The sequence below is a fragment of the Schistocerca gregaria genome, chromosome 6 (genome assembly GCF_023897955.1).
Source record: "Schistocerca gregaria isolate iqSchGreg1 chromosome 6, iqSchGreg1.2, whole genome shotgun sequence".
NCBI lineage: Eukaryota > Metazoa > Arthropoda > Insecta > Orthoptera > Acrididae > Schistocerca > Schistocerca gregaria.
This window is the reverse complement of record NC_064925.1, coordinates 351,684,534-351,756,622: the sequence shown is the minus strand read 5'-3', so window position 1 is coordinate 351,756,622 and position 72,089 is coordinate 351,684,534.

The following is a 72,089-nucleotide window of genomic DNA, read 5'->3' as shown; positions in this document are numbered from 1 at the left end:
ACACTTTAAGTAGCGTGTTTGTATGTTTGAATGTTGGCAGCGTTATAGACTGTATTAATGTCGCTGACAGCGCTCTGTATCCTCGACAACACATTCTGTGGTTGAACGACTAGCAGTTAGCGAGCGGACAGACAAGGGTTTGGACATGATTTTCTTAATGGAGACTCACTGTTTGTAGGACATGCACTGTAAAATGAGGATGGACGCAGTTCGTAATGTTTCGGGAGAGGAATTATTGACAGTTTTACATGTTTTGGAACTGGATGTCACATGAATAAGGTAAGATCTTCTAAATACATTGTTTTCTCGTCAACAAAATCTTTATTTGGCTAAGCACTGGCCTCCTAGCAGTTGGAGTCTACACTTCTGGAAATGGAAAAAAGAACACATTGACACCGACGTGTCAGACCCACCATACTTGCTCCGGACACTGCGAGAAGGCTGTACAAGCAATGATCACACGCACGGCACAGCGGACACACCAGGAACCGCGGTGTTGGCCGTCGAATGGCGCTAGCTGCGCAGCATTTGTGCATCGCCGCCGTCAGTGTCAGCCAGTTTGCCGTGGCATACGGAGCTCCATCGCAGTCTTCAACACTGGTAGCATGCCGCGACAGCGTGGACATGAACCTTATGTGCAGTTGACGGACTTTGAGCGAGGGCATATAGTGGGCATGCGGGAGGCCGGGTGGACGTACCGCCCAATTGCTCAACACGTAGGGCGTGAGGTCTCCACAGTACATCGATGTTGTCGCCAGTGGTCGGCGGAAGGTGCACGTGCCCGTCAACCTGGACCGGACCGCAGCGACGCACGGATGCACGCCAATACCGTAGGATCCTACACAGTGCCGTAGGGGACTGCACCACCACTTCCCAGCACATTTGGGACACTGTTGCTCCTGGGGTATCGGCGAGGACCATTCGCAACCGTCTCCATGAAGCTGGGCTACGGTCCCGCACACCGTTAGGCCGTCTTCCGCTCACGGCCCAACATCGTGCAGCCCACCTCCAGTGGTGTCGCGACAGGCGTGAATGGAGGGACGAATGGAGACGTGTCGTCTTCGGCGATGAGAGTCGCTTCTGCCTTGGTGCCAATGATGGTCGTATGCGTGTTTGGCGCCGTGCAGGTGAGCGCCACAATCAGGACTGCATACGACCGAGGCCCACAGGGCCAACACCCGGCATCATGGTGTGGGGAGCGATCTCCTACACTGGCCGTACACCTCTGGTGATCGTCGAGGGGACACTGAATAGTGCACGGTACATCCAAACCGTCATCGAACCCATCGTTTTACCATTCCTAGACCGGCAAGGGAACTTGCTGTTCCAACAGGACAATGCACATCCGCACGTATCCCGTGCCACCCAACGTGCTCTAGAAGGTGTAAGTCAACTACCCTGGCCAGCAAGATCTCCGGATCTGTCCCCCATTGAACATGTTTGGGACTGGATGAAGCGTCGTCTCACGCGGTCTGCACGTCCAGCACGAGCGCTGGTCCAACTGAGGCGCCAGGTGGAAATGGCATGGAAAGCCGTTCCACAGGACTATATCCAGCATCACTACGATCGTCTCCATGGGAGAATAGCAGCCTGCATTGCTGCGAAAGGTGGATATACACTGTTTTAGTGCCGACATTGTGCATGCTCTGTTGCCTGTGTCTATGTGCCTGTGGTTCTGTCAGTGTGATCATGTGATGTATCTGACCCTAGGAATGTGTCAATAAAGTTTCCCCTTCCTGGGACAATGAATTCACGGTGTTCTTATTTCAATTTCCAGGAGTGTATAATAGTTGGAATCAGTTTATTTAGCTGGCTGTAATTGCTGCTTGTTATAATTGGTGAAGTGCGTGTTATGACGATTTTCTGTGAGGTAAGTGACATATCAAAAAGTATGGTTTATTGTTAGGATTTCCTGTAATTAATTATCATTCGTTTGTTTTAATTATTTAAACCCAAGTTATCACTGTATAGCTGTCAGATTGCGTTGGGCTTGTATATTCTGGGTAATAAATGAATAGGTTATGTGTCAGTTGTCTTTGTCAGGGAAAATTCTTTAGGTCAGTGTTTTAAATGAAAAAGGATAAAAGAGACAGTGGCTTCACCAGTAGTTTCTACTCAGTAGTATCACCAGTAGTTCCACTCACTAAATAGTTTCTACACCAACGGCTGGATCCAATACAGTCTGTTCGCATTACTTTGAACACAGTCATACTTAAGTTACTAAAGTACGTCAGTTACTAAAGTACGGCACCAGCTTAACGGAAGGAGGAAGCAGAAAGTTATGTTGAAGTCTAATAGCGAATATATCAAGGGTGGTCCATTGATAGTGACCGTGCCAAATACATCACGAAATAAGCGTCAAACGAAAAAAAGAAAAAAACTACAAAGAACGAAACTCATCTAGCTTGAAGGGGGAAATCAGATGGCGCTCTGGTTTGCCTGCTAGACGGCGTTGCCATAGATCAACTGCGTTTTTTAAAGTAGGTAATCCCACTTTTATTACATATTCGCGTAGTACGTAAATAAATATGAATGTTTTAGTTGGACCACATTTTTCGCTTTGTGATAGGTGGCGCTGTAGTAGTCACAAACGTATAAATACGTGATATGACGTAACATTCCGCCCGTGCGGACGGTATTTGCTTCGTGATACATTACCCGTGTTAAAATGGACCGTTTACCAAATGGGGAAAAGGTCAATATCGTGTTTATGTGTGGCTACTGTGATCAAAATGCCCAACGGGTTTGCTATGTATGCTGCTCGGTATCGTGGACATCATCCAAGTGTCCGGACCGTTCGCCGGATAGTTACGTTATTTAAAGAAACAGTGAAACGTGAACCACGACCTGCAACAAATGATGATGCCCAAGTAGGTGTTGTAGCTGCTGTCGCGGCTAATCCGCACATCAGTAGCGGACAAACTGCGCGAGAATAGGGAATCTCAAAAACGTTATTGTTGAGAATGCTACATCAACATCGATAGCACCCGTATCCTATTTCTATGCACTAGGAATTGCATGGCGACGACTTTGAACGTCATGTACAGTTCTGCCACTGGGCAGAAGAGAAATTACGGGACGATAACAGATGTTTTGCACGCGTTCTATTTAGCGACGAAGCAGTAACGTAAGCCGGCATAATATGCGCTGTTGGGCAACGGGAAATCCACGATGGCTTTTACAAGTGGAACATCAGCGGCCTTGGCGGGTTAATGTATGGTGCGGCATTATGAGAGGAATGATAATTGGCCACCATTTTAACGATGGCAATCTAAATGGTGCAATGTATGTTGATTTCCTGCGTAACGTTCTACCGATGTTACTACAAGATGCGTCACTGCAGGACAGAATGCGATGTACTTCCAACATGTTGGATGTCCGGCCCATAGCTCGCTTGCGGTTTAAGCGGTATTGAATAGCATATTTCATGACAGGTGGATTGGTCGTTGAAGCGCGATAACATGGCCCGCACGTTCACCGGATCTGACGTCCACGGGTTTCCTTCTGTGGGGAAAGTTGAAAGATATTTGTTATCGTGAATCACCGACAACGTCTGACAACATGCGTCATTGCATTGTCAATGCATGTGAGAAACTTTACGGAAGGCGAACTACTCGCTGTTGAGAGGAATGGTTGACGCACATAATTTTGAGTATTTATTGCATTCATGTGGTATTTACAGGTAATCACACTGTAACAGCTTTCGTTCTCAGAAATGATAAGATCACAAAGGTACATGTATCACATTGAAACAATTGAAATAAAATGTTCAAACGTACCTAGGTTCTGCATTTCAATTTAAAAAACCTACCTGTAACCAACTTTTCGTCTAAAATTGTGAGGCATCTGTTTGTGACTATTACAGCGCCATGTATCAGAAACGGTAAAAAGTGGTCCAACAAAAACATTCATATTTCTTTACGTACTACACGAATTTGTAATAATGAATTGGGGTTCCTATTTAAATAAACGCAGTCGATATCCGATTGACCTATGGCAGCCCCATCTAAAGGGCCAACCATAGCGCCTTCTGGTTTCCCCCTTCAAGCTAGACGTGTTTCGTTGTTTGTAGTTTCTTCGTTTGGGGATTATTTTGTGAGATATTTGGCCCGGTCACTATCAGTGTAGCACTATATTGTGTGTGTGAGAGTATGTGTGTATGTGCGTGCGTGTGTGTGTGTGTGTGTGTGTTTAAAAAGGTGCAAAATAAACCGGCTTCTTCTAGTTCAGAGATTCAAGATTGGTTGATATTGCTTATAAGTAGCTTTATCATGATTATGTTCAGTTATCTTGACGATACATTCCGCCATACCGTCTTCCCTTAGGTGTCACCTAAGGAGGGAGCTATTACTTCCCTCGGTATGTGATAACGTTCTAAGTCCATTGCAGCCTGGCAGTCGGTGTTCCCCTGTGTTCCATTTGCCATTGATTATCACTTGATATTTGAGCGTCACATTTATTCTGTGTTTAGGGGCCGCCCTCAGACCTCAGCCGGGCTGGAAACCGATACTAATATGCCAGGATGCAGACCGCGAACCTGCGCGGTGGCGATAATCGCAACAAAACAACACTGCATATGAAACGTCCCCTTAGAAAAATTATTACAAGACTCTGCTTAAACTGAAACACAATATTTTTTAGCGCAACGCAATCTGACTTCCAAAAATCCCTACGAAAGAATGGCCCTGACTAGCATTAACCTATACGTTTCACAAATCACTTACCTCACAAAAATCTTCGTTACTCAAGCTACTGCAATACAGCGAGCGCCACTACTGCCAGCTAAATAAAAGATTCAAACTACGGAAGGCACTAACTACTGATAGGCACAGTTAGCAAATGAAAGATTTTAATAGAGAACAAACAATGTATTTACCTTTATAGTCATAATAAATATATCAGTTCATGACACCAATTCTTACAAATTTCAAAACTCCGCCATCTCTCTCCCCACGTCCACCACCGCTGGTGGCTCACCTCCAACTGCGCAACGTTACGCGCTTTTAGCATCCAGCTGCCGCTGTCCGACACTACAATGGCGAGTATTACAACAATGCCAACCATCCACAGACTGCACACCGCACAGCCAGTGATTTTTCATACAGAGCGCTATGTGGCGTTACCAATAGAAAAACCTAAACAGCCTACTTACATTACTAAATATACAAGTCGTTGCTGCTTCTTCTGTGTCATCTGGCGACTACGTAATCCAGAGAAGAATCCACTGGATCCAACTGTGGACTTAACGGCTACCGAGGCCACTGCATCAGCCGAGAGTGGAACTCGATGACATCCTCATGCGGCCGATATGCCTCCCGCTGGCGAAGAAGGTAAGCAACGTCAGTGGCTCGGCTTTGAATTAGCGATGGTCACGACGCGTATGTTTTGACTGACAAGCCGCTTTGGGGTGTACTCAGTCCTTCCAAATTGGCGCTCACGTTGTCCCCTCAGGTGGACACCGGTACTAGGTACCATGACGTCATGCTCAATGCTGAAAGTGGCTCGCTGGTACAGTAGCACTTCAGACCCGTGTGACTGTGGAGCTGACGGCCGGAGTAGTGTTGGCAGACTCTCGGACTATCCATTAGCACTATTACAGCGTATTCACTGCTTATTCAAACTCCCTCTTGACGTTGTTGCATTCTACTTGGGGTCTCTTATGTACTGTTACGGGTGTAACAAAGGTGGTTGGATTGGAAGTGTTCAAATAATTTTCTTCAAAGATGTTCATAGCCTCTCTGATGAGCGTCATATTGTCTGTTTTCGCCGGCCGCGGTGGTCTAGCGGTTCTAGGCGCTCAGCCGGGACCGCGCGACTGCTACGGTCGCAGGTTCGAATCCTGCCTCGGGCGTGGAGGTGTGTGATGTCCTTAGGTTAGTTAGGTTTAAGTAGTTCGAAGTTCTAGGGGACTGATGACCACATATGTTAAGTCCCATAGTGCTCAGAGCAATTTGAACAATTTTTTGCCTGTTTTCCTGACCTAGGGGCGGAGTTGAAACGTTTACGCTTACCAGCTTGTGGGTGATGCCACTTCCGTCTGTTTGAGTATATTCGGCTGTTTGAACTTAGAAAGAATTTTACTGTCACTTTTCCTTAGCAGTTTTGTTGCGTAACTTGTGCAACGCCTTAGCCAACGGACAGAGCCTCGTGCCACGGCGAGCAGTCAGAAACGGATTGGTTTGCGTCTCGACCCCTTATGAACTTGTTTCCAGTTTTGAGATAGTTATGGCACAGGATAACTTGCCATACTCAGCTTGTAGCCAGCACGTTGGCAAGGTTTCCGGTGACACTTACTATGTAAGGCCTTTTCAAGTGATCAACCATCGGAGTCAACAGCTAAATGCTGGGGAAGATTCAGGAGAGGGATATCGAGCTGTGAAGAAACTTGAAGAGGAATATAACGCGCTGTAAACACTCAGAAGATCTGACCATCAATAACAGCGACAACATAATCCTATATTAAGCTTAATCTGTTGTGAACTAATGATACAATTGCCTCGTAATTCAGTGCAGAGTATGTTACACACCAGTTGTCAAATATTATATATTTGCTACATGTTTCAGAACTACGTTATCTCATTACGAAGTGCTCTTAGGCATGGAAGCAAAATCAATATATCGCATTACTATACATGCTGAAAACAACTTATGTATTTATATTGGCCTGGAGCATAAGATACGTAGAAGCTCCTATGGCATTAGGCACCATTGAAACTAAAAAGCCGACAATAAACATAAAACTCTTCCAAGAACGTCTCATGTTGGCACATTATACGGTCACAAAGCTCAGCAATACACTAAAGTTACCTGCCTTCACCTGCCAAACATATCCTGTAGCGCATATATCACAGCCTCCAATGATGCTGCTATCTACTGTAAAATTTGTAAACAACAGGTCTCTGTGAAGTGCTAAAAGTCAATAGTAAAGTTAAATGAGAATGCAAATGTGTCCAAGGGGCATTTCCAGGCCCTGTTAGAGATTTTCTCCTCGAGAAGCAACTTATTTGTCATTGTGTTCTGTTGGTCATTTTGTATTGACGCGTACGTTTAAACATAAGTGCAGTATTGGTTATTCTTAGGACTTGCTAGGATTTGACGTATTGTTATGAGATTTTACGGTAGACCATAGAATCGTTGAGGGCTGCAGTACGTACATATGTTACAGGAAAGCCTTATCTTTGGTAAGTGAAGGCAGCCCGCCCCGTTAGACGTGCCCCCTAATGCACTGCTTTAGACGCGCTGAGTGGCCACGCGGTTTGAGGCCTCATGTCACGGACTGCGCGGCCTCTTCCGCCGGAGGCTCGAGTCCTCCAGCGGGCATAGGTGTCGGATTAGTGTTGAGGTCCAGTGGGCCGGCCAGTCTGTGGATAGTTTTTAAGGCGGTTTTCCATCTGCCTCGGCGAATGCAGGCGGGTTGCCCTTATTCCGCCTCAGTTACACTATGTCGGCGATTGCTGCGCAAACAGTTTTTCGACGTACATGTGCACCACGCAAACATTCTGGTTACTCTCATCTGGTGTGAGACGTTCTCGTGGGCCGAACCGCACAATAACCCCGGGTTCGGTGTGGGGCGGCAGAGGGGAGAGTGGATTGCTGTAGCCTGTACCCAGAGAATGTGAAAAACTTAGCTGCTGCATTGACACTAGGAGGAGCTTACCCAAATCATGTAATTTTTCACCTTGAAATTTATTTTTATGGACGCATGCAGAAGAATAATCCCTTCAGCATTACCTGAAGAGATGCGAATTACAATTGGGCAAACAAAATTGTTTTCCGTCCTGTTGAACGTCAAGCTGGTGTCTTGACCAATGGCTATTCAGTGTACAGGTTCCACATAATTTTTTTCACAATTTTTGCTCGCTAGTTGACTTCACATGCACTAACACATAATGTGGCGAAACCTGTAAGTATAGAAACGCACATAGCTTCTACCTATGAAACAGTTCTTGATTAATACGCGTTAATTTTCTTCATGGCTAGTTTGCAGATGACACGCTGTCAAAAAAACGATGAAAAAGAGTGATTTAATTTTGAGGTGAGTGTCTAAACAAAACTAAGCAAATTGCACATAACGTAATTCTTAGGCCTACAACATTTTCATTTTAAAAATTTCATGTTTTACTTTACAGAACTAAATATTTGACACTCAGAAGATGACACGTGTCGAAACATGTCTAGGCAAATAAAAAAATAAACAAATTTCGCTTGCATAAGGCTGATTTTCAAAACAACCCAGTTTTAAATCGCAAACACGGAAGAACATCAACAGCAGCTTGACTTCGTTGCTAATACTCGCGCGTCAAAGAGAGACAGTAATATTTATAGAAGTAATGTTTGTGAAGCATTCGAAACAGAGAAAAATTAATACAGATTCAATGAAGATGACGGCTAAAGGCTTCAGTATTCGTAGGTACCTGCTACCACGGAAGTAAACATCCTGCCACGGCGGCCGATGAACGTAAACATCTGCTAGGATACAACTGAGGCGGCAGGAGGTGAGTAATGTTTTTGGTTCCGCTTCTCCCTCAATATCAGCTTTCAGTGTTTACTTAATGACGACACTCCATCAACAGCACCCGGAAGACTTTTTGCCAGTAATTCCACTTACCCGAAAAAGCGCTGGAAAATAGCCTTTAATAAGTAAATGATTTACGCAGAATTCTTGAGACGTCCATTATTATTTCGTCCGTTGGAGCATTCGGGAGGCAGAGAAAGATGCTTCAACGGCTAAGATGATTTATTCATAGGTGTAATAGCGAAATTCATATCTTTGCTCATCAACGCGATAGCTTCTTCTCGCAGTTCCATGTATGAGAGATTTAGTACCTACGCTCTTCCTTTTGATTCTCCTGCTATTTTTCCATTTTTCGAGAAGTATCTGCACACAGAAGAAAGCTTGTAGTCTAAATATTGGAATACTTATACCTGAGACGCACTGACGTCGCGAAGACTGTCATACACTGAAACAAAGAGATTGGTTCAAATGGCTGTAAGCACTATGGGACTTAACATCTGTGGTCATCAGTCCCCTAGAACTTAGAACTACTTAAACCTAACTAACCTAAGGACATCACACAACACCCAGCCATCACGAGGCAGAGAAAATCACTGACCCCGCCGGGAATCGAACCCGGGAACCCGGGCGTGGGAAGCGGGAACGCTACCGCACGACCACGAGATGCGGGCGAACTTAGAACTACTTAAACCTAACTAACCTAAAGTCATCACACAACAATCAGTCATCACGAGGCACAGAAAATCCCTGACCCCGCTGGGAATCGAACCCGGGAACCCGGGCGCGGGAAGCGATGAAAATTAGTTACAGCCCCCATTAAAGACGTTCAGTGATAGTAATTGTCATAGGCAGTATTGGCTCTCAGCACTATGGGACTTAACATCTGAGGTCATCAGTCCCCCAGACGTAGAACTACTTAAATCTAACTAAGCTAAGGACATTACACACTTCCATGCCCGAGGCAGGATTCGAACCTGCGACCGCAGCGGTCACGCGGTTCCAGACTGAAGCCACACCGGCCGGCCGAGGCAAAGAAAGGAGGAAAGTTAAGATTCATAGAATCATCGGTGGCGAGTTCATGTGATACAGAGAAAAATCTGGCACTAGGCAAGGATGTCGGACACATCTTTTTACCAGTGTTATCCCCTAAGTGATTTAAGGAAACGACAGAAAACCAAACTCGTGATAGCCAGAGAGGATCTGAATCTCTATCTTCCCAAATGTGAGTCCAGATTTGAAACATTTGTTGGCACTATTAAGTGACGGGACCCTTGTCTCCGAATTTTACCAGTCGGTAAGTGTAGCTTCAGAAAGGGCAAAGTAGATAAAGAAGCATCCGTGACTTTATGTTAAGAGCAAGAAAGAATGAAAACTAAAATCAGTATATTTCCTCAGTGTAAGGGGAAAGGTGTTGGAGGTAGTAGGGTAGTGGGGTTGTCACTCCACTTTTGATTTGATATCGATATGCAAATTAATTAAATAGATCAATTAATCACCGTCACCACCGACCCTGGGAGACATCACGTGTTCCAGCGGCTGCATGTATGCCCTAGCCCACTCTTCCCCTTCCCCTCCCCCACCTGCCTATTCACAACCCGCCCTATGGTCGGGAATTTCGAAGTTTGGTCGAAAATTAAAATCGGTTTTATCCTTTCTCGGACTCGGGTTCTCCTGGGCAGAAAGCGCAAGTGTACCCCCCCCCCCCCCCAACCCCCACCCCCTAACACAATTGGAACACTAGAGGCTCTTGGAATTGATGGGAAATTAAAAATTGGGGTGCCCTTTTCGTGACCTTGAACCTTGGTACTCCTGCGCGGAAAACTCAAGTTAACCCCCCTAACACAATTAAACCACCAGAGCTGCTTGGAATTGATGGGAGATTAAAATTGGCTGTGCCCTTTCCGGGATTCGAACTGTCCAGAAACGGGAGACGAAGGTTAGGGTAATGTATTTATTTTGGTCTGGAAAGCGACGCAAAGATATATCCTAGTTTCGTAGTTAATCACAAAGATTGGGCCTAATTTCACAACTATATACAGAGCGCTATCCAAGGACGGCATAAAAGCGCAATACACCATAAAACCTGATGACGCCATACAACTGGTGTTATCCTGCTGAGAAAAAATTTCGTAATACAACATGAAAATAGCGACTGACACAGACTCTAGCGTACACCTACAAGTTGGTGGGAAAAAGGCTGAGGTATGAAGTACTATATCTTTCATTTTTCTGTTTGTTTTCTTTTTTGTGGAGAATACGTGCAACTGATGAGATGCTGGTGCTGGACCGAGAACAGTTTAAATAGTAAGCATACAGTATCTGCCGCTGTCTGACGTCAGAGTTCGTTCCACTTGCCTGCTCAAAAATCATCCTGAAGCCCAGGTAATCGAAGCCAATACACACTACCACAACTGATAGAAAAATGCGTCACAGCTCTAATTACACTTCGAAATTGTCGTGAAAAAATCAGCACTCGTAATGAACGGGTCATAATGCAGTACATGTACTGGGAGGAAAATCGTCCTCCTGAATGACTGCAGAGTGCAGAGGGGATGACTGTAGAACGTGCATTCTTCTCAACTTACAATCAGAAACTGCTGAAAACGAAAGCCTTCTCACTTTACCTCACACCTCCCTGTCCCCCGCCTCCATGAAGCTTTGCCGAGCGCCTCGCGTTCTCACTACTACGCTCTTAGGCCGATGCTCACACTCAGCTATCAACCATCTGGCCACTGCCTTAAGGCGACGCTTCTACGCCTGCACCTCGTCAACTAAACAATAGGAGATAAAAGGAAGGCCGCCGAAAGTGCAACTTGTTAGTCTAAAATATAGCGACAGAGGAATCAGGAAAAAAATATTTTCGACAAATTTGATGCGAGAACTACCGAATAATACAGAAGGTACTCGTTATTTCTAAACCGTGATCAGAGTAAAGAAGAAGCGAGTATCTAAACTACAAAGGAAAATAAATCTATATTAAGCAATTTCTTCCTGCTTGCAATGAAGTGAACACCCTTAGCTGCTTACAGGCGTTGAGATACGTCCACGGGGACAGATAAAAACGTGTGCCTCGACCGGGACCCGAACCCGGGGTCTCCTGCTTACATGGCAGGCGCTCTATCCATCTTTTATTTTTTATTTTTTTTTAAATCTCATTTTGTTCGCTTTTGTTCGTTGTATGTGCTCGGGGCGGACGTCGTAAGACATCTGATGAAGTTCGTTGGTGATCGATTAACTCAGTTTCTTTATTACAGAGGGTACGTAACCTTCTTTTTTTTCTTTTTTTTCTTTTTTTCTCAAGGGATTTTTTTTTTGGGAAGGATTTTTTTTTTGGCAAGTGCTCTACCGATTTTTTTTTCTTTTAAATTTCTAATAAGACGCTACCCCCTTTTTTTTCTGGACAGGAAAGGAAAAACTACAAAAAAAAAAATGTCTATTTGCCACCGCCACTTGTATTCTAACAAAAAAATTAAATTAAATGCACCTCTTCAGGCGTTGGCACCTATCTACACCTATTCCAAAACAACTAACCTATTACTGCAAAGGTGTAGGAAAGGAAGAAAGTAGGGGGGAAGAAACATAGAGAGTAGCGATAAAAAAATGAAATTTGTTGTGAACAGGAACTTTTTTGTTTTTTTTTTTAGTTTATTGTATTGCATTTTTGTTTTCTTTATTTTTCTTTGTTTTTTTTTGTATGTATGTTTTTATTTATTCATTTTTTTTGTATTATGGCAGTCGTTGCACCAGAATTCTAGGAGTCGCTTGCGCCGTCTGTTTGGCGGAACTTCCAAACGTGTCTTCTCGAAATTTTAGTGGGGATTCCGTGTGTAGTACGTTCAGAACATCATATCGGCAAAAAAGCATCAGCATCTCATGGCTTGGACGTTCCAGCTGGAAGGCGGGTCATGAAAGGCGCTCCGTAGAAAATTGGAAAAGAACTGCTTGTATCTGGGGTTGCGAACAAGTGCACAATGTCGATCGTTAAGGTACGTCCAATAACCTAGTTCTGATTTCTCATCGGGCCCAAAAAGGTAGCGGACTGTATGACCGCGTATCCAATTCACGGCATTAGTTTTTGTTGTGGGGTAATGAATCACATCCGGGAATAGAAGCGTCAGGAAAATAATCTGAGCAGGCGGCTGTCGGGTGAGGAAAGCCAGGATACGCTGCGCGAGCCTCCAGACGTCAGCAGACGGACCACATGAGAACCGATGAGCGTCCGTGTCCTCTACACCACAGTGAACACAGAGTGGTGTGTCAGCAAGGCGGATGCGGTGCAAACGAGACTGGTTGACCTGTTTGCCATTGACAGTGATATACCAGGTGGACTGAACGCTGGTGTCGAGGTAACCAGCATGCACTGCTTTCCACACACGGCGCCATATGATCTGGGGAAACTTGTGTTCAATGGGGTTGGGGGTTTGACACATTTGTAAGGTGTCGTATACAGTCTTTGTCTGGAGTATACGGAGAAGGGGTAAGGAGTGCAGAATGTAACTGATTTCGAAGAAGAAGTACCGAAAGTGATAAAAGGGGGGTGGAATGTCGGATAACATGACCGGGGCTGACATGGAGACTGGTGCGTATTCACGCAAAAGCAGTCCGGTCTGGCTCGTCGGGCAGCGACGCCAGACTTTCAGTTGGGAGCTAACAAAAAGTGCGGTAACTCTGTCTGGCACATGGAATAAGCCCACTCCACCACGCTCCCGCGGGAGGGCAAAGGAGGAATATTGAACTTTAAATAACATCCCGGCACAGACAAAGGATCCCATCGCCATCAACATACGACGTGCGAGGGTAATCGGAACCGGGAACACTTGTGCCACATGGGGGATGCGTGAGGCGTGATAAACATTCACGTATTTCGCACGCTGTATAATGTCGAGGGATCGAAGCCGGTGGTCCACAAGGCCAGCCCTGATCGTTTGTAGGAGACGTCGACCGTTGGTTGCCGCTGAGCGACGGAGGTCATTCATAAAATCAATGCCCAAACAGCGGACACTGGTGGCCACACTTAGAGGAGCGACAGATCTTTCTGGTAGACCCTCACCAATGAGCAGAACCTTCGATTAGGAAATGTTAAGAGAACTGCCCGATGCCTCCCCATAAGTCGTCACCCAAGTCAGAGCAGCGCGAACATCGTCTTCGTTGCGGAGGTAGAGGACTAGATCGTCAGCATAGGCTGTACAACAGAAGCGGTGCCCATGCAATGTCAGGCCCACCAGGCGTTGGCGAAGCCCCTGTAGGAGGGGCTCTAATGCCAAAGCATACAGTATCGTGGAAAGTGGGCATCCCTGTCGGACAGAGCGCTCGATCGCTAGAGGCGCGGTGAGGCGACCATTACAGAGTATTCTTGAAGTTGCGCCGCTCAAGAGCCGCATTACCACGGTGATTGTACGAACCGGAAAACCCATGTGTTGGAGGACCGATTTCAGAAAAGTATGGTCGACACGGTCGAAAGCTTGACGGAAGTCAAGCGATGCCAATGCGCCAGGTAAATGTCGCGAGCGCGCGAGCGCAATCATGTCCCTATAACGGCAAAGGGCCGTATGGATGTTGTTGTCACCGCCCAACGAAGTCTGATCAAGGGAGGTGACGGATCTTGCTGCCTTCTTGAGGCGTGAGGCCAACAAACGGGTGAAAATTTTCATGTCACTGTTGAGTAGAGTGATGGGCCGGTAATCACAGATCCGTGATCGCCCATGTGGCTTAGGGACCAGGATGATGACCCCATCAAGGAAGGTGGCTGGGATCATCGTTGTGGGTGACATCAATTCACGACAGATGGACGTCCAAGCAGGTAACAAAAGGTAGCTAAAATACTTGTAAAAGTCGAGGGGGAGGCCGTCAGGTCCAGGGGACTTGTTGGCAGCCCCCACCTTGATTGCATCTAGGACTTCATCAGAGGTCACTTGTTCCTGAAGTTCTTGAGCCACATCCTCTGGCATGGTGTTGACAGTCATTGCTGCCACCTCCTCAATTAAGGTCGGGGGATGAGGGACGGCAGCGAACAGTTGACGGAAATGAGAATAGAAAGCGTGACCAATGTCGCATTGCGTAGTGTGTCGTCGTCCTTCCGCATCTGTGAGATCGTGGATGAGGGTTCGACGACGACGTCGGCGTTCCCTGAGAAGGTGGTACATCGATGGCGTTTCATGAGGCATATGGTCACGGGTGCAGGATCTGACAAGAGTCCCTTCTAAGCGCCGTCGCGTGAGGGAAGTGATCTGCGCTTTAGCACGATGCACCATCATCTGACGATCAGGAGAGAAGGCCATCGAAATGCAGTCACGAAGGACTGCATAATAAAAGTCCATGGTGCTCGCTTGCCAGGCTTTGAAGTCTTTGCCATATCCTATCAGCGCCCTGCGCAGAGCTGGTTTCGCGCATGATACCCACCACGATAAGGTGGATGCGTAGGCGGGGCGACGACGATGACAGAGGGCCCACGCATCCTCAACGATTCGTCGGCAGTCAGGGACAGTCAGGTGGGAAACGTTGAATTTCCACAAGCCGCGGCTGTGCCACACTTGTTGGCGGGCGAGAACGACATCGCAGATGAAGGCGTCATGGTCAGAGAAAGCCAGAGGCCATACTTCGGCATGTCGAGTGTCGGCAGCAAGGGAACGTGTGAGGTATATACGATCGAGACGACTAGATGAATGCGCCGTATAATATGTGAAACCTGCACGGGTGCCATGCACCTTTGTCCATGTGTCAACAAGCTGGAGTCTGTCGATGATGACGGAGAGGGCCGCACAAGGGGAATGATGCGGTAATTGATCTTCAGGCCTTTGCATGGAGTTGAAATCGCCACCGAGGACCATATCATCTAGGGGACCCTCAAACAGCGGCGTTACCTCGTCAGCAAAGAAAGTGTGTCGATCACGACGTCGACTGGAGCCGGACGGCGCATATACATTGAGGATACGGACGCCGAACAGCGTGAGAGCCATACCCCTAGCATTAGCAAGGTACACTACATCTTCAGCAGGAACGGAGGAGGATGGCAACTCCACTACCGTTGTCAGAAGCATGGGAGATGTGTGCCACGTAGCCAGTGGGGGCATGGAAATCGGCGACAAACACTTCTTGGAGGAGGGCAATGTCGACATCAGCAGCATAAATGGTCTCACGGAACATTGCCAGTTTATGGGGGGCCCGAATGGTGGCCAGATTCATCGTCGCTATGCGGTAATGTTGGGGGCGTGCTCCCACCATTGGCACAGATGTTCCGGCAGAGATGTCTGGCTGGCGTGTAACATCTGACGTAGTCACCGTTGTCGTAATCACTGGCTGGAAAGTGGGTCAGGCACCTCCATGGGGCACTGCCTGATGGGAGGACCACCATCTCGAACTGCTCCTTCGTCGATATCATCAGCCCAGGAGACTGGAACAGACGGTGAGCGACTGTCACACTCCTCGAGGGCGAGTTGTAGCGACGCTGCTGTAGTGGGGTCCAGGGAGGCACCCTCCTTGGAATCCGTCATATTCGTGTGAGATCGTTCTTCAGATGGGACATCAGGAGCAGCCTCTCCTGTCGTCAGAACGCTCGAAGGGAGATCACTGTCGTGTATCAGCTCCACTGCCTGTGATGCCACATGAAGAAGTGTGTCGTCAGATGGCGTTTGACTCCTCTTCTTCCGTTTTCTGGGCGACCGTTGCTTTCGGAGGTGCTGTTCTGAATCAGAATGTGGATGTTCGATGTCCGAGGTCGCGCCAGTCTGAAGAAAGGCAGAGGTAGGCACCGCATTCGCGTCGATGTCCATCGAGCTCTGGAGAGTTGTTGGTGTCGTAGCCGTCAGAGGAGATGGTGCCGGTGAGGCCATGGCAGCACCGTCATTTCAAGTGGGGAGTGCCGGGTGGAGAAGAGGTGCTTCCTGAAGTGACGCATCGGGGCTGCGTACGGCTGTGGCGTAGCTATCTGGTAAAGAAGCGGCCGTCACTTTGGGAGCTGAGTCACTGGTCGGGACCTGGAGCAAACGTCGTCGGAGACATTCTGACCGAACATGGCCCTCCTGTCCGCAACCGGCACACGTCCGCGGCTGGCCATCATACATAACGATGGCTCGCACGCCACCTATCAGCAGATAGGATGGTACATGTTTGGAGAGTTCGATTTTGATTTGGCGGACACCATTCAACACGTTGTATGTCGTGAATGTCTGCCATTTCTCCGCGATGTGCCCCACAACATTGCCATAGGGTCGGAAAGCTTCGACGACCACATCTTGCGGCACTTCGAAAGGGAGCTCAAAAACCCGGATTGTTCGAAGTCCGAAACCAGCGTGATCGACCGTCACCTCTCCAATATGCCCGTCAGAATGTTTGAACTTGAGTCCGCGTGCGTGTTGTCGAACTACGTTAGCACACGCTTCCTCCGTCGTCATCTTAATATAGACGATGCTGCTAGTGATAGAGAAATGAATACCTATCACTTCCTGAGGGTCCAGACGTAGCTCTTCGCGAATGAATTGCTCAATTTCAAAAGCGCGTGGTCTAGCATGTTCGGCTTGGAATGTTACTTTAACTGTCGCTCGGCGGTAACAGTGCGCCATGAGGTGCAATAGAAATGGACGCTATACAACACGAAATACCGCGACGCGGAAGTAAACAAACTACGGTGCGCTGTCCGGCGCGCGGAGCCGGTCCGCACGCGACCACGGCCGAAAGCCGACTGACCTTCTGACCGAACACGCTGAGCTACCGTGCCGGCGTGTGAGCCACCGGGGACACAGAGGACACTGCGACTGCAGGGTTTTATCTCTGACACGCCTCTTGCGAAACCCACATTCTCAGCGTATTGTCCCGCACTACATTCGTTGTGCCCCCGCCCATTATACTCATTACTCGCGGCGCGTTGCTGATTCTTGTAAGAAATCGGGCTTTTCCAGCTTGTTGAACAAAATACACGACCTGAAAGCGTCTCTCATGTTCAGTGTCTGTAAATAAACTGTCATTCACGTGTGTATTACAAACATTTCAGACAGTCTTTCACACCATTGGCACACATGTTGAAACGGTACTGTATGTACAGTTCCATGATGAAATACGATGTTTTGCAATCGTACCTTCTTAAAAGGACAGCATCATCGATAGATATTCACGGATGCGGCCACTTGCCGTTTTTCTCTCTCGTAACGCGGCCCCACCGCGGGCGCCACGAAACTGCCATGATGTAGGAGGGAATGTTGATTTATTATGTTGTAGAATACTTATTATGTTGCAGAATATTTATTTAATGTCAATATGTTGACGCACTTGAAATTTCGTTTACAACCTATTCCCATCTTTCCTGAGGCGATGCAAGCCATTAGTTTGGAAGCAGCACTGTAGTAGTGCAAACTTTGTTTCCTTGGGCTTGAGTGGCAGAGATCGACCACAGGCAAAACTTTGTCCAAGGGAATGTGAGAACAAAGGGTTTAGTGGGGAGAGGTTGGTCAGGCTACCCCCTTAACCGAATACCAGAGGCTCTCAGTTGCTCCGCCATGGCAGGTGGCTGTTCTGCGAAGAAAGGGTAAGCGAGTGGACGTGCCTTCCGCATGTCCATGTCGGTTGGTAATGGAAAGAGGTACTGGAATACTAGATATTTGTGACTAACCTACTCTTTTCAGCCCAGCGTTGAATAGGGAAACCAACGATTTCGCTCATTGTTATTTTGATTATTTTCTGTTGTATGATTTTCGTGTATTGAGAGTGATATATGTATGTCTTTGTGTTCACGCCACGTGGTAGGCAACTTTAGGCTTGGATAGTGAAATTGCCTATATATACGATAGATTTAGGTAAAAAAACCGTGTGTCTTTAAATTTATTTATGTGTGTTAGGAATTTTGGAAGAGTTTATTGATTTTTAATGTGTGTTTTCGGTGTATTACAAATAGCGGCCACGTGCTCCACGTGTGACGAACTAGTAACAAGGCAGATACGCTCATATATAGTGAAACTGGAGTAGAAGCAATAGATTATTTAAATAAACTGCTACCGCCCCATGGTACAGGCATTATACAGTTTCAGCCGTTTGATTAAAATCTTGTAAGCATGTGGAAAGCCACTTTGAACCCAGGTGGTCATAGCCACCACGTGCACATGCAGTTTCCTTTGATACTGGCTAAATTATAACTTAAGTTGCTATACGGTACAGAATAGAAGTAAAAAAAAGAAAGGTTTATCGTCTAATGCCAAGGCGATCTCTGTCCTCACCCCATTGCATGCTAGTATTGATTCTGTGCACTACATGCAAGTTTGAGCTCTTGTCTATCCTGTTCTATGTGTTTTAGTATTAAAGTAGCGGGAACATTACTAGTGGCTAATGAGATGCAATCCTGTGTGTTAAGAGTTCCACCTTTCCCACAAATAGCGCGCGTGTTGCGCGCAGTTGTGTAAAATAATAAGAGGCTTTACCTCTACCTAACATTATATTAAATTAGGAAGAACATCTATGAAAGAAATAAAGCATATTTATTCAGAATAACTCCAGTATGCTATGCTTGAATAAACCCTATACCCGTTTAACAATTATAAATATTAATGGCACAGATTGCCAATACGTTTTCTGCGTTCTATGACGGGAAACTCCTTCATTGATCCTTCCAAAAGAATCCGTTGCGCATTATTACCTGTCAGAGCCTAAATATCGGTAGACACTGCCACAATTGCCGGCAGTCTTGTAGGTTTGTCCTGGCCGTGGACCAGCGTGTTTAATATCCGCACCCATAGAGGGCTGTAATACAGATGAAGGAGGTTTCTGAGAACCTATGACAGAAAAACAGTGTAAACTAATTGCAAAATTCTTCCTTATCGTTAAAGTAAAATACCCCTAACCATACCTATAACTAAGAGTAGATAATTTCCCCACAAACAGATAATTTGAGGGCATCTTCTGCCAGAATCTGTTTCAAGTAATATACCCCCAGCGACAGTCCCTTTCCAGTGAAAAACCATATACAAATAAATAAATTATTATACATTTGTTAACATGAAGCTATAATACAAGAGAACGTAGCTGTTTTGTACACTATGAGAAAGCTCCTTTTACTAGTTGCAAATCTATGCCATAATAGCGTTTACGATACTAAACGTGAGAGTCTTTCTCGCCCTTTGTAGGTGGGAATTGAAATTTCGTTAAAAGTTTTCGCTGCAACAAAAAAGAAGAAACACTGGTCAAGAGTCATTCCATGGTACCATTTCCACTTGTCACACAGCACGCTATTGATATCTATTTGGTAGGATAATTGATTAAATTGCTTATGAGAGTCACTCTGTATGGTGAGTAATTTTTTTTTCAGTAGTCGGATTACACACGCCAAATAGGACAACTGGGAATTCAGGGAGGGGACACGATGTTGTTTTCGAGGAACACTATTGAGAAATTGAGGCTGACCACTTAGGGATTCTACAACCCACAATAAACATTTCGCGTGAGGACCGCGCTATTGAAAAACACCATCATAATGCCTATATTACCATCAACCAGTATTAAAAGCGGTCTTGAGTCTACAGGCACATACGGTCGCTGATAGTGTTGTTCTTTCAGGCAGATATGCTGTCCAAAATGCAATCAGCAATTTGGAATAAAGTCTATCCATGCAACCACATATTTGCATTGGATCCTGTAGAGTCGTCTTTTAATGATGACAGCCACTGTCGAATCATATTCGTGCCACTCTCGAATCTCGTAACCAGTCACCCTTTTTTTCCCGAACCTATCTGATAAATATCCCATACACCAAGAACTCCAGTGCTGTTTTTAGACCCTCTTCATCTTGTAACTGCTCCTCTCTGCCCCGCCATCCCTGCAGCTTACTCCATGTGATGGTCCCAATTTAATTCTAACCTGTACAGAAGTCAGACAGCGCTATATATAAGACCTTCTGCATCCTGTGGGGAAACAGGACGAGCTCAGTTAATGCGACAGGAGCGCGTTTTGACTACTCGGTGGAAATGAGAACACGTTGTCATAGCTCCGTCAACCGTGTACAGTATGTAAGACCAGCGCCAAACGAAGCTTTCCATGCATCACGACGTAGTAGGAGAGATACTACGAGCAGTTACGTTGCTGTTTCTTGTTGGGAAAATTAGGAAGACTACACATCATACATGGCACAACAGACGATGAATCACCCGAAAGGGTTCATGTATTGCTCCTTAATAAGCAGTTTGATTATCCGGGGCCGGCGCGTCTTCCGAGTCCAGGAAGCAGCGTGTTATCGCCCTCGTCTATTCTGGCAGGTGCCCACAACACGCATGAGGTAGCACAAATAAAAAGAGGTACTATTATCTTACTGATGAAAAAATTAAAATATGTGTAAGGTCTCACAACATATGCAAATAGGACGAGCTTGTAGCAATGAGAAACGCTTCAAAACAACTGTATTAAGGCGGTCCCATGTTTTACAGCAACAAGTAGTAGATATCCATTGTCACGTCAAGGTTTCCACCATCTCAACGGAGTGGTGTCAGTCAGTCATTATGTGGTAATCAACAGCATACCCAGTGGAGGGTTGGGATTGGAAAGATGCCATTGATACGGAGCTATGTACTGTAATACACACGGCAGTTGATAGAGACAGTTTTAGCAATATTACCCAGAAGTCACAGAGAGCTATATCCACCACATTCTATAACCTGCTTAGAAACAGAGTGAGCTGAGTTAATGCTGTAGGAGCATGTTTTGACCATTCAGTGGAAGTGGGAACATTTGTCGTAGCTCTGCCACCCGTGTACGATGTGTAAGGTCAGTACCAAATGAAGCCTGCCCAAGCAACACGACGACAGTACTAAAGTTACGGTAGTGTTTCTTACTGGGAAAAATAGGAAGACTCAACTTCAAAGCAGATATAAATCCCTCAGGATCAATTCACATCTCTCACCCAAACATTCCATCATCGTTATTCTACACCATCCAGCAGAGAAAAGTTGCCAACTATAAAAGCTCTGTTAATTTATCCGATATATTTTTACTGCATCTCTCTCTTCCGATAAATCCAAAACGAATACCGTATTTGCGCTTTCATCGAGCATATGCCAAGATCCTATTAAATCTCCTATTAAATATCCATTGGAGCAGGTGGCCGGTGATCGAAGTCGCTTCCACAGACCAATGTAAAGTTTCATTACCTGACCTGTACGAGAACTTTCTCTCACATGTTACCAGTCGCAGGAGAAGGACGCTGTCTCGTTTTACGATGCAGTGCTTTTTCTGCTGTAATAAAATTTGTACATTGCCATACACTATTTTTCCACCAGTACTTCAACATCTGTGTCAGATCCTAAGCTTTTGAAGGTCATCCACATTTCAGATGGGATAAGTGGGTTATTGGATGACCTTGAAAAGTAGTTGAAACTAGGTAGTTGAAAGTGTAGCGACACCCTTTTCGTACCCATATACAGTTTTTATTTAAAGTTTATAGTTTTTAAAAATAATGGTACTGACTGAAAATGTTTTTCTAATTTACCCTGAGAGTTTATCGAAATTCTGCCCAAACAGGCTTCATTTTTACTTTAAACTGGGTGGCTCTAAAAATTTTCCACCTCAAGCAGCTGAAATAATTTAATAATACAATGAAGCGGACGGCCATAAAATGTTCAACCCAAATGCTGCACAAAAATGAACTGGTGGAACTCACACACAAAACTAGTATGACTTGGATAGCCAGCGGTAAGTGAAACTTAAAATCTAATCTATTAACCCATGCACTGATACCCTCACAGACACACACACACACACACACACACACACACACACATGAAGTTCAAAAGCGAGAAATAATAATGTTTCTTCCTTCATTTATATTTTTTTAACTTTTTTGATGATTTTGGTTCAACTTCTTAAATCTTTTATGTGAATTGAACATTTGTAACTTTTTTATAATTTGTCCCCTGTACATACCTCTGATACAGTCCTGCCTAGATATTGTGGTATTTATTTAGTATATATATATTTACACAGACATCGACTCTCAAACGTACTCACAAGCATACAAATAGACTCACATAAGCATTCACACATTCAGGCACATCATAAATCACACGTACAATATTGAAACTATGGTAAAAGAGCCATACAATTGGGTACCAACTCTCACTCAGCCACTCAATCACTCTCTCCCATTCGCACCATCAGAGTCCCCCACATCTTCTTGTGCTTCAAGTAAATAGTGTGAGTACAGTAGGGTTTCGATCCCGTCATCAAAAGTGGCTCTATTATAGTCATGAGGGGATAATCAGACTTTAAACTGCCACACAGCGTACACCTCGCTCGTGACCTCGTGATCGAATACTAGTTTGCTGTACCAAATGAGGAGGTTGTGTTGGAGCACCACGAACTCCACCATAGAGGCACTGCACGTAGTCTTCGACCATGAGGACACGTGACACCACACGTCACATACACTTTGCCTGCCTCTGTGTGGCTCCATCTACTGTACTATATGATTACATTTTGGATTTTTTACCCGCAAACTCCACAATCGGCAATCCACCAGCATCTTAAGTTAGGTCGATAACCCTCCTGTTCTGAGGAACAATCCCGATGTGTCAAATTCATTACTATGACACCTAATTACTTCATATGGATCGCAGTTCTTCACCCAGTAGATAAAGCTATTTGTATCCATATAAAGTAACTTTGCCTCCACGAAATAAGTTTTAGCAAACTCATAGTGGAATCGGTACATGTGGAGTTTGGACATGTCCAGTATACACATATCCAAATAGATTGGTTTTGTAAACTCTACTGAAACCTAGGACATCTCCACAGCAACAACGTTCTCATTGAAAATGGTGACCCAATTAAAATTTAGTCTGGTGATATAGTTTCTTATGCCCCAAAGCACATCTAATTCGGTCCTAATGAAAATATCGCGTTCATTTCTCACATTCTGTATGGCTTTACCGAATATGGAATTATTCATTACTTTGTGAAAATGTTTTTCGAAAATACTATTCGCGACCACCCTTTTTCCGGTATTTAATTCAATGTACTCCCTCAACCAGGGGGAGTGACTGAAGGAAATAGCCTCGGTGAATCTACCTAGCTCCATCCATAAGCTGAGACACTGCCAGAGTTTACGATAATGAATTACATACCTCTTCTTGTGTCCAACAGTGGTCATCAGTTCAGGGATAGTGCTTCCTAGCAGAACTTGTTGCTATAAACATAACAATAAGTCCCTTGTCGTTTCATGCAAACTAACAGGGTATATGCGGTCTGCCTCCACCAGATACCCTACATCAGAGTCAGCCACCAGACCCAATATTTTTCAACCTAATCCCTCTAATTCGTTTTTTGGCACCCGTTGAAACCCACCAACTGGCAGTGACTGCATCATTGCATGCCCTTTATTCACACCCAAATAGAGAACATAACTTGAATCGAGAGATGAATTAAACCCCGCACCTTTATGTGGACTATAGGCCCTGGTGTGTCTACGGACACACTGACAAAGTCCTCCACGGATCCTGTGTTCAAAGAATAGAAGCATATTGGCATGAGTCAAAAGATCGATGCTCTGATTCGTTTTCTTGAGCATTGTGCCACAGGACTGCCCAGGTGCCATGTAATAAAAGGCAGGATACATGGCCATAACGTTTCAAAAAACATCCGCAAGCAAGTGCACGTTGGAGTCCATGTATAGTCTTGGGTATTCAACAAAAATTGGAATTTTGAATTCCCGCCAGATATTCATGGTACCCTCATAATTTACACTAGTTGTGGCATCGCCTGTGAAAGTACTGGTAAATGCAGAAATGTCGGGTAGCCTGGTTTCGTCGAGTTTCGCCTTACTCTCCCGATAGTCATAATGGAAAACTCCTTTCCCACTCAAAAGCTGAAACTTTGCCTTGTCAGCATAAACAGATCAGGTGCATATTCTCTCGAAGTATAGTTTCAATGATTGTCTGGAGTGGCGCCTGCATAAACGTAGTGTGTCAAGGAAGCGGAGCGTAATTTTTGGCATCATTCGTTTGGAGACTGAAATATACTTCTCAATACTCTCAGGCAGGACACTGACCTGATTTTTCTCCCAACCGAAATTCACCATTTGCTGAACTAGAAAGTAAGCGCCATACCCACTTAAGTTATGGAAGAAAGCGCATATTCGTCAGCGTAACTGACACTTCAAATTGCATCCTTTGTGAGCTGCACCACAGAACCTCACTGTAAGATGACAATAATCGCTGTGAGGAATTTCAGATTTTCTGACAGCAGCCCAAAAATATGACAGTTAACTGAATCATTGTATAATTCTTTTATCCTCCTTTGATTCGTTCATGGGGATGTTGGTGAAGTAAAGCCTATCAACATCTCATGAGAGATTTTCAAGCTCATTGAGCAACCAAACCACAGGATTATCCCCGACATGAGAGTCACAGCGGCTAACAATTAAGTCATACGAACATTTTGGTACTGTGCCACATACAGTACATATTTTTACATGAAGATGGTATGTGAGGCTAAGGGGTTCCCTTCATAGCGGCTAATAGAGGAAAGGGCACATTTGAAGTATGTGTATACAACAAATGGTCATCATTCCTGGTGCTGAGCATTCTTGAATTTAAAGAACTTGTTTTCTTCTTTAGCATAACAACACGTACCGGTTCCTTGGATTTACAGTCCGTGAGATATCTTTTTAAGTACTTTCCGTCTGAAAATGTTTTTAGATGCCTAAAGTAAATGTGTTTCTTACCTTTATGGTTTGACAACTGGCAGCGAAGGAGGCGGGACATGTCTTGGATCCATACGTAATGTTGATTATCATGTTCAGAGAAGAGCAGCATGTTTATATGAAGATAACGCTCACCTGCATATTTCAAAAAATGTAGTGGTCCAACTATAGTATGCTTGTCCTGCTCATCTGGCTTACTCTCTGTTTCTTCTTCAGGGCATAAACGTGAACCGATATTCCGGGCTTTTGTGCCTCAAATTTGGATATGTCCCGAATCTTTAAAGCGAAATCGATACTGTCAATGTTATAACATCCACAGACTTATTCCATATCGAGATATGCACTCTCTATGCTATCTAATTCTTCTTTCACAAGCCACGAATAACCATGCAAAACCAGCGTTACCATTTTCATTTTGAACGTTAGTGCAATCCAGATTCTTCTTTTTATCATCAGGGAATTTGATTGAACTTGAGTCTACATTTAGCAAATCATAAACACGAATATGAATGTCGAGGTGTGGTATTTCACTGAGTACCTTCGCTGGCCCTCTTGCTTCCATCTCGGAAAACTGGGCCACTATAGCTCCCAAGGTGGATTCACTATACCACTCGACGATGGATGTACTCTGGGATGTAATGCCATTATCACCCCAGATATAATGTAAGGTTTTCGTCCCAGAAGCAACCTGCTGTTTCGGTGGGTGGGACAACTGGCAGCAGACAACTGCATTACATTTATTGGCAAAACATCTCGAATCGACAAGGGCTTTCAGGAATTCTGCCTTTAACACTGGGCGAAACCTGGCTGGGTCATGATACCCAGCAGCCAGATTCTGTTATATATTATGTGAGGTACGCCCCACAAAGGCCCTAGCAACCTCTGAGTAGAGGGGTCATGACGCTGCTAACCTGATGTTCTTCATTATCAGTACGGGATAGAGCACTACCGCTAGCCCCACGTTCATTATCATTAATAATATTACAGCTAAGTGACGACTGCGTCCAGCTTGTGGATGATGGTGCTCAGGATGGGGCGCATTCAGGGAAAGAGGTATGAGCTGAAGTACACCAGAGGGGTATGTGCTCAAGTACACATACCTTGCGTTGCCTGCGAGAGCGAGAGGTCAGAGTGTGAGTAGTAGGAGGTGGTGGCTGCGACCTCCTGTGCAGGCTGCGGCGAGGGCGCTCCTTGATTGTTCTGCGTAGTGGAGCATTTACCATCCACAGCCTCGTCGGAGGGGGGGGGGGAGGGGGGGAGTGAGATCGTTGCTCTGACTGAACCATACAAGGACACCAGATGGTATGCGGTCGTTCGGAGGCAGGCACTACAGCAGCCGCAGCCACCTCCTGCCCGGCAACGAGTGGCGCATTGCACAGCTGTGCACGCCGCTCGGATGTATGTGTGACACCTGCCCCTGAAACCACACCTCTAGGTGCACGTGTCACAGCCATCTCTTGTCGCGGCAGTGTTGGTGTCACCTCTCTAACATACGAGCAACGGAAAAATTAAGTCGAATCAACTGGCTCTGAGCACTGTGGGACTTAACATCTGAAGTCGTTAGTCCCCTAGAACGTAGAACTACTTAAACCCAACTAGCCTAAGGACATCACACACATCCATGCCCAAGGCAGGATTCGAATCTGCGACCGTAGCGGTAGCGCGGTTCCAGACTGAAGTGCCTGGAACCGCTCGGCCACACCGGCCGGCAATTAAGTCGAATGCTCAAGAGTTTTTAAAATATATTCTGTAAACAAGCAATGCCAATTATGTAAATCACCGTTCTTGAATAATAATTATGTGCTTAAACGATGACGGTCACATTATAATCACCTTTTCCATTCTGGGTCCCAGGATTGATCAGTTCAGTCGATCTTTCTGGTACTTCTCCCAAGCAGTAAAATATATCCATCCCCTGCTCCAGAAGGGAGGGATCGCACAGTTTTTCAGTAGCCACCATCTCACGTTCCCACTCAATCAACTCACCCTCGCCGGAATTGTTGTTGTTGTTGTGGTGCCATGAATCCATCTCGCAGAAGTCGCCTAAAATAAAATATTGATTATTAGAAACAATAACAAAAATATTTATACTGAATTTGACTACAGCGAGATATTGATTATAACTGTGAAGAAAATTAAATAAATAAGTAAGAAGTTCGTACCGGAAGGAAGTGATTACTCCAGGTCATCATTCGCGACGCATACACCTACTGGCATCCCATTTTCCTTTTGAGTAGTAGAAACATCTACAACAATGAATTTGTACCTCATACAACTATATATAATTAAAAAAATCTAGTGGCAATATATTACAACGGTACTTACTTTCTTGCTGCATTTCAGACTCCAGCAACAGCAGTAGCTGAATGTCCATTGGCTGCTGCACTAACGCTGCAACAGCGAGATCATAAGTTTTATAAACACTTGTTACGATCTGAATACATCAAAAGCTGTTTTCTGAACATATAAACTACCACACAGAATTGTACATACATGATTCTATCATAAGCTTATTCCACTTGATGGAGTCTATCAGTTTCCAGCTGCTGCTCTAACGCTAGAACAACACTAGAAATGTTATAACCACTTGTTACGATTTGAACACTTTATGGGACGCTTTCTGAGTATATAATTATCACACACTGTGTTTTGAGATTTACTTACATGATGCTGCCACAGCCTCTTCCGCTTGCTGGAGACTCAGGCTTCAGCTGGCGTTCTAATTCCAGCAGCATTTCGGGAACGATAGCTGTGATAGTAAGGAAAAAGAACTTTTATAACCACTTGTTACGAAAATGTGTCACAATCTCGAAAACATTTTAATACTTTGATACGAACTTTTATAAATGTCGTAATTTGAACTCATAAATTTTATTATAGACACTTACATGGCAGTTGACCCAAGATTGGTCGTTTCCCACCACCAGTGCCACTGGCATCACTGCTGGCTGAGCGTTTCATGGTGCAGTAATGACGCTATGCACTATCATAGACTGATGATGGTGGTGTGTGTTGGGCTTTATATAGCTTCAGATTCTACCCTCTATTTGTAGAGGACCAATAGAAACGCAGAGCGCCATGCGAGCAAGATTTAACTTGCAGATTTTTTTTCTTGAGGGAGGCTTGGTGCAGCTGTTTGAGGAAAGTATCACGTCTGTTGGGGAGGAAAGAAAGATGCGAGACAAACAACCTGTGTTTTCCTGCAAGTTAATGTAATATGGGATGCAGCTGCTAGCTTTGTAAAAACACTCGGTGTTCGGTCTGACACGCCCAGTGCAAGCTGCAGTCCTCGAAAAATATTTTCCTTGGGACAGAGAAATGGCGGAAGATGCTGGCGTTTGCAACCAGCAATGACCAACAAAGCGCACCTTGAGAGCAGAATTGACGGTGGCAGACACGTGGTCATCAGTAGAGTCCGTCGGACAGGTGGCCGAGTGGCGCATGTGTCGGAGATGTCGTCAGTAGACCGCATAACGGCGCTCGTGTTGGCTCGCTTGCGGCAGCGCCTTTAGTGTTACAAGGCCCGCAGCTGCTCAGGAGGCTTCGGCTAGACAAGCTGCTACCTGCTGGAAGGGACTGGAGACCGCGGAAGCTGAAGTCGTAATGTCCCTATGTGAGGCACTATGTCTACATTGTAGCGTGTATGGTCAACGAAACAATAGGAGATAAAAGGACGGCCGAGCGGTTATAGGCGCTTCAGTCTGGAACCGCGCTGCTGTTATAGTCGCAGGTTCTAATCCTGCTTATGTGTGTTATGTTCTTAGGTTAGTTAGGTTTTAGTTCTAAGTCTAGGGGACTGATGACCTCAGAAGTTAAGTCCCATCGTGCTTAAAGCCATTTGCCCCATTTGAACAAACCGCGACGCCGGCAGCCTCAGAACCGTGATAAGTGACTGCTATCCCAACCGAGGGAGAGCCACGGCCTCTTAGGGAAGTCGCCCGCCGTTCTGCGAGGGACTAAATAACATCAACTCGACTCCTATAATAACTATTAATAATAACTATTAAAAAATAAAAACACAATCACTTTACATTTGACATCAACAGTTGTATAGTATCGTAAGTTTTTGAGATGTATTGAGCTTTTATTCAGCCCTTATGTAGCATTGTGCATATAGTTGTGTAATTAGGACCGATCTTTGTGATTAATTATGTAATTAGGATCGATCCTGGCTTCAGTTTCCCGAGCAAAGTAAATAAAATACACTAACCTATCCTTCCTATCTGGACAGTTTCCATGCTAGGGGGGGGGGGGGGGTGTTTGGAGTACCTGGGCTTTCTATTCAGGAGCACCAGGGTTCGAGTCCCGTAAATGGCAGCGATGCCAAGAGCCTCGGGTAGTTTAATTGTGTTGGGGGGGGGGGGGGGTTGCTCTTGGGCTTTCTGGCCAGGAGTACCAGAGTTCGAGTCCCAGAAAGGGATCCGCCAATTTTAATTTCCCGTGAATTCCCGGGTGGGGGAGGTGTAGGCACATCAGAACTACCCTTGGGCAAAGAAATTCGCGCCATCATTCGCAATTCCCACCAATAGGGTAGGTTGATGTGAAGGGAGATGCGGGAGGGGTGTGTGGGAGGATGGGGCGGCGGCACACTTGTAGATGCGACATCACGTGATGTCGTCTAGTGGTGCACGTGAGCGTGGTCGGTTTCAGGGGTGGACGAGGTTGGGGGGAGGTTGGTTAATTGATCAATTTAATTAATTTGCATTTCAATTTGATATAAAAAGTGGAGTGACAATCCTACTACCCTATTACTGTTGGATAGTCCGAGAAGGTTTTAGATTAAATACAAAAACAAATGTCATACGCGTTGAACGCAAAAGCGAAACGTATGTAATTAAAAGTTCAAATCATTAAAGAGGAGCTTCACTGAACACGCGTTTATGTCAGAGCTGTAGGATATACTGACCGCTGATTATCTTGCAAATTCAGACTGAAAGCAAACACGAAAGAGGATTTTAATATAAGGTTAACGGTGCACGAGAACCATCGAATAGTTCTACGATTCGTAAATCTTCATCTCCCTTAAAACAAAGAAAGTACAGATATCGTGCTGGAAGATGCATTCGCTGCCGGAACGCAGGTGGCCCTCAGTAATGTTCATGTGGTACTTAGCTATCATACTGGCTTCGAGTGCAACCAGAGGTCGCATGGAAGCTCATCTGAATGTCTCCCATAAGACCGTACCATAACACGGTGTCCACCACCCTATGCTCGTGACACAGGAGGTGTTTCGAGGAGCCGTTCCACTGAATGATGGCGTATTCGTTTACGACCAAGAAGGTGATAATTACGACCAGGTGACAGATTTGCACTGATCCATGGGCCAATCTCATGATCGAGTGCTCACTCCAGTCATAAATAACGATGTCCTTAGATTGACACAGGAACACTTACGAGTCTACTGTGGAGCCCCAATATCAACATTGTATGCTGAACGGTTTGCCTATACCAACATTGTAGTCTGTCGTCATAACGACCAGAGATCGTCGCCAGTACGGAGAAACCTTCGTCCTATGCTTTCTGTTTGAGGCGTGAACGTCCGACACCTTGCCGCCCACTTGTGGCTTTATGATCCTAATTCTGTCCATAGGTGCTATAGACAGTAACACGCGAACGGCCGAGAAGCTTCGCCATTTCCGAAAAGCTTTCCTCTAGTAAATAACCATAATAATCTGCACTTTGTCCTAATTCAATGGATTCCCCAGTTTGTGGCCCGTATAACATTAAATCGTGCCCCATACATGATTGTCTTCTTATATACTTACCTCTCCAACATTCTGTGTCCGTAACGCTATCGTATCGTAGAGGGTCGGTCATATTTTTGCATATCATCAGTGAGTATGAGTATACAATGTCAGAAATACGCAAAATATGCCGCAAGCATTTGTTTGTATTTATAGCACTAATACACATTTATCGGAAGGGAAATCAGTGTGCGAAGTATGATGCAGCCATCTGGCTAGGCCTGCTACTTCACAGGTAGTAGACACATAAAAATACATAAATATCTGTGTGGAATATATGGAATACTAGGGAAACGTTCAAAAGATGCCCTCACGGAAGAATTAATTTGAGCTTGAATGAGTTAGCGCAATGGAAACTCTTTACGGCACACTACAAAATTTGGATACATGTTGTGCAGCTGAAATGCGTAGCTCGAATCATCGCCATCTGATTGTCCGACATGGAAGTGGTGTCAACTAAATAGATTTGCAACAGGCGACCGATCTACCCGACGGGAAACCCTAGCCACTCACACGTTTCACTTCATTTCTTGTATATCTGATAACAGACTGTAGAACACGACGTCAAGCGTGTCAATGGCCGCAATGTGAAAAAGAAAACATGAAAAGTCCTGGGAATCGCAAAAACAGTGAAAAGACAGAGATGGTTGAAGCACTCGCACGTTTGACAGTCGGCACCAGTCCGGAGGCTAGCGTGTAGAGTTTCTGAAGAGGTGGCGTCTCGGTGCTGTGTGATTTGATACGACGAAAACTGAGCGACTGCCACTGGTGTATGTAACATCCACAAAGCAACCGCGGCTCTCAGAAGGGTAGCAGGTAAACGGATGCGACACTGCGTGTTAAGCTCCCTGAGCGAATGCCCGTTTTAGGACGGTGCATAGAATAGCCAGGTCGTAAAATCGGAAACCAGACATGGCTTCTATTTATATTGCGGCTATTGTAAGAAAAAAATCAGAATTTATACAGTCATGAAATACACAGTAGCATCATATGGATTGAAAGACGAGGAGAGGAAACTCATTTGAAAATCTGGTCTCAGGTGGCAGAGCATACTAACTGGACTCGACGAAAGATGTAAATCTACCTTTGTTCTTCCAAGGGCGATAGGAACTAATGAAGTGTACATTGTTTAAGGAGCCTGTTCTTTTAAGAAGCGGTTTTACTACTGCAATGTAATTGTAACGTGCCCTATATGAAAAAGCTGCCCTTTGCTAGACCCAGCAATGTCCAAAGTAACTCATCAATAAAACATCTACGTAAAACTAAGAAAGTAAAGCTAATTAAGCAGCACATACTTTCGACATTCACGGAGCGTAAAATATGGCAGGCATAATACGAGACTTACGTAGTAATAGACACAAAAAACTCAGCCGAAAGATCATAAAAATATCTATATTGCTGTAGTGAACTTGTAGCTGATGCTTGTGCCATGGGGATGTAGTCACCGTACTGCAGTGAAAACAGTGAAGAAGAAACTATAAATAACTGCTGGCACATGTACGTAGGCTATTTAGGTTTTTATGCTCGTAACGCAACGTAGCGCTCTGTATGAAAATCAATAACTGCACAATACAGCGAGAGCCCATACTGCCAGCTAAATAAAAGATTCTAACTACTGAAAGCACGAACTACTGATAAGCATAGTTAGCAAATGAAAGATTTTGGTAGAGAACAAAGAATGTATTTACCTTAATATCGTCCAAAATTCAAAATATATACATAACTTGGTGAGATCCAATTAAACAAATTTCCTTTTTCTGACGAACACACATCGATATCGTCCGCTCAAAACTCTTGCATTTCTCTCCCCACATCCACCACTGCTGGCGGCTCACCTCCAACTACCCATCGCTACGCGCTGTTCACATTCAACTGCTCAACACTACAATAGCGAATATTCCAACAATGCCAACCAGCCGCAGACTGTATACAGCACAGTCAGTGATTTTCATACAGAGCGCTACGTGGCGTTACCAACATGAAAACCTAAACAGCCTACTTACACATATTAAACAATGAATAACTGCTATCTGTGTGACGTACAGTTGTTTGAATGATGTTGAAGTGTTTCTAGACACGTCGAGGTAATACTCTGTTTGAGATCATGAGTGGAACATAGATTACTACAGTTTTCGAGGATCAGATAGAACAGCTCTTCAACCAGAGAAAAAACCTAGAGAAAAAACCTACATCCATAGCAGAAATGCTACCATAGAACAGAGATAATTATCGTTGAAATTAGGGGCACCATTTGAGATATGAGTTTCACAAATGTAACAGTTAGCTGAGACGAAGATTGTGTTCTATAACAGGTTAGGTTAGGTTAGTGTTGTTTAACGTCCCGTCGACAACGAGGTCATTAGAGACGGAGCTCAAGCTCGGGTTAGGGAAGGATGGGGAAGGAAATCGGCCGTGCCCTTCCAAGGGAACCATCCCGGCATTTGCCTGAAACGATTTAGGGAAATCACGGAAAACCTTAATCGGAATGGTTGGAGACGGGATTGAACCGTCGTCCTCCCGAATGCGAGTCGAGTGTGCTAACCACAGCGCCACTTCGCTCGGTGTGTGTTCTATAACACCCCATCATGAAATTGCGGAAGAGACGCAAGGTTAGGCTTGATACTAAGTAAATAATTGGAAAAGTTGAAATCAGAAACAGTATTTGAATTTAAATTATATAACTGGTCGATAAACGATTGCCAGCCGCGGTGGTCTCGCGGTTCTAGGCGCGCAGTCCGAAACCGTGCGACTGCTACGGTCGTAGGTTCGAATCCTGCCTCGGGCATTGATGTGTGTGATGTCCTCAGGTTAGTTAGGTTTAAGTAGTTCGAAGTTCTAGGGGACTAATGACCACAGCAGTTGAGTCCCATAGTGCTCAGAGCCATTAGAACAATTTTTTTTTATATAAACGATTCAACATAATTACACACGACCCCTTGGCGACACAAAGATCTTGAACGTAAATCGGGTATGTCAGCATCACATGAGCTCTGTACGATACATGACAAAAAGCAAATGGTTAAATAAATTGAAATGAAGGCTTGTGTAATTTTTCATATTAAATAACGCAAACTGGATTACGTAACAAGGATTGGGTCTACTGACTTCACAAAGACGCGAGCTGAATGCAGCATCATGTGGAATCACGTTCAATTCCGAAATTCGTAATACGCTTAGCGCCACGAAATTAGTAGAAAACGTAGCCATAGAATGCGAGAACCTCACGAATGATTTGACAGGAGTATCTTGCATACGAACAATTCCTTTCGAAAATTGCAACAAACAGAATCATCACAAGAAGTCTGCAAAACTACGACAACCGCTTTAAACACTATGCAGTCGTCATCGCGAAGCACCAGGAACCAAGCGTCGTTTGTAAGGAAACGAAAGATTGGCGGCTATATAAGGGATTTTATAGTATTGGTGTGCTTTTCTTGTTATTTTCGCTGGCGCGGTATGATCTGCGATAGCCTTTTTATATTTTATCTTTATGTACCCTATCGGTCGCAGTTAATACTGAAAATATTCGTTGCGACAGGTCTGTAGACTCATAAAATGTCTGCTTCTCCTTGTGGGCTCCGAAAACAGTAGTTTCTCAGGAACTCTTAAATCAGTCTTAGTGTTGAAGACTTTGTAAATTGTTGCGTAATTTCGTGGTCTCGTAACGTTTTACGCAGCTTGTTTAGATAATTTCTGATTAGTTCGTGGAAAAAAAATTATCAGAATTTTACTATATTTTACTTAGAATCCCAAATGTAAATCGATAACAAGGAACCGTAATCAGTGAACCTTTGCAGTACCTGCCCGCACTGACGAGAGGAATAAATGATCTGTTTAGTAAACTGCAGCCATACAGTGTCGAGAATTATTGTTTTCCAACCTGCCATATGCTTCGTGAAATTTCAATATTTTGCAGGAAGTGATCAGAAACAAGGTGACACTGTGACATATGTGACCACCTCCTAGACGCTCGACATAGGATTTTTTTCTTTTATGTCAATCGCTGTATGATCTCATTACGCAGTGATACGGTTGCAAGATATGAATACTCTTTGATTATCACGAGTTACAGCTAACATCACATATGTTTATGTGCAGGAGGATTGCGATACAGGTATTCGCACTAACTCATGCTCCATACCTAACAGCAGACACAACATTCCACATATTTCAACCATTCGAATATCCACTGCCGCCTAAGTAATTAAGGGGAAAAGAAAGTCAGTAGCTTCATAATGAAGTACTCCGAAAAATGAGCCCTTTACACCAAATGAGTTCAAGCACGTGGTTCGAACAGACGTTGTAACTCCGGAAATTGAATCCCTTGCTGAGGAATACGAATATCTCGAATAGCGCCCGCTTCTGTGTACTCATTCCGATTCCCTTCCGCCTTCTACCTGGTTTCTCTGTCGGATGCAGCATTGTTTCGATGCTCCTCATTTAGTCGGTATGTAGAGAAACGTACCTTCATTCCACACAGGAAATGGAGCACAGTGCTTGAAAGATCATTTCAGAAGCACATTTTCCTGACGTCGAATAGACTGGAAAGATTGGGTATGCATAACAATGTTGAGTTGTGTATGTCGTTACTTATTGTTCATTTCTTTGACTCACGTCCCACTGAATTTATTGATTAATAAATTAATTCGTAGATAGCAACCAAGGACACGCTATTCAGGAATACTGGTTGTGTCTCACATGAATCGGTTACTCCGGTGCGCTTTCATTAGAAACCAACGACTACGGAAAATCACATCGCCTAGTTTAAATTTTAATAACGTGTATAAAATTCGACCCTGTAGTTGCAAAGTCGCAACACATTAAAGTAAGACACACTATGAATCCTAATATTCAGAATCTATTCGCTTAAGACTGACAATCAGTAGTGTACAGTATACCTCTCGTCTTCCTTACGCTAAGCAGTTTCCTTCCAATCTACTTTCCAATGGTACTAATTGTGCATTGCTCTAATGAAAGTCAGAATGAAAAATCTTTGATGGAGGCATCTCAATTATCAACATCATAAAAGGAAGATTGGTGTCCTGACATTTTCCTGTAAGTGGACGAATGTCAGTACAGGCGAATGACTTCCACAGTATTATGTCTAGAGACTTTTGTCCTCCTTTAAGGAACTATTTCTCAGTTAAGGTACCGATTATATATGAATGTGATTTTCATGCCGACAGGTCATAGTTTAAGTTCTGAGTCATTACTAATGTACCACATAATACGCTTTGTGTTCGAAGTCTACTATCTGACGGTAAATGATTTCATAAAGGCACTTGTTTGCCTCATTTTCAATTTATAATGTATTGCGATTGATTAACTGAAACTTAAATGCTTGCCGGCCGCGGTGGTCTCGCGGTTCTAGGTGCGCAGTCCGGAACCCTGCGACTGCTACAGTCGCAGGTTCGAATCCTGCCTCAGGCATGGATGTGTGTGATGTCCTCAGGTTAGTTAGGTTTAAGTAGTTCTAAGTTCTAGGGGACTGATAACCACAGCAGTTGAGTCCCATAGTGCTCAGAGCCATTTGAACCATTTGAACTTAAATGCTAGCCGTGGAAACGCATAGTCAATGCTGGGCTATGATACATTTTCAGCAGGAAGGTTTACGAAAAATAAAAGCAGATTGAAGGTGAGGTTCCTAATAAAGTATGTATTTACTCCGGACCGGTTAATAGTCATGTATTACAGTGGCTACTTAGGATCAGCGTTGAAGACTTCCTAAGCATAGTTGTATTCCCGCTGAAATGAAAGATCGTGATCAGCTGGCGATACATATCTACTTACGATGCTCCGTTGGTATTAAGCAAAGTACTTAGACAAATGCTGCGGATAAGCGGTAAAAAGTAGTTGAATACACTGCGTTCTTACATTGTAGGTTTTCGCTGCAGGTATATCCGTCCTTGGGGAATTTTACATTATAGACATTATGCTGGTCTCCAAGGCTTAAGTGCGAAATATTTTGTCTTCTACTGCTGTGGGTATGGTCATTTTATCGTAAAATTCCAATCCTCGAGAAATATTATGGTCAGTTTTGATGTTTTACTAAGGTTCTTCTAAATGAGGTGATGTCACAGTTCGAAAGTGTTTCCGCGAAAGGATGTGGCAGATATTCTTAAATACCGTCTCAGATGAAGTTTCTTTCTGTGGGCCAACAAATTCAATGAGCAATTTGATAGCGCGGCTATAGGGAATCCACACAACGTTGATGATACTTTTGTCACACTGGCTCATGGGAAAGAAACTGCTTTCAGAATTTATAAATTTTGTGAATGGTATTAATGCCAATGTTAAACACACTATGGAAAAAGGAAGGTCAATTTACATTCCTGGATGTACAGGTACTTAGAAACCCAGGAGGAACTTTAGAGCACAAAATCTACATACGGACAGCAAAAATTTCAGTCACTATCCCAAGCAGGAAAGTGGACCGAGCTGCAACAATCGATGTCACACAGTACTTAGAGGAACAACTTCGTTTTTGCAGAATCAGTTTCAGAGTAAACAGTTACACTAACAAAGAGAGACATGGGGGCACCACGTATTGAAAGTATTGGGAGATCTAGCGGAAAAAGTGAACAAAAGGGAAAGTTTTATTTCCATTCGTGCGGACAGCCACGGATCAAATGAACAGAATATTTAGAAGACGCGGTATTGACACTATTTTTAAGCCAACAAGAAAGGTGCGCAAATATTTAAAACCAGCAAAGGAATTATGCCTGCTACTTGACACAGCAAGCGTATATACCGGGTAGTTACAACTACACTTTCGCTACTTGGGCCATTGCAGGCGGAAAACTATTCCTCGTATGGGTACCCAACTTTATAGGCATGGTGTTCAGTCTGTGTGTAGTAGGATTTGGTTGGTTACAGTGTTAGTGTCACGACACGCTGTTAGACGCCATTAATGGTACGGCGACGTAAGGAGAAACTCCCATCCCAAAGACCTAGGACGTGCTGCCTGAACCGCATCCTTTACCGTGATCGGCTTCGCCAACATGTGATCCCTGTTCTATAAGTGGCAGGTGCTTTGGACCCAACTGTTTTGATTTACGATGAAGCTCCGTTTCACATAGTTCGTCAGGTCAGTCGTTTACATCGTAACATATTTTGGGAAACCGGATCATTGGCCGATCGTTCCGATCTTTGGGGTCACCAAGTTCAGCAGATTTGAACTCGCGTGATATCTAATTGTGGATTTACCTGAAGGACAGAGTGTATTCACGGGACCACATGTAGGAGGTTGAGCATAGTGATGGAAGAAGCCAAAATCCAACCCGTGAAGTTTTTGGCAACAGTAGAGCAATCTATAGTGCGATTCCAGTTAGTCACGGGCTGCAGATAGTTGTCACATTGAACATCGTTTGTAACTCGGAACTTAAATATTGTATGCAATTAACAAATGCTACTATCTCAGTTGTAAATTAAATAGTGTTTATTTCAACAGACTATATCTTAATTCTCTTCTGCGTCTCATTACAAATGTTTGTAGAGATTTTAATTGTCCTACCATCACTCATTTTTCATTGGGGCCCTCTCAAGTAGCGAATATTTGGTTATAAGCACCCCTGTAATATCCTACGCATATGCTGTCATGTGTACATAGGATTTAGAATAGAAAGCATTAAAACCTAAATAAAGGAACACAAGAGCAATTGACCTCTTGGAAACATTCACAAGCAGGCAATTGTGGATCATGCACTGGGGCCAAGGAACCACAAAATATAATGCTGCCAAAAATGAAAGCAACAAAATGTACCTTTGCCACAAAACATGATAAGCAGATGATAGTGAAGTAGAAACAATGTAAGGAATACAGAACGGAAAGTAACTGCAACGTGCATAACTGTAAACAAAAATGATCCTCGTTTTTTCCAACTTACTGTATCTGCACACACATACCGACAACTGGTTAATGTATTCAGTATGGTTTGTGACCACCTCTGGCAGTAACACTGACCTGACAAAGACAGGACATGCACTGAATGATGTCATCAGTCCCATGTTGAGACAATAACATACATTTTTCATGCAGAGCTGCTCGTAGTTGGATGCTAACATGACGCAACCAGTCTGCGCAGTGCTTTCCAGACATGCTCTATGGGATTCAAATCGGAAGAGAGAGCAGGCCACACCATGCATGCAGCATCTTCCAAGAAAACATCAACCACCCTTGCTCAATGAGGTCGAGCATTATTGTCCATGAATACAAAGTCTGATCTCATAGCCCTTCGCAGCAAGCGCAAATGAGGTCTCCAGATCTCGTCACGATATCTGACAATAGTTAAACCTAACCTATTCGCACGTACTACTTCATGAAGATCTGTACGAGTGTTGAACATAATCCCTACCCACACCATTAGCAATCCTTCGCGATATCGGACTATTTCCACAACGTTTGGGTCCCGAAATCGTGTTCCACGTTCCCACAAAAGGCGAATCCGTCGAGAATCACTATCCAGGCCAAATCGGGACTCATTTGTATGACGAACATTGTTCCACTTTTCGACTGTTATAGTGGCACGTAGATGACTCCACTTCAGACGTTCCGTTCTGTGAAGAAGCGTCAGAGATATATATACAGCCAGTCTCCGACATTAAAGGTCACTCTTTCGAAGCCTTCTGTATGCTGTTTATCTCGATACAACACGACCAGAGAATTGTGGGCTGTCACATACCAGCTGCAGCGCAGTACTTAAACGGTACCGTCGTATCCTTACAGCCAAATAGAGGTCTTTTCCTTCCGAAGCCACACTTGGTCGACCCTGGTCTTTGGTGTAAAGTTTAGATCTTCATACACTGTCGCCACATCCGAGGAACGAATCACTTTAAGCCATTGGACCAAATCAGATTGCAACTGCCCTGGTTCCATTCTTCTCACGGCCCTCAACCTCAGAGAGCCTGGTAGGCTGTGTACAGAGCGTTGTGTATATGGGACTACCCGATGAATACTACATTGTTTGATGGGGTCCCTGAGGTCACCGCTTGTGTGGTGACCGGAATCTTCTGTGCAGAATACGATGATACTCATATCTGATGACGGTTTGTACTATTATATCGCGACAGAGACACAGGACGGAGATATAGCAGTTTGTTTCTTTAATTTTCGACACCAGTTTATGTTTCTTCGATACAATGGTTATATCGAGATCCAGTCATTACAATATTAGGAAATTCAGGAAGCTCATAGAAAATTAATATCACAAAAACAACTTCAGCAGGAAAGAAGGTTTGAAATAAGACAAGCTGTATGCCTTAGTCCTCTCTCGCTACAGATTCTATAACTAACGTAGGTGCGATTCGGGAATCTTTGGAAGTGGTCATATGATGTCTCAAAACTAGTATTGTGTATTTGCTTGTAAGGTTTCGCCTTGTTGAGCTTCTTCTATAGCAGTTGATGTTGTCTCCAGAAATAGGAGGCGTAACGTTGGATACAGAAATAGGACTTAGACTACGGCCTAATGTCAGTGATACAATACTCGCCGGGAATACAGCCAGATGAGGTATTTTCAACACACGGTCGTTCAGTTCCTCCGTTGGGCAGAGGTGGCCAGCGAGCCTATGCCCGTGTGCACGACCACGAGGTCGGCCGGCCGGCCCCACAAGTGTAATCCGGCTCGTTAGCAGCGGCGCCGCTGCACGGCGGCGTGCCGATCGCCCGCCAGCCGCCTAAGCGCCCGTGATAATTTTAAGCAGATTAGCCCTTCATTAAAATAAAGTCAGCGGCAGCGTTTCAGTTAATAATTGATACGTACATTTGTTTATTTCGCTAAATAAATTCCAATTTGGTAACTTCATTAATGTGGGAGATTAAAATACAAACACGCAGCTTGATCTCTTGTTTACGTTTAATCTCCGAAATTATTTTTTCGGTGATGTTAGACTGAAATGGTCTAGTGTATTATTGCCATTTATATTGCAAAAAGTACCAAAGCTGCAAATGAAACTCCGTTATCAGTTGCAAATGTGTGAGAACTGACGGGTTTAACTTCATCCGGACACCAGTGTAGAGTAATTCATCGCACACTTACCAAGGACAAAAAACAACGCTGCCTGCTAATAGAAAGACAACATTGAAACACTTTCGTTTATTGCCATTGAAGGTGTTCTCCAAGTGATGATGAGAGGTAAGAACGCATACAATCTATAAAGATCATTACGCTCTATGAAGGTTCAGCAGGAGATTTACGTTTGTGATATGAGACGATGCAAAGTGCAGATGGTGGAGATCGTATGATTTCTGAAGTTGAAGATCCAAACATGTTAATATAGTCTTACCCAACGGTAAGTTGCCCGAGTGCCAAAGCACTCAGTCTCGCTTCACATTTCCCCACCGCCACACCGCACGATGTGACCGCGAGGACAGCGAACAGAAGAAAACTGTGAGCATGCTGCATTGAAATAGCAGTGCAGCCGTCTTTTAGCGGTGTTTTGTATTTGACAGACAACGAATGTTGGGAAAAAAGATTCGGAGCTTCTTCACTGTTTTAATCCTGTGAGTGATGACATTTTCATATTCTCAAATAAAAGTTTTTAATAAACTCTTAAAACAAATTACCATACGAGTGTATGTGTCAGGTTTGTTATTCCTTTTGGAGTTATTGTTATACAGATGTCACCTGTAGATGTGGCTTTAACGTCACGACCCGTTAGTGGTAGAGTAACACAGCTGAAGCGCTTATTAATAGCCAAGATGAATACACACGGCTGTGGTTGCCCTACCTACAAGGCTGCGTGCTTACGGAATTTCATCACCACATTTCAGTTCAGAGGCGTTATACATAACACAATTGTACACAGCGGTGCACGGGAACCTATTCACCGATGAAACAAGTACTGAGTCTCATTAAAAACAACTACATACATCGCCATAAATTAGACATGAATTATTTTAGTAGTCTTCAACAAAATATAATACTTAATATCGTTTATGACTACATGACACTCTCCCTTAACTCTTTTGAAACATTACAACCCCCATGTGGGACAAGAGTACCGTTTTCCAATCTCGATGTGATTGACATGCGTAATCACACTTCTATACTTATCAAGAGGTTCGAAACGAATAATACGGTCTGCTGTCATCCTGCTACGATTACGGACAGCATGGGGTTGACTCCTGAGCCTCAGAACGTGCGCTAGCAGCGCATGTCGGCCGTTTTAAGCGTCAATTTCGCGTCTCAATATCTCGGGATGTAATGGGAATATTGCGATACAATCAACGCCATTGTGTATGTGCTTTGTCATACTATGGATTGCTGTAGAAAAAATATAGGAGGTCCATTTAAAAAAAACATAAGTTTTTGTTAAAAAACACATATGCTTTCGTTTTAGAATGTTTTCAAATATGTACATTCATGGGGCCGAGCCCTACATTGATACCGGTGAAAGTCGTTTTCCAATAGTTGTCATTGTTCCAGAGATATTTTGGGTGGACAAGATAGCTGGGACACCCTGTATATATTCTTTACTGTCATTTCCTGTTAACAATATCAGCTTATTCTCAAGAATAAGCAGCCTTCTCTCAGTTAACACTCAGCAGAAATCAAACCTGCATCTGGATCGGACTTCATTAACGCTTGTGCAGAAAGGTGTGATGTATACTGATGCATCCATTTTCAGTAAGCTATCACAAGAATTAAAAAGTCTTAGCAGTAATCCATGCGCTTTTAAATCGAAACAGAAAAGTTTCCTCATAGGTCACTCCTATTCTGTCGAGGAGTTCCTTGAAAAATTAAGCTGATTCGGTGTTGTATTGTTGATTGTGTTCACTTAAACTTACGGCTTGACTTTTCTTGGGTTCATAAACATTTTATTTTTATCTATTATTACTTTTCCCATGTAGTTTCATTTAGTGATTCGAAAAAGATTTTTTTATATCCTTCGTTGTTATTTGGTCAACCATATTGTGCATAATACCGAATATCCAGCCATCTATTACATCTGGTTTGCAGAATCTCTTTTATAAAAATTCTCCCCACACCATTATTTTTACTGACTTCCGTTTCAGTGTTTGCTTTCATTAACTTCAGGAAGCACTTCACTTAAAAGGTAATCGAATATCGCATTTTCCTACAATGCGTGCAGAAAAATTTGATCTAATTGTCTATAATGATACTTCGTGGTATCTTGTACCTGATTGTTACGAACTCACGAAAACACTTCGGATATCCGTGCATGTTAAAGCGCCGCTTCCGGGACCTAGAGATACCCCGGACCCAGATCAAACCCTTCCAGGCGGATTGACGAGGATGGTCGGTTTCCCACATCCCACTAGGCACCCAAGTCTCCCCTCAGTTGCACGATTCGCAATCATTTAGAAACATTTCGCTGTTTTTCACAATAATAACGCTATACGCTGACTGTTAGGGTACACATCTTCCGTCCCTCATCGTAAAAAGGTGGCGACACGAGTGGCATTCAGCCAAACCTTAAATTAACCACGCCAAATCCTGTAATTAATATTATGACCCTGCGCCGATGTGGTACAAAAGGAGCAAGAACAAGTAGAAAAAGGAGTGTTTTCAACTCACGACATAATTTTCTGTCAATTTATTGTCACGAGATGGCGCCCCATACCTCATAAATATTTCAAAAAAGTCATGTTACCGACTTGAGTTGCTAATAAAATTCATTATTTACACAACCTGTTTCGGGTAACTGACCATTATCAGCTTCATAAAAGTATTCACAGCAACATTTTATACGAAATACATGAATTAGTTCACTACCTAGCACAGTTTCTTTATAGAAGACGGGTAATTTATTTTACGATATGATAACAGTGTCTAATTCATAGTTTTATAATGTGTGTGATGATTTTACATTCCGCTTAACGTGGTACACTGAATAGTTTTATAAACTTTACGTCAATAGACCGAAATTCTTTGTGTAAACGAAGAATTTTATCAACAGCCGTAGCTGGTAACATGACAGTTTTCATTTATCTACAGTCAATTACTTGGACTGTTCTCTCTATTCATATTCCTGGGTTTTGAAGAAAACATGACTGAAAAAAGTTTATAGTTTTGTCTAGTTCCTTTCCTTTAGAACCTCTTTACGAGAACGTTATCACAGATGAAACTTCACCACAGCTAATTGTTCGTCAGAAGGCATCGTTTTTACAGTGTCTTACAAAAATCGTTGAAATCTAGTTTCGTAAAGTGGCCAAGGTCAATTACTGTTAGTTATACAAGAACACACACTACTTTATTGCTCAAACCAATGCACAGTCTTCCCTTTAAAACAATAAGGATCAATTCGCAGTTGACCGCCCAATTAAGTTCTCCAGAATAAGTTTCAGTGATTGCTTTTAGAACACCAGGATTTAATGTAACGTCTGAAGGCTTTACTTAAGCAAAATTACAATACCTTCTCGCCTAAAGGCCGAAATTATATTTCAGATCAGCTATGGATTTCTTCAAAAGCAAAGCATTTACAAATTCCGGCTAAAGGTCATATTAAGGGAAATTCAAGTTAATTCTTCGGCTGAAGGCCCAACAGAAAAATTTATTTACATAATAAAAGAGGGGCTTTAAAGATAAGCATTTACACAGTACAAAAGAATACCATCTTAAGAAAACTTGAAGTATCTTGTTGGCTGAAGGCCTAAGCAATTACTCAAGAATAATTAAATACAACCTTAAGATAAACATTTACAGAACACGGCTGAAGGTTGTTTCAAGAATTCAAAATAATTGAAGAGAAACCTTACAGACAAGGATTTACATATTAAAGCCAAAGATTCTGAAACAAACGCGGCTGAAGGCCTAAAAAGAGAACAATATGAATGTTAAATAAAACATGGCCTAATCTTAAAATAGTTGACATGAAGTTCGGCTGAAGGCCATAAACTACACATAAAACAGACAACATTAATACAGAGCTGAAGGCCTGGCATAGTTCCTGCGACCAAATAAAATGACAATCACAAACAACAAACCATGGTGCTCAGAAGTGTTCCAAGGGTCGGCCTGAGGAGGAAACTCTAAAAACAGTTGAGGTGAGACAGCACCCAAGCGTAACACTGAACAATCTGGAGACAACATCACCTATGGACGGTTGAAGAAGCAACCAACAGCCTCATCAATTCCCTTCTACCCGACACACACTCTGCACTATTTCAACCGACCGACTAAATATTCCAGTAAGCAGACAGCATTCATCTGCTCAGTGGAAATCACAGAAACTACACACGGTTCCACGTAAACAAACTTGCACAAGAACTGGAACAATCGTAAAATCAATCACTGTGGAACAACAAGGACGATTCAACTCGACACACAGAGAGTTTCCACAAGCGGTCTGCGACCAAATGAGGCGACCGATCGAACGACCTAACCAGGTCGTCACTACTCAAATTACGCTTGTCGGTGACGGACGGGCGAGTCTTGGCTGTCCGAAGCCGACTGCAGCTCCAACCCGACTCAACTCCATTCGAGACTCGGAGACACGGCGAGCCCGGCACCCTGGCTCGGATCTACCCATGCAGAGCAAACTCTTCCCCATTGGCCACGATATCTCTGTACAATGCAGTAACCGACCCGCGTCCGGCAAGATGAGCATGTGACGAGGCCGAGACCAAATAAACGTCTACATTTACATCTACATGAGTACTCTGCAATTCACATTTAAGAGCTTGGCAGAGGGTTCATCGAACAACAATCATACTAACTTTCTACCATTCCACTCCCTAACAGCGAGCTGGAAAAACGAACTCTTAAACCTTTCTGTTCGAGCTCTGATTTCTAGTATTTTATTTTGATGATCATTCCTACCTATGTAGGTTGGGGCCAACAAAATATTTTCGCATTCGGAAGAGGAAGTTGGTGAGTGAAATTGGATAAAAAGATCTCGCCGCGACGAAAAACGTCTTTGCTGTAATGACTTCCATCCCAATTCGCGTGTCATATCCGCCACACTCTCTCCCCTATTACGTGATAATACAAAACGAGCTACCATGTTTAGCACCCTTTCGATGTCCTCCGTGAATCCCACCTGGTAAGGATCCCACACCGCGCAGCAATATTTTAACAGAGGATGACCGAGTGTAGTGTAAGCTGTCTCTTTAGTGGACATGTTGCATCTTCGAAGTGTCCTGCCAATGAAACGCAATCTTTGGCTCGCCTTTCCTACAATATTATATATGTAGTCTTTCCAACTGAAGTTGTTCGTAATTTTAACACCCAGGTACTTAGTTGATTTGACAGCCTTGAGAATAGTACTATTTACCGAGTAATCGAATTCCAACGGATTTCTTTTGGAACTCATGTGGATCACCTCACACTTTTCGTTATTTAGCTTCAACTGCCACCTGCCACACCATACAGCAATCTTTTCTAAATCGCTTTGCAACTGATACTGGTCTTCGGATGACCTTACTAGACGGTAAATAACAGCATCATCTGCGAACAACCTAAGAGAACTGCTCAGATTGTCACCCAGGTCATTTATATAGATCAGGAACAGCAGAAGTCCCAGGACGCTTACCTGGGGAACACCTGATATCACTTCAGTTTTACTCGATGATTTGCCGTCTATTACTACGAACTGCGACCTTCCTGACAGGAAATCACGAATCCAGTTGCACATCTGAGACGATACCCCATAGGCCCGCAGTTTGATTAGAAGTCACTTGTGAGGAACGGTGTCAAAAGCTTTCTGGAAATCTAGAAATACAGAATCAACTTGAGATCTCCTGTCGGTAGCGGCCATTACTTCATGCGAATAAAGAGCTAGCTGCGTTGCACAAGAGCGATGTTTTCTGAAGCCATGCTGATTACTTATCAATAGATCGTTCTCTTCGAGGTGATTCATAATTTTTGAAGACAATATATGCTCCAAAACCCTACTGCAAACCGACGTCAATGATATAGGTCTGTAGTTGATGGATTACTCCTACTACCCTTCTTAAACACTGGTGCGACCTCCGCAATTTTCCCATCTGTAGGTACAGACCTATCGATGAGCGAGCGGCTGTATATGAGTGCTAAGTAGAAAGCTATTGTATCAGCGTAATCAGAAAGGAACCTAATCGGTAAACAATCTGGACCTGAAGACTTGCCCGTATCAAGTGATTTGAGTTGCTTCGCAACCCCTAAGGTATCTACTTCTAAGAAACTCATGCTAGCAGATGTTCGTGTTTCAATTTCTGGAATATTCCATTCGTCTTCCCTGGTGAAGGAATTTCGGAAAACTTCGTTCAATAACTCCGCTTTAGCGGCACAGTCGTCGGTAACAGTAGCATCGGCACTGCGCAGCCAAGGTACTGACTGCGTCTTGCCGCTTGTGGGCTTTACATATGACCAGAATTTCTTCTGATTTTCTACCAAATTTCGAGACAACGTTTCGTTGGAACCTATTAAAGGCATCTCGCATTGAAGTCCGTGCCAAATTTCGCGAGTCTGTAAATTTTAGTCAATCTTCGGGATTTCGCGTTCTTCTGAAATTCGCACGCTTTTTTCCGTTGCCTCTGCAACAGCGTTTGGACCTGTTTTGTGTACCACGGGGGATCCGTTCCATCTCTTACCAATATACGAGGTATGAATCTCTCAATTGCTGTTGCTACTATATCTTTGAATTTGAGCCACATCTCGTCTACATTTGCGTAGTCAGTTTGGAAGGAATGGAGATTGTCTCTTAGGAAGGCTTCTAGTGACACTTTATCCGCTTTTTTAAATAAAATTATTTTGCGTTCGTTTCTGGTGGATTTGGAAGAAGCGGTATTGAGCCTAGCTACAACGACCTTGTGATCACTAATCCCTGTATCAGTCATGATGCTCTCTATCAGCTCTGGATTGTTTGTGGCTAAGAGGTCAAGTATGTTTTCGCAACCAATTACAATCCGCGTGGGTTCGTGGACTAACTGCTGGAAATAATTTTCGGAAAAAAACATTAAGGACAATCTCGGAAGATGTTTTCTGTCTACCACCGGTTTTGAACAAGTATTTTTGCCAACATTTCGAGGGAAGGTTGAAGTACCCACCAACTATAACCGTATGAGTGGGGTATTTATTTGTTACAAGACTCAAATTTTCTCTGAACTGTTCCGCGACTATATCATCGGAGTCTGGGGGTCGGTAGAAGGAGCCAATTATTAACTTAGTTCGGCTGTTAAGTATAACCTCCACCCATACCAATTCGCACGGAGTATCTACTTCTACTTCACTACAAGATAAACCACTACTGACAGACACAAACACTCCACCACCAATTCTGCCTATTCTAGCTTTCCTTAACATCGTCTGAGATTTCGTAAAAATTTCTGCAAAACTTATTTCAGGCTTTAGCCAGCTTTATGTACCTATAACGATTTCAGCTTCTGTGCTTTCTATTAGCGGTTAAAGCTCAGGGACTTTCCCAGCACAACTACAACAATTTACAACTACAATTCCGACTGCTCCTTGATCCAAGCACGTCCTGTAATTGCCAAGCACCCTTTGACATTGCAGCCCATCCCGCACTTTCCCGAGGCCTTCTAACCTAAAAAACCGCCCAGTTCACGCCACACAGCCTCCGCTACCCGTGTAGCCGCCAGCTGAGTGTAGTGAACTCCTGACCTATTCTGCGGAACCCGAAACCCCACCACCCTATGGCGCAAATCAAGGAATCTGCAGCCAACACGGTCGCAAAACCGTCTGAGCCTCTAATTCAGACCTTCCACCCGGCTCTGCACCAAAGGTCCGCAGTCGGTTTTGTCGACGATGCTGCAGATGGTGAGCTCTGCCTTCATCTCGTAAGCAAGACCGGCAGCCTCCACCAAATCAGATAGCCGCTGGAATCCAGAGAGAATTTCCTCAGACCCAAAGCGACACACGTCATTAGTGCCAACATGTGCCACCACTTGCAGCTGGCTGCACCCTGTGCTCTTCATGGCATCCAGAAGGACCGTATCCACATCAGGAATGACTCCTCCTGGAATGCACACAGTGTGCACACTGGATTTCTTCCCCTCCTTAGCCGCCCTCCTTAGCCGCCATATCACCGATGAGACAACCAACCGAACGCCCAAACAATGATCGTCCCACTCCAATCTCCTTCCATCGGACAGTTCATGTGTGTCGCCAGTGGTCGGCGAGCACCTCACTGGCGGTCCGTTCCCGACTTCACTGCTGCTGCGTCCGGACTCGACAGACGACCACCCGGAAATACTAGTGGTCGCTCTAGAGATGGTACGACAATGCGCCTACCGATAAGCATTGCTGCTGCCACTCCCGGGCAAGCAAACCAGCAACCCAGTGTCGCCAGTAAATCGAATTAAAAGATAAACGAGGCGACAGAACCACAAAAACACGATGACGAGCAATAAACAGCATGGCCATGAGCCGCACACGGCGCAATCGTAAATGACTCATTCTAAGCAAACGAAACTAGATTAATGATAATTACTGCCAAAGAATGGTTTCGTATGAAGACGTGCAAAGAGTCGACATATATTGTTGTTGATTTCGAGATGTGAAACATTATTATACATGAATTTCAAAGAGCTGAAAATCAGTATGCACTCGGACAGAAAATGCGGTATAAGCATCTGGATTGAATTTAAAAACTACAATCCCCTTCTGAAATTATTGTGATTTATTGCACAGTACAGATTTCGTGGGTCCGAACGAATGATCGCAGATCTAACCAGACTCGGATACCGTTGCACTGCTAATGCCATTTCTGAGACGTGGCCATTTAAATCAAATAAAAGGTGAAAGAACTCTATCAATGCTTTGTTTCTTTTAAGATAAAAGAGGTAGGTTGTTTTGAGAAGCCCGGTATCATTAAGAGTTGAGAAATAAAAGCATTTCCTAGTTTCATTAATCTGATCGTACCAAAATGGGAGCTTATTAGTGTGTGGACGTGTGATTCTATTCTTTTTTAACACATAATGTCACTACTTTGGGGCTTTGTTTCTTTCACCGTATGACATGGACTTGAGCGATTACTCAGATATGTCTCTTTGTTTTGTTGATTGGAGACTCCGTGGAGTGTTCTGTGCACCACGACCAAATAATGGATGTAATTGGAAGGAGAAACATCATTGGTCGTATTTTCTGGTTTTAATATCCGCTAAATCGATTTTCGGTCACTTAGTGCTCCAATATACAATTAAACTTGGTAGGCACGGGTGTCAACAAGCTTAGAGCGATCACATAAACTCACAAACTATATGTAAACAAAGTTTATGTGATCGCTCTAAGCTTGTTGACACCAGTGCCTACCAAGTTTAGTTATATATTGCAGCACTAAGTGACCGAAAATCGATTTTGCCGATAATAAAACAAGAAAATACGACCAATGCTGTTTCTCCTTCCAATTATGTCTTTGTATTGTATTGTCATTGCTCACCGTTCGCGCAATGTGGTACGGACCCATGGTTAAGCTACGGATGAAATTCCGGGAAGAATCACTACCAAACATTATTGCGTGAAACAGGAAATGCTGTGGTTACTGAACTGCAGCACAAAGGTGATCGATTTCTAGTGGACGCAGAGTTCATATTGTGGTGTCCTGCCTATTCGTCTCTTATAGGGCGCCTAAAGGATGCTGCTTACTCTGATATCGTGGCAACAATTTGAGCAAATTACATTAATGGTTTTTATTGCCATAAAGTAGATTGACAATACTTAACTGTAGGTCGCAAGCAATTGGAGACCTGCAAATAATCAGTGTCCTTCTCTGTATACAATGTCCATACAAGTACTTCACACAAGTTGTTATGAATCACTAACCATGGCTGTTCTAGTGTCTCTCTTGTACTGCGTGGTTTCTGGTCCGAGTCTGATAGTGCCTTTGCTAGTGCGCGTCTTCTACTGTCCGGCCGTGGCTGGCAGTAGCCGCACTACATTCTCCTCTTGCAGAGGCCGCTGTGTCGTGGTGCGGTCCTAGTCAGCGGGCTATTGGCTGACGTCATCTCACAGCCTTCTCTGCTCTTGCGTTCTCCATCTTCGTGCCGGATCTTGTCGTTACGTCGGATTCAGTGCAACTCTTGGGTATATATATGTGACAAGAAAGACTCTTAGGGAACAGAAGGCCGTAATTTCTGACTTATTACAGAATTCAGGAGAGGCTGAGCGTGAGCGGTGACTAGATCAAATCTCTAAACCATTTGTTACGCTGAGACTCGGCCATCACAAACAACATAGTTGACGCATTGCGAAATAGGCATTGGTCTTTTAAGGTCCTTTACACACAGATACCACTCTTATACTTTTTTAATCTAACAGACAGAGAAGATCTCTCTGGAATATGTAGGATATGTGCTCGGAAACCGATGGGGAGTGAATAAAACCTGACTGCCACAAATAATCAGTCACACAATGAAGGAGACAATAGGAACATACTAGGTTAGGCCTTTGACTAGCGCGCATCACAAAGAATATAAAGTCTAGTGTCGGAAGTTCCATGCGGCTTTTCGCCGATGAAGCTGCAGTATACAGAGAAGTTGCATCTTTAGAAAATTACAGCGAAATGCCGGAAGATCTGCAGCGGATAGGCACTTGGTGCAGGGTGTGGCAATTGACCCTTAACATAGACAAATGTAACGTATTGCGAATACATAGAAAGAAGGATTCTTTACTGTGTTTAGCGGAACAAACACTGGTAGCAGTTACTTCTGTAAAATATCAGGAAGTATGCGTACGGAACGATTTGAAGTGGAATGATCGTATAATATTAATTGTTGATAAGGCGGGTGCCAGGTTGAGATTCATTGGGAGAGTCCTTAGAAAATGTAGTCCATCAACAAAGGAGGTGGCTTACAAAACACTCGTTCCACTTCTACTTGAGTATTGCTCATCTGTGTGGAATCCGTATCAGGCCGGGTTGACAGATAGAGAAGATCCAAAGAAGAGCGGTGCGCATCGTCACAGGGTTATTTGGTAAGTGTGATAGCATTACGGAGATGTTTGGCAAAGTCAAGTGGCAGACTCTGCAAGCGAGGCGCTGTGCATCGCGGTGTAGCTTGCTGTCCAGGTTTCGAGAGGGTGCGTTTCTGGATGAGGGATATATTGCTTCCCCTACTTATACCTCCCGAGGAGATCTCGAATGTAAAATTAGAGAGATTCGAGCGCGCACGGAGTCTTTCCGGCAGTCGTTCGTCCCGCGAACCATACGCGACTGGAACAGGAAAGGGAGGTAATGACAGTGGTACGTAAAGTGCCCTCCAGCACACACCGTTGGGTGGCTTGCGGTGTATAAATGTAGATGTGGATGTAGATGTCAGTTACACCCTACAAGAAACCTAGATTCCTGGTAAAACGTTCAAAATGGATCGTTGCCATGAATCCAGGCGTTAGCTGGACTCCTAATTTTAGTACCCTGTGATTAAAAGTGGTAATTGGGGACGGACAACGAGATAGGAACTGATACATGAAAAAGAAACAATAATGTACAGAATCACTCCGACGGGAGAGATTCGTAACCCAGTACCACAATTTCAAACACACGTGGAGGTCAGTGTCACAATAGGATTACCTGGACGTGAAACGGACGTAAAGAGACACAGCAAAACGAAGGTGACTAAAAAGGGGTGGTAACACTAAACTTAACGAAAAACAGCTAAGAATAAGGCATATACGCCAGATCAAGAATTATTTGCAAATTCAATGGTATTCCCGATCTTCTCTACAAACATTATTAACTGCTAACCTTATGTAAACGCACTGAGTCTTTTATGTCCATTGACATTCGAGTCTACAAAGAGGACTCTGAACTTCAAATAGACCAGCTGACAAGTCGACGGCTCCAGCATGCACCGTATGGCCACTGGAGTCGGGACCAATTTGTTTTACATGGAGGGGGAGGACAGCGCACCGTAGACCTAGCCAACAGAGCGGACCAAAAAGTAGGAAAGCTCTTAGTTGGCAGCATGCTACACTACTAGACTTTATTGAATGGGCTCAGGGAGGTTGGTACTGCCTTGCTTTGAGTGAAAAAAATTTCTCTAGTTTCTACCAGTAGGTTTGAAAACGCTCACTTAGACAAATCATAGAAATAATTATTACGGATGTGGCTACGGAAAGTATGACCTTATTTATCTGAAAAGCCATAAAATGGAAGAGATCCGTTGTATTATGTTACCGAGAACCGACACATGCTTCACTAGACAATAAAATAAAATTCTTGAGACATCAGTAAAACATAAAACTAAAACCTGTGCAGGCCTCCTTCCAAAGTGCAACAAGAAGTTCGTTGATGGTAAAGAGAATTTGTACGTCGTAACTGGATTCTTCTGTACAAAGTCACCATAAGTAGAAATTCGTTATTATTATTATCTACATGACATCCACTCCTCGATATAATAAACATTATGGTAATTCCACAAGAAACTGTTGGAAATATTACGACATAAATAAGCGATATTTTCAGAGTTGCCTGTTTTCTTAGAAAATAGGATGTCCTTTAGGACCAGGGTTACGTGAACGGATAAACGTAACGATGGATCAGTAAAAGATGTAATGTATATCTCTTATCTCCACATATGCATTAGAAAAATTGCAGTCTTTGCAGTGCTGAGTTTTTTGTTTCAGTAGAGGACTACTTACGGCGTCTCATCCGACTACACCCAGAATTTATGAATAAATACGGATGCATATGCCGTCACTAAATGTCACGAGGGAGGGGGTGAGACTGTGAAGGTAGTGCGAGGAACACCGACCAATCGAACACCATTCACCATATTTATGGCGTTTGACATGACCTATGACCTTCGTGAATGGTCAGCAGCTGTCTCTCTAAACACATGACGTCAGCTGCAATCCTCTACTGAATAATGGATGTGAACTGTCGCGCAGTCAGAGGGCATCTATTAATGACATGTATTTCGGTATTTTACGTGAATGTCACATCACGTTGCTGAGCCAGTAGGTGGAACAATAACGACTCAAGTTCTTATATACCAATCGCTCTTTCAAACAAAGACTAAAGCCAATTTCGACGGTACTTAATGCTCGAATGATACGTGTCCACACAACTGCAACATTGTTACTACTTCACCTAACACTTTAAGGTCAACATCTGCCAGTTGTCAGACGGTGGAAGTAGAAGATCATTCGTGGAAGCAATGGTATCAGTATGAGCTTTCCCCAGGGCCCCTGACTCCAGAACGCGGCGATCAGCCAGTGACATAATTCCCGCAATTCCCCTCCCTTCCACATGTGACCTACTGCTTTGTAAAAATGCAGAGGGGGAAAAAGGTAAGAGTGACACGCTTCTATCGTCCTCTATCCAAGAAAAGTGTCGTATACTGTGAGAGATGGTAGCACTCATCAGTACAAGAAAAATAAGTCCAACACACATACGCCTGGAAAACCCTCTGCCCTCCAGTGTAAGGAATGACAACCCTAGGAATTATACCCAGTTGTTGTTGTACTGCTGGCTCACATTAAAGACGCGACCCTGTAGTGTCTGTATATCGTTAATTGGCCCGACATAGACCAATTCCTTCAGGGGTTCCCATAACCAAACGTCTAGGGAATTGAGATCCGGGGAACGAGCAGGCCAATGTGTGCTACCCCCCTCCTCCCATCTGCCCACCTGCCTTCCAACCAGTCCAGCGGTCATGAAATGTCTGCATCAGATGTTGGCGCACATTGTGGTGAAAGTGTGTTGGTGCACTATCATGCGTGAAACACATTTGTATTCACTGCTACGATAGCATAGCCCCCAGCATGAAGGCATCACATTAATGAGAAAGTCCAGATACGACACCCTAGTTAACATTTATGGTAGGACATATGGCCCTCATAATCTATCGTCAACAACAGCTGCTCATACATTGATTGAGAATCGGTACTGATGCCCTCTTTCGTAAATTTCTTGGAGATATGGATCTCCCCTACAGGCAACACGATCTCTTATGAACGCTGCCTCATTTGTAAATGAGATCTTGGATATGAACAGTGGATCTGCAGCACACTTCAGCAAAAGCCATTCACAGAATGTAATTTGCCATAATGATCCTGCGGCCTCAGTGTCTGAACACCTGCAGATGATAGTGGTACAGCAATGGTTCATGAAGTACCTCCCAAATAAGTGAGTGAGACACGTCCTCTACTGTTGGTAACCGTCGCACATAGGTCTCAGGAGTTTCTTCCACTGAAAATGGCACATCCTCCATCAAGTGAAGTGTGTGAACTCTGCGTGGCCTTCTACTGTCGTTTTCGTTGATGCAAGGCTACCAGCGACCCCCCAGACGCTGGAAAAGTCTCCCAAACAGTAAGCAGAGGGCACTTCGTACTGCGGCAATTTTTCAGCGTACAGGACACAGGAAAACTCAGGCTGTGTCCATTTCCTAAGCCATAGCAAGACATCACATCTGCATTTCCATTTGTCGAGTAGTAGGCTTCCATTGCCAACAAGTGGTGGAAGAGAGAAAATGCAAATGTATTCACGCCGTTTCTATGTACAAACAGCGCAGTAACTGTAAACACCTAAGTGAAATGCCACCTAAGTAAATATGAATTTGGAAAAGGTAAAACACTATGCTACGTACCCAGATTGACAGTATTGTACAACAAGGCATGCAAACATGACGAAAACTAACGTAGCCTGCAACACGACTCGAACCACACAACTGCACATTTGGAGGAGCGTCAATGCAACGACTGTGCTAATAACTGCAACGAATGATGATGATGATGAAATGATGTGGACAACACAAACACCGAATTCCCAGCAGAGAAAAATCCCTAACTTGAACGGGAATAGAACCCGGGACTCCGTGATCTGACATATATGTGGCAATTACACCTTATACATACTGCACACATTTCATACGTAAGCTCTGGTAATATCCTTCGACAATATAAAATAGTGATGACATAGCACAGTTGCAACATGTTAGTTGTGTGGCGTCAAAACTGGTAATGATAAAATCTAGTAACAGGCAAAGAGTAAGTGAACGTGTCTGCTGACGTGATTGTCTTGCTGGCAAAGATACCTAAAGGAGTCAACGAGTTGTGTAGAGATTTAATACATTACGTGTTACGAGCTTATAATCCTATCAGTTGACCATGACATTGTTTCTCGTTATGTGGCTTAGTGTTCTAATGCTAAAGAAAGATGATTAACTGTCCACTCTGGGCCTATTTGTGACATGCGTAATACGTTTGACGTTTCATGCGGTTTGTTTGCAATAAACACCTCATATATTTGTCAGCCTGTGACACTTACCAGATTGGATAAAATAAATGTGTGCTCAAATTACTCGAAATAATATGATGGAGGCCTGTGTTTTTATGTGATTACGGAAACCGGTTCCGTCTGTTTAAATACATATGCTCGAACAATAATCACACTGAAACATCAGCTAATTCTGCACACATGTTACGGATCCTGGTGGTTTATGGGGATTGTGATGCAGCGCCATCACAAAAGCATACAAGAAACTATTTTTCTTCTCTTTTCATTTATATCGGAGGCTTTCCGCTTTCAGCAAATTAGATTTAGTTTAGATGTGCTGATACTCGTAGTTTATGGGATTTGCATAACATTGAATTGTAATGGGGATGTACTGCATCAAGACGGATGCAGGCCACGTATGCTAGCTGACAGTCAGCATCAAAGGTAGTGACATCTCTGTGTGCATGCGGCGCTGCCAGCAAGTTGAGAGACAGGCGGATGACGTAGCATGTCACGAAGTGCACTCAGGCTACATGTCATGCTCACGTTGCGCAGTCTGTCTCTAGGTTAACCCTCCGGCAGGCGCACCGATTTTCATAACATGAGCGGGCGCGTGGTGTAATTTGTACACACGTAAAGAATAGCTGTCTTTGTGTTACCAAGATAAACATGTGTGAGCCGCATTATAAGAAAACTTTAGATTTAATTACGTAACAATTAAATAAAATTACATACACCGTAATTGCTTCAGATCCCAACCAAGCTCTCAATTGACTACTAATTTCCTTGTAGAAGACTGCCTCATTGGGGGAAGTGCTCATCCGTATGTTACCTTAATGTCAGGCAGCGAATTCTATCAATTGCTTTTTAAGCTTGCGTTTTGGTGTATTATATGACATTTTTACTGCTGGTTGCAATTGACATGTGTGACATAATACGAACATGGACTGCTTTACCATTCAATCATTTTTACAATTGGCCTTACAGAAAGATAACACCGTCTAACCACACCAATTTCACTGTGAATAACGATAATACAGTTGGGATTAGCTGTTTATCGTGGATGGTCTCCAATTGTTAATAATATATAAGAAATTAGTGTGTCAGATTACAAGCGCACGAGTGAACGAGTTTATTAGTAGACACTTTTTTTCACCCTGTGCTAGAATATAAAAGTGTTTTTTTTATGGGGACGAACGGTGTTTACAATTTGCTTCCATGTTATGTCAGCTAATAATTTACAAGATGGCTGCTGTGTGGTGTTTAAGAAAGCTCTTTGGTGTGTCTACTGTTGTTCAGGTAAACCACCCAGACAACCAATATTATTATCATTATTATTATTACTATTATTATTACTAATAATATTGACCTCGATCCTATTAACAGCTGTATTCTGTCTGCATACAGCTTCTGTGGACTGCAGTAACTCCGGCAAATACGACACGGAAGTGCTGTATTAAAGTAACAGAAACCTTAAACCATACTCTCTTTACTACAGTACCCACAAGTAGTGCTATTCTCGCGGTGCTACCTTTCTCATGTAGGCCTACGCAGTCTCGTATGCGAGTTTAGTCGAATATTTAACTCATATGTGCACGGAGGAGCGCAAGACGTGTGTCGGCGTAGCAATGGACTTGATCTCGATATCCAGACCCTAATCCTCTTGTAACAACAACGACTCTGTAACATTATACATATAAGTAATTCTTCAAATCTGATTTTTCGATAAACATGTGTAATTGATGTTCTGATTTCAATTTTTTTTCACGCCATTATGTTAAGGAAACTGTAAATAAGTTTGAGTGTGAATATTAATGTTTATGTCAAATGTCAAGCAATATTATAATAGAATTGAAATGTAAAAATGTTGAAACTGTTGTAAGATGTTTAAAATTGTAACCGTGCATCTGGTCCATACGTAAGCAACGTGTTAGGAAATGTAGAATGCAAAACCTCGGGTGAATACCCGGTCTGTAAGGGAGCGGTTAAAGGTGGATGGCAGGCGAGCGCGGGAAAATACGCACGGGTACTGCTCCGCACATCGGGCTCAGCAGTAGTTGGAGTTTGGCACTGGTTTAAGCAACACCTTCTGGAGCGAGGAGGCTCTCCTGGAAGACGTAGCTTCACTGAGCCGCGGGTATGCCGTTCCAACGGCCACACAGCATGGCAAAATTCCATAGGCACAAAATGGAAAAGTATTGCGACGCTAAAAAGAATTAAAAAGCCGATACGTCAAGAGCCATAGCTGTGGTTGTATGTGTGCTCTGTGCCTCGCCATCTGGCTGCCCGCCAACTGCCGCATCGACACTAGCAGGTTGAAACTTTTAGTACTGTATTCGTATGGATCAGTGAGTGAATTGTGCAATAATAACCTAAATTTTACCAGAACTTTCACATCATTTAATTATCCTCACAACTAACCTAGACAGGGTCCTTTCCAAATGTTGTGCAATCTGAGTGTCCCGAAATGAAAATTAAAATTTGTGTTAATAATGATTATTTAAAGAAAAAGCTATGTTGGAATGGTGTTTAAAGAAATGTTTTATTAATGAACCAGTAAATGAATAACGAAGGTCTTACGAAGTTGAGAGAAACTTTAATATTGACATAGTAATGAAGTTTATTATTTTGAGACAGATATAAAGGTATTTAAATGAGCAGTAAATAAGATGAAAAGAGTGGTAACTTACATACTGGAAACCTTGAACGCATAATAAATTCAGTAACCTTTTTTTTTAATACAGTGATCATAATAGTTTCAGGGTCCCCCCTCCCCCTTTATTCATTCGAATTCTGTAGTGTCTAAATTGGTTTGACCAGCGAAAGTTAAAGTCAATATAAAGGTCAAAATTTATCAGTGTTTTATCTTTATCAAAATTGTGATTTTGTGTGATTAATAGACAGTAAAATGTTTTGTAGTATAAATTATAGTGTAGTGTTATGTATTCATGGTTTTTCCAGATCAGTACAGAGCGTGAAACTATGAGTTCAATAGATTTTCTGGTTCTAAAATTTTACTATACTATGTATTGTTACTACTTGTTGTTTTGCATGAATATATACCAACTTGTACAGGGAAGAAACTCAGTTAATTTCTAATTAGGCTGGCGCACGTATTATTATCTAATTGGTAGCATCTTCAGGGTTGGTTTTGGTCCATCCTGACGTGTAGTTGCATTTCGAACTTACTTGATGGATCATTGTTATTACAGAGTGGGAATAAGTCTGATTTGCCACCATTCAGGTACACGCGGTCGATATCTACACAAAAATCCTTTCTCATAAGGTGAACCCCGCTCACTTACCGTAACACAGGTTTTAACGAGTACTGTGTCACACGGAGGTTACACTCTCACCTCCAAACATAGACCTAGAATGGTCAGCAAACTGAAGACCAACAGCTACTACCTGAGAGCAAGAAAATATAAATTTTTTTCAGTACAGGCTATAAAGGATGTTTGCAAAAAGACATATACTTAACTTCTGCCAGCTGCACGCGTCTTTTTCTGCATTTACACAGTAGATAGATATATACATGTGCAAACTGTTCTCAGTTTCCTTTTGGATTGCTAATCCGGCGTTTTGAAGTATCCTACCAGTTTTACCAAATTCCAGAGTAGATGTCCCATCAATTTTTACGATATCCAGGTTCAGCAGAACTCAACTTAGATTTTGCAGACTGTTCCCTAGGTCATTATTTTATACTGTCAAAGTATTTTAATGCAGTGTATAGATGAGATAGGTGCAGTGCATATAAATATGACTGAGGAGCACACACTGGCATAAGATATTACACTGGCATAAATACGCAAGCGTAACGCTGCTGTTATGCCTGTGTATATTCTGTGCTTATGCCAAGTGTGTTAATGAGTGTGTGTGTGTGTGCGTGTGCGTGTGTGTGTGTGTGTGTGTGTGTGTGTGTGTGTGTGTGTGTGTGTGTGTGTGTGTGTGTGCGAGTGTGTGTGATCTCATTGGATGACAGAATTGAAAAATGAAAATATATATATATCACTTGTTGATATAAATTTACAATCTACAATTGGTAATAGACACTCACTATCATCCAATATTCCTCCTGATTGCATGGAAGTCCAAAAAAAATCGATGCAGAAGGCTCATGCTGTGACTCGTAGAACCCCTCCATGTCCTGGCCCAGGAGTTCTGAATTATGGGGTATTTGGGACTAACGATGGTAGTTCATGGGGGTGTGCTGCAATATAGTCGAATGACAACTTTTCTTACAGATAACACTCACATTCTGAGGCACTAATTCACCACAGAACAAGGGTGGGTTCATATTTGTAACAATAACAAACCAAGCGTTGTGACCGAGCAGTTCTAGGCGATTCAGTCCAGAATCGCACTGCTGCTACGGTCGCAGGTTCGAATCCTGCCTCGGACATGGATGTGTGTGATGTCCTTAGGTTAGTCTATGGGTATGATTACATCAGATGTTAAGTTCCCTAGTGCTCAGAGCCATTTGAACCATTTGAATAATTACAGGAAAATCTAAGCATAAACGTTAATAATTTGCGACAACTGGTCAGGATGTCTGTAAAATAAATAGTTCTCTGTGGAAGCAAGTGTAACGTTAGCGCCATTGGTAAGTTTAGCCATATTGTTATAAAAAGGAATTAACAAATACTACCAAATTTATTCTTCCCAGCATGCCGCTGCTACTGCTGGCGGCACATCATATTGGATGGTCGTAAAGTTGGTACATGACAGCGCAAACACAGTCGAATTATAAAAATTAAAATTTCCTGAAGGTTGTAGAATAATGGTATGAACTAATGTTCATAGATGTGTTGCGGTGCCTAAACGTTGCTCTCAGAAAGTGGCTCTTTTGAGCAGAATCACACAGGAGCAAACCTGTTGCATCTTTACCTGTACTTATTCGTTAATAAGGTACTTCGGCAATGAACGACTCTGTTTAAAAAGAATACCTCAACGTAGCAATAGTGTCGAATCGCACACGTGTTCTTTCATGGCCCGCATCTAACTCGTAGCAGATAATAATATTGTAGCTGTGATTCTGCAGGCAAACAGACTATGCATTCGCTAGAACTTCGAGTTAATAAAACAAATAGAAATATAAAATAAAATACAAATGAATAATTTAAGAAAATGCATGCTGTATTAACGTCTGTAATTGATGTAGGCGACCTCTATTGAATAATGTTTATTCAAGAAAGGACATCTCAAATAGACGGAAAGTGGTCCCACCATAACCAAGTATAACACCAACAGAAATACTCTTCCAATATGCAGTGAAGCTACTTTGAGAGATTTGCGAGAATTGTAGCAAACTATGTTGCAATCACAGATACGGAAAACTAAGTACACTACTGCTCATTAAATTGCTACACCACGAAGATGTGCTAAAGACGCGAAATATACCTGACAGGAAGAAGATGCAGCGATATGCAGATGATTATCTTTTCAGAGCATTCACACAAAGTTGGTGCCGGTGGCGACACCTACAACGTGCTGACATGAGGAAAGGTTCCAACCGATTTCTCATACATAAACAGCAATTGACCGGCGTTACCTGGTGAAACGTTGTTGTGATACCTCGTTCAAGGAAGAGAAATAAGTACCATCACGTTTGCGACCTTGGTAAAGGTCGGATTGCAGCCTATCGCGATTGCGGTTTATCGTATCGCAACATTGCTGTTCGCGTTGGTCGAGATCCAATGACTGTTAGCAGAATATGGAATTGGTGGGTTCAGGAGGGTAATACGGAACGCCGTGCTGGATCCTAACGGCCTCGTATCAGCAGCAGTCGATGTGACAGGCATCTTATCCGCATGGCTGTAACGGATCGCCCACCGACTCCTCGATCCCTGAGTAAATAGATGGGGACATTTGCAAGACCACAACCATCTGCACGAACAGTTCGACGACGTTTACAGCAGCAAGGACTATCAGCTCGGGGACCATGGCTGCGGTTACCCGTGACGCTGCGTCACAGACAGGAGCGCTTCCTATGGTGTACTCAACGACGAACCTGGGTGCCCGAATGGAAAAACGTCATTTTTTTCGGGTTCTGTTTCCAGCATCATGATGGTTTCATCCGTTTTTGGCGGCATCGCGGTGAACGCACGTTGGAAGCGTGTTTTCGTCATCGTCATACTGGCGTATCACCCGGCGTGATGGTAAGGGGTGACATTGGTCACACGTCTCGGTCACCTGTTGTTGGCATTGACGGCACTTTGAACATTGGACGTTACATATCAGATGTGTTACGACCCGTAGGTCTACCCTTCATCCGATCGCTGCAAAACCCTACATTTCAGCAGGATAGTGCACGACCGCATGTTGCAGGTCCTGTACGGGCCTTCCTGGATACAGAAAATGTTCGACTGCTGCCGTGACCAGCACATTCTCCAGACCTCTCACCATTTGAAAACGTCTGGTCAATGGTGGCCGGGCAACTGGCTGGTCACAATCCACCAGTCACTACTCTTGATGAACTGTGGTATCGTGTTGAAACTGGATGGGCAGCTGTAACTGTACATATCATCCAAGTTCTGTTTGACTCAATGCCCAGGCGTATCAAGGCCGTTAATACGGCCTGAGGTGGTTGTCCTGGGTACAGACGTCTCAGTATCTATGCACCCAAATTGCGTGAAAATGTAATCACATGTCAGTTCTAGAATAATATATTTGTCCAATGAATACCCGTTTATCATCTGCATTTCTTCTTGGTGCAGCAATTTTAATTGCCAGTAGTGTAGATTTCGTAAATCCTATACACGAAATATTCATCAGCTCAAAACAATTCAGAACCCAACACGATGATTTGCAAATTAATACTCGCGATACAAAGAATAGTAACGCATACTCGGCCTCTCCTCAGAATCGTTTTACAAGCAGAAAAAGTTCGAGTCCTGCTTAGCAGCATTGTAGAGGTCGTTCACAGCCATGAATCTGTCGCCTATGCGTCCGAATCACGCACGTTACCACAGAAAGGTGTATCTTCCAGCACAAACGTAAACCTGTCCATAACCTCTCCCTTGAGCTCTTCATTGGAAATGCCGCATTCTCCACGTGACTCATGTACTGCTCCGCCACTGTCTGCTTTTCCATTAGCTGAAGGCCACCCCTCCCAAAAATACATCGTTCCTGTGTGATACAGACATGACTTGCATAATCTTGATCACTCCCCAGACTAAACTATTATATCACAACAATATTTAAATCAAAAATATTATGAACATTCTGTGACACTCAGACCATTCACAATAATCACAAATAAAGTATTGTTCAGAAACATATTCGCTAGCGCAAATTCGCTCACGTTGAACGACAACGAACTGTCGTAAACATTATTTAAATGATTATTTTTAACTTCCTCTCATTAATGTCTTCTGGTTTTTTTTTCAGTTTCGGTGTTTTCATTTGCACAGGTTCTTAACAACACCTGCATTCATTACATAAATACAAAAATATCGCACGGTTACCTCGTAGCCGGTGGTTCTAAGATTTAAATTTTGCAGACATGCAACAAAAGCATGTGGGTGGTTCTTATTCTCTTTAAACAAGGTGCTGTGCTACCAAGTGCCTCTCGTACCATATACTGAGCTTACTGGTGCAAGGCAACTCATATGAACCCCAAATCAATCTGAAAAGAAAAGTATCCTTGCACACAAATCCAATTCATACGGGTGGAGGTGGTATCCGCGTGCTACAAGCATGCCTCGGCTAGGGTTGTAGCTACTCTCTCAACCTGATAAGAATACTGCCTTTGACAATTACTGTCACTGAACATCTTTATGAGGGCAGTAACTATTTTTCATTGCTTATTGTTGGTTACTGAGTGGACTTGGTTATGAAAGGAGTATCATTTTTGGTTACAACGTCATAGTTTTTGATCGTGATACATTTGCCATTTACTCTTTAAACAAGCAGATTCATTCGATTCTACACGCATTTGACTCTACAGACAAATCTAAATGAACTATGCAATTTGTCTCCTATTTCATATCACTCTAGGCCACACTATGCGGATGTCGGTGGGATGAACATTCTGATCTGTCTCTAACCAACCCGAGGACTTCATTTCAAACACGCCACGCCCTCCCACCCCCCTCCCCACCACACATACACATACACATAACAACACAACATAAATTTACTCACAGCACCAGTATTCTGTAGGTTACGCAAAGGCTAACTGCGAGAGACCTGACGTGCTAAGCAATGGGCTGGAAGGTAAGAATACCATAAGCAAAATTAAAGACCAGCTGAAAAGAATTACCTGCTATCCAACTTATTAGTTGTTAAACCGAATTAAAGTGCGTTTCTGCAGCAATTGCTGTGATCTGTGCCGTCACGGCTCAGCCGATTCCAGCGCAAGCTGGCAGAAGCACGTAAAGACGCTACTCTTATGGCAAATATTACGGAAAAAGCTCTGGTTGGAACAGAGCAGGCATGGCTGAAGGCCATGGCCATCCGAAATAATTAAATACCGAGAATTTATTCAAACGAAGCACTAACTGACCATGTGGTCAGATCGTTTAGTATCGTAAACGTTGCGGTCTCGGACACTAAACTATCACAAATTTTCTATAAATTACGAGAGACGATAAAATGCACTAACGAGTTCTCGGGGTGGACTAGTGCCCATGTCTTTACTAAATCAGGAGTCAACCTCACACCCCACATGGTGTGAGCAATAACCGGCAGTGCTCACACAAAGAAAACCACATGGAAATTTACAAAACTTGCAGAAAACGAGCGTCTCTCATTCCAGAAAATTTTTCTTAATCTTTCAACACGAAAGAACATTATAAAAGCGAAATACTGTTACTACAGCCACGCTCATTCCGTGTCTCCACAACATGTGGCGCGAACACAAAACTTAAAAAAAAAACACAACGAAATTCGCAAAATAATTACGTAGAACGTATGGCAACACAGTTCCTTTCTTAATTTACACAATTTTGCATTCTTATTTGCTCACAGAATGCATTCCTCTGGACACTGAAGGTGGCACGTGACATAGCGCGCCAGAGTGTGCCCCGATACACTTCACAGAGAAATTACAATGAAATACCAATTTCTCCCCAAAACAATTATACGACGAATTGAAATCATTTATACTATAGCTAAAACCAACCGTACTGCTATCTACTGTTAGTATTAACGCCGCAAGAGCTACTGGTTCACAGTAGTACAACGTCGTTAGGACTATGACCTAGAAAAGCACTCAGTTTGCGAAAATTGCAACAATTATACTCTCGTTCAGTTCTTCTACAACTAGAGTGAAACTAACCGCAACGCCCAGGAAAGTATCAAGTAGAATATCGCAATTTTACCACGTCTTCCCATACCACAGCACCTCCGTTGCTTGTCGTCTCTCCAGCGTGTCCAACTAACTACCCACCCCAGACGGCTCCTTGCCGGACTCAACGTCCATTATTCATATCTCTCACTCTCATTCGCTGAGGGTCCACCGTTGCCTTCTCTACTCCAACCAAACTTATCTGTCTCAAGCATCGCAGACCATTCCTGCTGTGTGCCTTGCCACTGAGAAGCCTACTGCCCTATTACCTATCTTTGGAGCTACATACACTCTCATAGTTCTTATTTCTTTCACACATCATTACTCTCTCAAAAATAGTTGGAGGGTCATGAATAGGGTCAAGAAGCGTGACCCAGCTCGACTTTTATTGAACTAAAACACTGGTTTTTTCCATTCTTATGTCCAAGAGTTGGGGTATGCAAAAATAAAAATGACGACTGACGTTACGTTAATAGTAACTTTTAACTAACTAAATAACTCATTATTTTTCCGTAACTGCCATTCATGTTGCTCAGAAGTGAGATTCGTCAATGAAGCCTACTACTATTATAGCTTCAGTATGACAAAACATGAGGTACTTATGGTGTGTTCATTTGCTGCGTAAATGTGGGTAATACAATGTTCTAACGAACATTTGTATCATGAAAAATATAGAAAAGACTTCGTAAATAAACACGTGAAACAGATGCAGATACGTCGCTTTAATGGACGTTACTTATAGAGCAATTTTATCATCTGAGATATGGTCCTTTTAATCGCATGAAGTGATTGGCAGTTGTTAAGTCAGAGGCACATTGTGAAAATGTTTATTCACCGTGAAATATTAACTTCTGTCATTTTTAAGATACTGAAATGTTACTGTGTCGCAGGATACACCTCATTTTCCTGATATCCTGAATGTATTCAGACTTGCTATAATGTCTGTGTGAGTTCCTGTCGAATATGAAGCGACCTTTTAGCTTGTATGACAAACTACCATTTTTGGAGCATTTTCTATTGCGCACATGCAAACCACAGCCATCCAAACCCGCAGCTTCGAGACTTACCCTTTTCCGCCGATGCGCTCCTTCTCTCCGCACCTGAGGTCATCTGGGTCCGCCGCTTGACGTCATCGTCCCACCAACTCGCATCCAGCCCGACAACGAAGTTCAGCTCACCTCAGTATAGGACTTCGGTGGACGAATAACTCACCCACATACCCCTAACAATTCAGTGTTTATGGATATGTGTACCTCAGAGATGGGTTAAATGATTGCACACTACTTGTGCATGTTAATTATGTGTGCATGTTTTCTACTATGTACACGTGTACACATGTGTGATGTGTGTGGAGAGCGGGAGGGGGGAGGTGTTTGTCTATATAGCTTGGGGGGATTTCTTCACTTGCTGCTCCCACTTGTTGTATTACATCGTATTATTATTCTTTCTTTTCTTTCTTATAAGTAAGCTATATGTAAACTGAATGAGCTATGAATCAAAGACCGTCAAAAGTAAATCAATGAGTGGTTTTGTGGCCAGGACAATGTTGTGATAGATCGATAAATATCTGTATAGAACAAAGTAAGAAATACGCTCTTCGATTTATTGATTCATATGGCTTCACACTTTTCTGTTTCGGGAAGTGGTAGCGTAGGAACGTATGCTTCGATTCATCGTACCAGCACTGTTAAAAATATGTATTTTAACCGTTCATTAAAGGTATTACAATTTTTTTTATAAAATGAGTATTCATTCGCACCGTTATAAGTTTAATTCCTACGTGTTCATCATTTCACTCGCCGCTGAGATCCTGCATGAAGAGGTTCGGTGCAGACCGGAAATCCATATCTAGAGGAGCGCTCCTGCATCGACATTGTCACACTCAAGACTAAAAACCGTGAAATTAATGTGAAGGTAATGATTCAGTCATGTTAGGTACCTATTGAATTTGGTTTACTTATACTGAAGATATTGTGCTTCGTGTGTTTAAGAACTTATAGACAGATCGACAATTTCAATGATTGCGGTGATTATTTGGTGCAGCAGACTACTGGAATCAGTAATACGTAATGCAAATTATGTTTATTTCCCTTTAATGTAATGATAAGCTAGGTTTGCTGATATTGAATGTGCACGGATCCATAAATTAGCTTAAAAATTTTCATTACTAGTCCATACCATTTACACATAGCTATTCATTGTACCAGCTACCACTGTTTCCAAAGCATTTTATAAAAGAATGAAAGCTGTATGTAAAAGAAGGGATTGTCCTTAAGAAAAAATAAAATTGAATTATAAACCATACCAATCAGAAACAAACACTGAAGAGGAAACTTGGAATATAGGTACTGATTCATCTTGTTTACTTTCATTATTGCAAAAAAATAAATCCTCTGAACATATGCGTGTAACAAGTAACCCTTTGCCTGATAGGATTACTTTAAAAGTTATACATAAATATATAAGTTACCTGCAAAGTACAAAAAACTATTTATTGTAAAATACGGTTGAGAATTTTTTTACATAAACCATTAATAAAAAAGACTGTAAATCATACTGAAAAAACAATGTTAATAAACGAGAAAAATGTTAACGTAAATGTATACCAAAAAGACAATTATTGTTAATAATAAACTATAAGTCCATGTGTTACATCAATACTATTATGTACAGAAGAACCTGATCCTTTCACTACAGAGTACAACTGACTAACCTCGTCCAGTCGCTGTCTAGAGACAGAAAAGAAATAAAATTATTTTTAATACCCCAGCACTTCATTTGTTACTAATATTCATAAGAAACCTGACCGTTTTCCTATGGTGAAAAGACCTTGAATGATGAGGCCATTTCAATTTTTCTAGGTGTTGTTGTTGTTGTGGTCTTCAGTCCTGAGACTGGTTTGATGCAGCTCTCCATGCTACTCTAGCCTGTACAAGCTTCTTCATCTCCCAGTACTTACTGCAACCTACATCCTTCTGAACGTGCCTAGTGCATTCATCTCTTGGTCTCCCTCTACGATTTTTACCCTCCACGCTGCCCTCTAATACCAAATTGGTGATCCCTTGATACCTCAGAACATGTCCTACCAACCGATCCCGTCTACTAGTCAAGTTGTGCCACAAACTCCTCTTCTTCCAAATTCTATTCAATACCTCATTAGTTATGTGATCTACCTATCTACTCTTCAGCATCTTCTGTAGCACCACATTTCGAAAGCTTCTATTCTCTTCATGGCTAAACTATTCATCGTCCATTTTTCACTTCCACACATGGCTACACTCCATACAAAAACTTTCAGAAACGACTTCCTGACACGTAAATCAATCCTGGATGTTAACAAATTTCCCTTCTTCCGAAACGCTTTCCTTACCATTGCCAGTCTATATTTTATATTATCTGTACTTCGACCATCATCAGTTATTTTGCTCCCCAAAAAGCAAAATTCCTGTACTATTTTAAGTGTCTCATTTCCTAATCTAATTTCCTCAGCATCATCCTATTTAATTCGACTACATTCCATTATCCTCTTTTTGCTTTAGTTGATGTTCATCTTATACCCTCCTTATGTTGTAATAAAAGGAAACTGATTACTGTTGGTCCTGGAGCAACGATCAAGCTGCAGAGGTAGGAATCTGTTTACATCTTGACCTTGCAGCTCAAAATGTATTTTGAGATGCTATAACAGATAGTAGGTGTGTGGATTACTGTGCACGGGTTCCTTTGGCCAACATAGCCACCATCAGTTCTAGCAGTTGTAGCTGCTTCAGAACGATAGTGATACTAACATCCCTGTCGCTCATCACTGAAATTGTGTGCGTCTCAACTGGCACAATACTCCTGTATTTGCCATTGTATGATAACATTCAGTAATAATGATGCTTTTGGTTAGCTGGAATCATTTTTAATTCTAATGTCTTCAATGTTCGTCTTCACACAAACTTTGATGCCATTGACAGCTTTCGCATATGACCTGAACTAATTTTACGGAAGGTATTTCACCAAGATGCTTCTATAGCCGTCATCCCCTAAGGCTTCAGCCATTTTTTCTTAGACAGGGAATCCATTTCCTTTAGTATCTCCGTATCTACAGTAATATAATTTGTTTTACTCCTAATTCGAAGTAGTTGCAGATTATGCAGAAGTTGCTTTGCACGGATTCTATGCCGTAAGATCCCTCCTAATCACGAACTGTTCTATTTGGTACTTGTCTGCCCACGCTTGACCAAGTAGGCTTCAAGGATTAATGTATGTTTTTACTCCGGCAGCCTTCTTTGTGTTTTCAACCTAGAGATTTCTGGAAAAACAACCTCTCCTCTTTTCCCGTTTATTCTAGACTGGCGCATAGGATGAACAACTGCCATGAAAATTCCCTAAGTGTTCGAATTTCTCTGATTTTCCCAAAGTGGGCGTTTCGCACGATGTGTGTGTGTGTGTGTGTGTGTGTGTGTGTGTGTGTGTGTGCGTGTCTGCGGGGCGGGGGGGGATAATACATTGAAGGGTTCTTCTTGGAACTTAAGCTCTCGGAATTTTAACAGTAAACCTGTCAGTGACACAACTCCTATGTGTAATGTTGGCCGCTGGACGTTCATTTATCTCTTGGTCTTCCTCAATTTATCCTACCTAGTAATGATCTTATATTGTTGAGAAATAGTAATTTACTTAACGAATGTTTTGTTAGCCACGATTTTCATGTTAGAATTCCATTTTCTTAGGAAGCTTCCAGTGAATCTTATCCTGTAATCTGATTTTCCTCCAACTAGTTCTATTTGTACTCTCAACTAAACATAGCTCCGGGTGTAAATATAAATTATTTTAGAGTTGTTGCTGTGTCTTGTGACATACCGCTTAATACAACAGTATTAGGTCGTCCCACTTTTTGCTTATTTAATTATACTGTAAATTTGTTTCTGTGTGGGTTAGCAGCTGTACGTTCCGTCCGTACTCTGTTGTGTTACCCTCAGGCTCAGTTGAGAATATATGAACCAATCATAGACTCTCAGCGGATCTGCCGGCATAACGATAGAATTTTCTGATGCTACGACTTTCCTACATTTTTTTTTGTCATCAGTCTACTGACTGGTTTGATGCCGCCCGCCACGAATTCCTTTCCTGTGCTAACCTCTTCATCTCGGAGTAGCACTTGCAACCTACGTCCTCAATTATTTGCTTGACGTATTCCAATGTCTGTCTTCCTCTACAGTTTTTGCCCTCTACAGCTCCCTCTAGTACCATGGAAGTCATTCCCTCATGTCTTAGCCGATGTCCTATCATCCTGTCCCTTCTCCTTATCAGTGTATTCCACATATTCCTTTCCTCTCCGATTCTGCCCAGAACCTCCTCATTCCTTACCTTATCAGTCCACCTAATTTTCAACATTCGTCTATAGCACCACATCTCAAATGCTTCGTTTCTCTTCTGTTCCGGTTTTCCCACAGTCCATGTTTCACTACCATAAAATGCTGTACTCCAGACGTACACACTCAGAAATTTCTTCCTCAAATTAAGGCCGGTATTTGATATTATTAGACTTCTCTTAGCCAGAAATGCCTTTTTTGCCATAGCGAGTGAGCTTTTGATGTCCTCCTTGCTCCGTCCGTCATTGGTTATTTTACTGCCTAGGTAGCAGAATTCCTTAATTTCACTGACTTCGTGACCATCAATCTTGATGTTAAGTCTCTCGCTGTTCTCATATCTACTACCCCTCATTACCTTCGTCTTTCTCCGATTTACTCTCAAACCATACTGTGTATTCACTAGACTGTTCATTCCGTTCAGCAGATCATTTAATTCATCTTCACTTTCACTCAGGATAGCAATGTCATCAGCGAATCGTATCACAGATATCCTTTCAACTTGTATTTTAATTCCACTCCTGAACCTTTCTTTTATTTCCATCATTGCTTCCTCGATGTACAGATTGAACAGTAGGGGCGAAAGGCTACAGCCTTGTCTTACTCCCTTCTTAATACGAGCACTTCGTTTTTGATCGTCCACTCTTATAATTCCCTCTTGGTTGTTGTACATATTGCATATGACCCGTCTTTCCCTATAGCTTACCCCTGCTTTTTTCAGAATCTCGAACAGCTTGCACCATTTTATATTGTCGAACGCTTTTTCCAGGTCGACAAATCCTATGAACGTGTCTTGATTTTTCTTTAGCCTTGCTTCCATTATTAGCCGTAACGTCAGAATTGCCTGTCTCGTGCCTTTACTTTTCCTAAAGCCAAACTTATCGTCACCTAGCGCATTATCAATTTTCATTTCCATTCTTCTGTATATTATTCTTGTAAGCAGCTTCGATGCATTAGCTGTTAAGCTGATTGTGCGATAATTCTCGCACTTGTCAGCTCTTGCCGTCTTCGGAATTGTGAGGATGATGCTTTTCCGAAAGTCAGATGTTATGTCACCAGACTCATATATTCTACACACCAACGTGAATAGTCGTTTTGTTGCCACTTCCCCTAATGATTTTAGAAATTCTGATGGAATGTTATCTATCCCTTCTGCCTTATTTGACCGTAAGTCCTCCAAAGCTCTTTTAAATTCCGATTCTAATACTGGATCCCCTATGTCTTCTAAACCGACTCCTGTTTCTTCTTCTATCACATCAGACAAATCTTCAGCCTCATAGAGGCTTTCAATGTATTCTTTCCACCTATCTGCTCTCTCCTCTGCATTTAACAGTGGAATTCCCGTTGCACTCTTAATGTTACCACCGTTGCTTTTAATGCCACCAAAGGTTGTTTTGACGTTCCTGTATGC